The 72,089-nt window shown below is 43.5% G+C and overlaps 2 protein-coding genes across 11 annotated transcripts; both read right to left on the bottom strand.

Annotated features, from left to right (window-relative positions):
• Positions 1-22,580: 22,580 nt before the first annotated feature.
• Positions 22,581-58,555, bottom strand: tnk2b (tyrosine kinase, non-receptor, 2b). 8 transcript variants are annotated; one of them, XM_053883195.1, is made up of 19 exons: positions 58,362-58,555; positions 52,856-53,045; positions 37,727-37,904; positions 36,965-37,035; positions 34,447-34,710; positions 34,168-34,320; positions 33,558-33,721; positions 32,666-32,785; positions 32,351-32,477; positions 32,141-32,287; positions 31,893-31,987; positions 31,629-31,823; positions 31,470-31,561; positions 31,172-31,216; positions 30,567-30,967; positions 29,179-30,309; positions 27,661-27,756; positions 24,823-24,947; positions 22,581-23,710 (listed from the first exon to the last, which is right to left on the bottom strand). In XM_053883195.1, exons 3-19 carry the CDS (start codon positions 37,887-37,889, stop codon positions 23,704-23,706), a joined length of 3,396 nt encoding a protein of 1,131 aa, XP_053739170.1. In that variant the 5' UTR covers positions 37,890-37,904; positions 52,856-53,045; positions 58,362-58,555; the 3' UTR covers positions 22,581-23,703. The 8 variants fall into 8 exon arrangements, with proteins under 8 accessions (XP_053739170.1, XP_053739171.1, XP_053739172.1 ...); XM_053883196.1 differs by having other exon boundaries at positions 58,373-58,555; XM_053883197.1 differs by lacking the exon at positions 58,362-58,555 and adding an exon at positions 54,050-54,099.
• A 725-nt stretch (positions 58,556-59,280) lies between these two features.
• tfr1a (transferrin receptor 1a) lies at positions 59,281-71,594 on the bottom strand. Of its 3 annotated transcripts, none has more exons than XM_053883986.1 (18): positions 71,446-71,594; positions 66,477-66,527; positions 65,882-66,119; positions 65,398-65,575; positions 63,619-63,841; positions 63,419-63,541; positions 63,254-63,346; positions 63,053-63,192; positions 62,827-62,978; positions 62,640-62,759; positions 62,402-62,484; positions 62,194-62,257; positions 62,040-62,107; positions 61,902-61,969; positions 61,720-61,813; positions 61,418-61,639; positions 61,185-61,343; positions 59,281-61,060 (listed from the first exon to the last, which is right to left on the bottom strand). In XM_053883986.1, the coding sequence occupies exons 2-18, from the start codon at positions 66,507-66,509 to the stop codon at positions 60,821-60,823; spliced, it is 2,298 nt and encodes a 765-aa protein (XP_053739961.1). In that variant the 5' UTR covers positions 66,510-66,527; positions 71,446-71,594; the 3' UTR covers positions 59,281-60,820. The 3 variants fall into 3 exon arrangements, with proteins under 3 accessions (XP_053739961.1, XP_053739963.1, XP_053739962.1); XM_053883988.1 differs by lacking the exon at positions 71,446-71,594 and adding an exon at positions 71,182-71,202; XM_053883987.1 differs by lacking the exon at positions 71,446-71,594 and adding an exon at positions 69,553-69,686.
• Positions 71,595-72,089: the final 495 nt, after the last annotated feature.

The raw sequence follows: 72,089 nt of genomic DNA, 5'->3' as shown, positions 1-72,089 counted from the left end.
TGTCACTGCAACACTTTTGCACACATTTTCATGGAAATTAGTCTCTGCCTCTTCCAGAACTTATGAAAAATAAATTGTGTGTGTGTGCGGTGTAGACATCCTGAGATGTGCATTCATTCTCAAGAGTGGTGTATTGGAAGCCAGCTGAGGACAAACTGGAATACAGCCAATTAAATACTAGTGGAGTGGAGGCCCCGGGACAGACCTGGTGGTTAGAGCTGGCCGTCCAGCTGTTAGAACCAGAGCCACGGCCTTCTGTCTTTGCTAAGTCAATAGCATGTTTTCACAACGCCGCTTTGCCTTCGTGGTGAACCAATGTGTTGCAGCGTTCCTGACAGTGTTCCGCTCTGTTGAACTCCCACTGCACTATATGCCCTTGTAGTCACTAAAAAAGTCAGCCAAAACTGGGTCCACGGTGCGATGCATTTAGCTGCCACACAGCCAAAACAGTCGCCACATGGGTTTGCAAAGTGGTCAGAATCAACAGCTAATCCTGAAGTCGCAGTCACAATGTGCAAGTCCAGCAGTTCCTCACATGCTCTCGAGTACAGATGGGTAGATGAGGTATCATGAAACAGTATTGCAGGGTTGATGAAACAGTGACCTAGTTTTCAGGGGGCAATAGATGGTGTCCTTGGTTTAGAAATGCTGTGAGGCTCCATTGAATTGAAACCTTTTCAGCCGACAGCACCATCTGGTGGCCTCTGCAAAGCAGGACACGGTTTCATGAAACCTCATCTACCCACCACTACTGCCTACCCTCAAAAACCTGACAGGAGAAGGTATAACTCAGGGCTCAGAACCCTAAAGTCCTGAGCGGGAGAGCAGCCTGTCTCTTTGCTCTGACTGCAACCCTGAATCCCAACCACAAATGAAGTGGAAAATGGAGGAGTGGGATGGATGGATGTGGGCAAACAGACGTATCCACCTCTTGTGACTCAGTAGCTTAGTCATCTCCTGGGTGTATGATAATTATTTACGTGTAAATACGCCAGCAAATAAGCTAATGTGGAAAACGAATGAGTGAAAGGCTAATGGTGAGCTGAAACAATGCGGTCGCAATGATTCCTCCTGAAGAATACTATACTATTGACCACAGCTCCGCTGTTCAAACGCAGAATAAATTGTTTTCCACGCAATTGGTTTGTTCAGTGGAGTCGATAAAACTGCTCTATAAAAGTTTTTCCATAAAGCGCAGTGACATTTAAGGCATCTGAAACAGAACCGATCAATTGGACCGTCACAGACTCTGTCGGAGATTTCTATGAAACAAGGGGAACTTATGTAACCACAGCGAGTGCCTGCGTGTGTGTGGCGCATTTCTTGCTGACCATCCATCTGCACTTATTGATATCCATTTATATCTATCACCTCCCAGCAGTTGACCAATCACAGCCAGCTGGGTGTGAAAAGGATTCAAAAGCCGCCGTTAAATCAGCAGATGACGACAGCCATGAGGGGAATTGATACACGAGAGTTAGCGGGAGCAGTTAGTCAAATAACGCGCTGAAGATAAATGCCGGAGCTGAACGCTGCCTTCAGGGGTGGCCACACGGTCCAGTGCTCCCCCTGGAATCGGCTTGTTATCACAATGACTATTTTTATTTGGATTACTGAGCATTTAATGATGAACAAACAAGAGTTTTTCAAGCCACTACATTGTTGTTTATGCCTCTCACCCAGGCAGGGAGGGAGAACACGCTCTTGTCCCATAGACTTTTGCATGCCATGGTGTCACAGAAGTCAATCTCCCATGTTGCATGTTGATGCATGAGGCTTTCAACTGAATCAAACGTTGCCCCTCCCACGGCATTTATTGATGTTCAAAACAAATGAGTGGGGCTAGCATGCTGTAAGCTCCCCTCACGCATGACGTTACTTGGTTTATATGGCTCCTTATAAAGCACTCTGGTGCCGAGGGGAATCTCATCGCATTGAGTGCGGAACCTGAAGGAGCACAAACCTATTGGGGTGACTAGTTGGACGTTCCAGTGGAGCAAGTCTTGAATCGGTAGAAAAGCGGAGGCAAGGTGCAGTGTAGGAGACTTTCAATGGCGTTTCAATGGATTGGATTGTGTGGGGGGCATAGCATGAGTGGCGGAGGGCGAGGGGTGTGGCGGGTGTCAATGCGCGTGGCGGGGATATCCTCCTCTGTGATGATACCGGTACATAGAAGGAATCGTGCGCCTCTCCAAGGCTTACCTAACCCCAACCTCCCTAACTAAACGCAGAAGGAATGGGGCGCCATCCCATGGTTTACCTCCCTCAGTAAACGCAGAAGGAATATTGCGCCATCCCATGGCTTACCGAAGTCCAACCTCCCCCCTTAACTGTAGAAGGAATGAGGCGCCATCCCATGGCTTACCTAACCCCAACCTCCCTCACTAAACGCAGAAGGAATGGGGCGCCTTTCCAAGGGTTACCTAACCTAAACCTCCCTCGCTAAACATAGAATAATGCCAGCGCCATTCCATGCTTTACCTAACTCCAAAACCTCCGTCGTTTTTTACGTTCCACTCTACCGCAGAAGGCAGGACATGTGCTTCAAATGAAAACCTAATGTCAACATACAACGCTGAAGGCTGCCTTTGTCGTCATAGGACATGAAAGTCAGCTTTTCCAATGCCAAAATATTGAGAGAGTGAGGATAGGTTGACTGCAGGGGCTTGAAGAACCTGGACCAGAGCTTGTGCCTCTGACAGACCAGGAGGTATCCTGCTAATGTTGCGCGTTATAAACTGGCATGATTGTGTTGTTGCAGCGGGAATCAAACCAAGGTTCTTCGCTGTGTGGTCACGGGGCTACTGAGAAGATATTCTGCTGACACCTTCAGTCTGGAGGAAAAGAAGATGAGTTCCCTTGGTAGAGTTGTGAAAGGAGAACAATGAGTCGGTGTGAGAAGAAAAGCACCCAAACATTGTAAAGGCGACAGAGAGTTTGGAGGCAGAATGTAGAGGGGTTCAGTGTCTGGAGGCTCACTGTGTTGAACACTCCTAAGAGCTATAAAAAAGATAACCAGAGAGGTGAAGAGCGGATCTGCAAGAAGCTTTGTTGCCAAGTTCGGGACTAGATGGAGGGAAGATGATCTTAATCTCTCGTTGTCAGCGAGGATATAATGATAGTTGTCCAGACAGGAGAAGATGAATACATGAACATGAGACTAGCATACAGTGAGAGTTGGGTTTTGACTGGTGGGGGAGTCATATTGAGTGTTTTCTTGTTCTCCTGTTTTCGACTGGTTCAGCTGAAGGAGACTTTTTTGCTCACGAAAGCAAGACTTGCTCAACAGCACAGGACTATAAAAGTGATACAAACCAAATCGGACTCGCGTCATAACAAATTGACCTTTAAAAATGAGGGAAAATTCTAGCAGAACCAGGTGAGAAATTGAGTTGAACACCTGACTATTGGCGTCTGAGAGTACACGCTTATTATTACAAAGTGACTAAATTGTGGGCCGACGTCAGAGCTGCGAGGGAGCCTGTGTCCAGCCAATGGAAAGCAGAGGTGAGCGGAGCTCATTACTCACTGTCAGCACGCGAGTGACAGCTACATCATCCCTGGAACACACTCACCAAGCTATTTATAAAGAACAGTGGCGAGAGATGGAGGTTGATGTCCCATTTCATGTTCCCCCCTCCCCTGTTTCGGATTGTGCTCCTGCGGCACACATGGAGCACATCAGCCGCAGTAACCTTTCTGGGTTTCCTTTCCTCACAGCGGCGATACGCGGGCGCGCGCGCACCGAGGCTGACATCGCCGCTGCCTGTCACAGACCGCCCTCCTTCCCGAGAGCAGCAGCGGGCTGCCTTTAATTGGTCTCACCTCTCCCAGGAGCAGCAGCTGTGTCCAACAGAAGTAATGGTTTGCAGTGGGAGCATTAAACATACACGTCACATTCTGCACACACCGAGCTACAAATCCAAAGTGACCAATCGCCAAGAGAGCGCCACATTTTAACCTGTGAAGAACTGGGCTTCCTATATTACTCCTGATCTCCGGGTGAAAGGTTGACGCGACCTCACAGTAGCCTCAGGGATCGGCTTGTTTTTGATCATATTTTTTTTCCCTGCCTGAGTTACAGCTTTGACACAGGGAGTTGCTTTTTCTCATTACGGATGTGTCCACTCAGTGACGTCAATAAAAAGGACTGAACGCTGCGCCTTCTGTGAGGATCAGACAGTGTCGTGTTCATCCACGGTGACAAAAATGTTTCAGTTACAACCCTTTCATCTGTGAGTTTGAAGGATGAGATGAGACGAATATATATGTAGATGGCCAGTAAGACATTCAAAATATGTGACATTCTTGTCCGTGGAATCCGCAGTATCTGTTTGTACCATCACTCTGAAGCAAAAGCTGAATGCACAGTGAAGGAACAGGCGACAAATGTGGCTAAATAATATCAAAGCTCAAGCAGGCTGACCGTGGTGAGAGTTGTTCGTAGGTAAGTCACAACAAGAGCATATGTTGATAGTATTAGTGGAGCATTAGTTGTGATACAGATACATTTCCCACTTACCTCTAGGTGCAAATGAGCTACTGATGGGCTTGAATGAGTTTGGTTCGCGCTGCTGATCTCCAACTTAAGTTATGGGATGTGCTGACATCACTTCAGTGGCTTATGTGTTACTGTATTTGGAAAAATGATGTGTTGCCATATAGTTTGGCGTTTTTCAACCGGGTTGTGTCGCAGGAAAATGATCCATTGTCACCTCATTTGTCCGGAGATAGAGGTGGGCGATGATGACATTAAATCATGACAATGAAGGTGTTGACATCGCTGACATTCTTTCTATACACTCTACTGTAGAGCTACAGTGTGTTGATGCGCTGATCTGTCCGTCAGTCAAAGCAGCGCTGCTGTGGTGCGCGGCGCTCCTCTTCCCACACACACACAGTGACAAAGCCGGTCACATGTGTAACTTTCTGCTGTTTTTAAACCTGATGCGCCTCTAACTTGACCACACACTTTCACCACAGAACCATGGAGGGAGGGAGGGATCCTTGTCGGACCCACAACACCAAAGACTGTCTGCACCGCAGAGCTAACAGAGCTAACAGAGCTAACAGAGCTAACGCGACGTCTCACTTCATAACTTTATTGTTACTTATGGACTGCCAAAGTTTGCTTTGTGCTTTAAAAGTTGGCGAAAAAATAAATGCACAACAAAAAAAAACTCCAAAATGTACAGAGAGAAAGAATATTTTTTAATGATGCAAGTTCAGGCAAAGAATGCTAAGGATTTGTCTGGCAGCTCAAAACTACAATAAAATCATGCAAAAGAGAAGAGATAAAATCCAAACAGTTATTTAAAGCAAGTAAATACATAAATAAATCATGAGATATTTTACCATATTGCCCACCTCTTTCTGGACACATTTGAAACAAATACATTTTCTGCAATTTGTTTCTGCAAACATCACGCCGAAATAACAACCAAGTGTCAGTAGCAGCAGTTTTTCACAAATGAATAGGGATTTTCTCCCGGACTTTAAGCACAAGTGCTCTTTGGCTGAGGTTCCTTCGGTGGTGAGCCCTGGGTTTTTTCAATGAACCAAGGCTGCCATGGCTAGAAAAAGGTTGAAAAGCACTATATAGTTGATGTACCGACATTAATTTGTACACATTGGTAAATACAGTAATTGTATCCCCTCTTTCATTTCTTCTTATTATTATGACCATTTCTCCCTGACCAAAATCGACTAAAATGGTTTTGAGGTTTCGTTGACTAAAACTAGACAAAAACAATTATAGGTAGACATGAGTAAAATGTGACTGAAATGAAGTATTTGCATCCAAAATACTAGAACTAAAACAAAAATAGCTCCCAAAACAACACTGGGATTGGACCAAACAAAGCATGTCTTAGCAGCAAATAAACATCCAGATATTTCCCTTTACTTTGTGAGGCGGTTACACAACAACCACGGCGCTACGATGGTTCCACTTCTTCACCAGCAACATGTGATGGGAACATGGAGTCAAAGGTCTGTCATGTTTGCCGTGGGAAATGTCTTTTCAGAAGATCATACAACGTCATAAATGTATAATGCGGTCAGATAGTGGCTTCAATAATTTATCAGGCGAATGAAAGATGACCAATCATATTTTTTACACTCATTTTCGGCATATACGGAGTAAAAATGGAAATTAAAGGTTAGGGTTCTGATGGTCTCACACTGCAGGTCAGCAAGTCATTCCATTGGGGCGAGGCGCCAAACAAGTCAGAGTCAAATCGAGCTTCTGTTTATTGATGAGTTGGAAGTGGCACCTTCAAGGAAATGAGAGCTTCTGAGGCGTAACACACCAGCGATCGTCCAGTGCCTCAGGTATATTACTACAGTCCTCAGTCTTCTGGGCCGCATGTTGACGCAGTAGGCTTTCAATCGGATCAATCCCAAATGCCACAGGAAGGGAAACAATTCATCCTTCACTGGAATGTAAGGGATAGCGAAAGGGTAGCACTCCTCATGGTTCCGTGTTGGAAAACATGTCGATGCCAAGTTGGCACTGTGAGTCGTTGCTCACGGTCGCAGAAGATATATGTATCTGTGTCTGACAAAATAACTTTATATATTAGAGATGAGTTGATGAGGTTTCATGACACACTACTGAAGGGTTGGTGGGGTTTCATGAAACAGTGTCCTGATTTTCAGAGGCCACCAGATGGCGCTGTCTGCTGTAAAATGTTGGGACTAGAACAACGAATTCAATGAAACCTCAGAGCATTTTGATCATGTGCACAAACTCAGCTTTCTCAAAAAAACAACCTATGCACCAATGTCCTTGAGAGCCATGCACTGATGTTGGACTGTAATTGAGGTCAACAATACGCATGTAAAGACCTTGCGAGTCACGTGAAATTCCACGAGCAGCGCAGTACTCCTCAGTACTGACATGGTCCTGAAGTCTTGAACACACATACAAAGCTTCGCACCAGAGTACAGTCTCACTTAAAAGTATTTTTATCAACTACATTTGGAGATTGTCCAAATCTGTTTTTTGAGAGGTAACTTCAGTCTGGCAAAGGAACTTGCTGGGATTCAAAACATGCGAAAATAACAGGTGGTACGCACAACCAAACACAATAAGGACATCTCTCATTTCTAATTTGGCACCTAAAAAAAAATAGTACCGATAAATCGCACGGCTGTTTTGAAGCTCTGAAGCTGAGGTCATCACAATTGCTTAGCTGCTAAACAGAGTCAAGTGGAGATACCAAAGGAATTAATCACTGTCCATGGACAACACATTTGGGGCGGAGGAGGGAGGGGTGTCACACACGAACCTGAATCATGGATTTAGATTATTTAATGTACAGGTCCTGAAAAATGTGCTATTTTATCATACATCCTCGGAGACATACAGGGAAATATATAAAAAAAGGCCTGTGCTTCAAAGTCGGTTTAAATATGCACAGTCGGCTTAATGGCTGGGGGACGAGGGGGGGGGGGGGGGGGGCATGCTTTATTCCGCAGGGTGACACCCTCAGTGTCTTGAACCCCAGAGCAAACACACGCTCACGCAGAGGTACACGCAGTCATTCATCATGGTGTCAGTGGTATGTCGTGCCGAGGAGGTGAATATCTCTGGAATTAGAATTCTGTTTCCACATGTTTACTCTGGTCGGGGGGGGAGTCGCACGCGCGGGGTTAAGTGACCAAGATTCATCTACTCTGCAGCAGCGGGACTGATTACAATACAGTCTTCATGTGTTCCGACAACTTCACTTCCACGCCAAATAATGTATTATTTCATTTTCAATACCTCAAAAAAAAAGACTTATTGGGGCAGCGACCATCATCCAGGTCTCCCGGCTGAGTTCTTCCATGGAGTTCCCGTTTACTCTCTCGGAAACCAAAAGCCGCTTTCAATGGTTGTGGGCAGAAAAATAATCGGAATGAGAAGTCAAACAAAATTAAACGGAAAGACGCGGTCATAAAGCTCCGCGCTCCATTGAGATGCAGGTAGAAGCGCAGCTGTTTATCCACCCGTTGGCCGAATCTAGAATAAGCAAGGTGGACGCCGACATTTCAAAGTGTTGAGTTCAGGGTGCACTTGCCTGCAAACTCATTTCCGTCAAAGGTGGCCATGTGTTTAGATCCGTCCTCCTCCCCTTTGGTGGCAAAGGTAAGCTGTCTCCTCTGAATGCTAAACTGAGTCACAGAAAATGTGTCAGCTATCTCCTTCAAAGACTAGATCTTTCATGGGTGAAATGAAAGTCTTTCATGTCGGGAGGACGCGAAAGGCCAAACAAGGAAATGAAACCTGTCAGAGAGAAAAATTCAACCCTGACTTGTTTAATTATTTTTTCCCCTTTCTTTCTGCTCCTCACTTAGAAGTCAGCAGACGGTCCAAATGACATTTGCATCTGAGCTTTCTGTATCTGTGCGGCTGCCTCAGCATTCAAAGCCGGAATGTGATCAAATATGCTCAGCGGTATATTACGCTGTACCTTTGCCGTTAATATGACAGGAAAGTCGGATTAGACACGACAGGTCAGGTGGGATGAAATGAAGAGTTTGAAAGATTGGACTCTAACTGGAATTGTTGAATCTAACGTCCGCGTGTATTTTCTGTTATACATCATTTCGTACTTGGCCCCTGGAATTTTTACCGACCCGGTGGCCGGAAAAAAACTTAACGCGTGGGACGACCCAAAGTGCGATCGAAAGTTCCTCGGAGGAGGACGAGGGATTGAAGCCGGGATTCAGGCTGTTGCCGTGAACTCACCAGATATCGAGAGAAAAATTCTGGCTTTGTTTTTCAGTTTGATATTTCGTACTGGGTCACGGTAAAACGCATTCATGCAAAAGAGACCGACGCGAACCAGCAACCCTGCGAACCACACTAACCCCTACGCTAATGTGATGTCACATGACCTCCGGGCAGCCCTGCTTGTCATACATTAGCTTCTGATGCTTCTAGGACGCAACATAGATGCTAGTGATGAGGTTTCATGAAACAGTGTCCTGATTCCCAGAGGCCACCAGATGGCACTGTCTGCTGAATAATGTTTGGATTTTTACAACGAATTCCGTGACACCTGCCATCACTTCTAAACCGAGAGCGCCCTCTAGTGGACACTGTTTGACCCAGCCTGCAATACTGTTTCATGACACCTCATTGACCCATCACTAGCCGCCATGGTAAGCTAGCTGCAAACCTCGAGTATCCTGGGATTTTACTGCACTCTCAGCAGCGGTACAAAGCAAGTACTATACAGTTGTTGGGGAACGCTGAGTAAGAATTTGTCACCCACGAACTTCATGATGAAAAACCAAAGTATTCAAAGACAAAAATCAACAAACACAGCAATGCCGCGTGCCACGTGCGATTCACACCCGCGCTGCTGACCAAGTGTGAATCTTATCATGAATAATTTACGAAAACACCACAAGCCTTCGCCCTCCCTCAGTCAGCAGCCACTCGTTCTTCCCAGGACATCTTCGTGGAGGCCCCCACGAGTCTGCAGGTTGTCTAATCTCTTTTTAATGACACCAGTCAAGATGGCCGTACGCTCGCTCGCCGTCGGCCATGACAAGGAACGATCTCTGTCTGGGATGAGCAAGTGTCTGTTGTGTACCGATGCCAGATTAGGGACGAGAGACTCTTCATTGAGACACCTGGAGTTTGTGAAGCTTTCATCCTCTCACCATCAGGAGAAGAGCAGAGTGGTTCGACTTCTCAACAGGAACCAGGGAACAATCCAAGGACAGAATTCTTGGCTCAAACGCAGATTTTCCAGTTCCCTGTTGTGGATGTGAGTGATGGGATAAGCTGAGGGAAAACAGCAGACTCCTGTTGGGGGAGGGAGAGCATGTTTGTGATGGGCGACTTGAAGCGTCTGGAGTTCACTCGCGCCGTGGTAAAGCTTGCCCAAAATCTTCCACTCCATTATTCTGTTCGGTCAGCGTCAGCATTTGTTAAGATGAGTTCTTCTTGTCAATGCACTTTTTTCCTTTGGTGTTTTTGTCAAAATTCTTTGGCTTCGCTGGAAAGTCAGTGCTGTACAGAAATGAATTATGTCTATTTGACCGTTGGGTCAAAACACGAGGCTTTATTGAAGGTAATTTACAGCTCTAAAGTCAAGAGAATAAATACGCTTTCAAAAGCATTTTTAATTATGTCTTTGGAGTAATAGCCTTTTGATCCATTACACAGCTTTTCTACAAAAACATTGTAATTATGAAAGATGCGATTGGTCCAGAGAGAAGAAATATCGCAGGAGAGAGCAAGGGTTCACGGTCGTCTCCATTAATCTCTCCGCTGCAGCTGCCGATGTGTTTGTGACAGGGCGCACATGCAGCTGCCTTCAGGTTTAAAATGTCACATTGGTTGTGTTGCGTAAGGTCGTACCTCCGTAGCATGTTCGCCGAAACGCCCGCGATAAGCGACGGAAGTCATTTGTATTCAGCAAGCACAGCGGTTTTTGAAATTGGCTGTATGGTTTTTGAGGCACAGGCTTGTGATCCTCTTAACCATAAATGCTCTGTTGGCCTCAGCATCTTCAGACCTTCAACTCTGAGGATCAGCAGCGATTCCTCCTCAGTTACAGGGATGGTATGCTGGGGAGTGAGTCGCGATCTGGAGCAGAAGAGGTCACTTTGCTTTTCCAAAAGCTGAGCCAAAAAACGGCTCAAGATTTTACAGTCTTGTAGTATTTTTACCAGCACCTGTGGTCACGTAAGAAACTCTAGAGCAGACTCAGGGATCATTTACTTCGTCTTGAAGGAGAGTTCTTCCAATGTTTCCGGAACAACGACGGCACCAGCATCCACGCATATGGCAACCCAGCTAGCACAGAGTTAGCCGCAGTTCTTCTCCTACAACGTACAGCTTAACTGTACCTTACCTTGTCCTTAATAACTCTTCTTTCCAAAGGGACATCTAGTGATGGGTAGATGCGGTTTTGTGACACAGTGTCCTGATTTCCAGAGGCCACCAGATGGCGCTGTCTGCTGCAAAATGTTTGCACATCAAAAACAAATCCAATGAAATGAAAATTACAACACTGTTTCATCAACCCTGCAACACTGTTTCGTGATACCTCATCTACCCATCACTACTGACAACCGACCGACTCCACCATTGCTGCAACAACAGCGCAAGTCAGTCACCACTAGTTGACTTCTGTGACTTGCCTGCAGCTCATGAAGAATCTACGAGCCAGTCTGGTATTCAACTAAAATTCCTGTTGAAAAAACCCTGAATACTTGATGAGAATTATCTTTATCATACTCCATAACCTTCGCTACACATTCCTCAGAGTCGGGAGTGTGTTGCTGCATCATGCTTCACAATTGAGAAGGACTTATGAAGACATAAGTGTCACGCCTCATAAATCCCTTCTTCACCACCGGGTGAGGTAAGATATGCCTCCTATAAAAAAAAAAAAAAAAGTTCAGGTTGCGAGGTGAAAAACTTTCTCAGAAAGTAGAACCCCCTTAAATTTCCCAGAAACTCTGTGAGCACCTATAGATATAGAGTTCACGCCGTACCGCCTGCTTATGCTTCACCATTTCTATCTTCCTCACTGAGGAGAGGCTTCCAGCCCGTTCTCCTGACTCCTCTCTCATCACTTTGGAAATGAAAAAAAAAAATGCAGTTGGGTCCTCACCTCCCAGCCTGTCAGCTGCGCTCACTATTTTACCCAGCAGCCCCAGGCGGCCCTGTCGGCTCCTCACACCACTAATGGGGAATTGAGAGAAGGAGCGAGGGAACGAGGGAAGGGACAGTTGCACGGGGATAAGACACATGATCGAGCTTTAACAGAGGAGGAGGATCAATATTTGGGCAGCATATCCGGGCGGTGGACGTTTCTTTAGGGGTATTGTTTTACCGATTTTGATGATGATGCTGCTTAGCATCGTAACTTCAGCCTCCAGATCAAAGTTTATTTCGTGGTCGTGCGGGAAGCAGGAGACATGAAGGAGACATTGGACACAACAGCTGGGTGACCGCGTCTTTCCCGCCCTTCCTTCATTCACTCCTTCCGTTTCCACATTTTTACTTTGCCCTCTCTTCAACCTCCTTTCCATCCTCTGCTCATTCTTCTTTAACTGTTCACGCCAACCTGCTGTCCTCCCTTTTTATTGCTCATTTCTTTTATCTTGTCACAAACTTTTCATATCTTGTTGCCCATTGAAATAATGCTATCATGTCTTTTTTGCTCTCAGTTCTAAACTCCCATTTATTTTTGTATCAGCTTGAATGATATGTTGTCACTCAATATTTTTGTTCCAGTTTTCTATTTTCAGAACTCTTTACTTCCATCCATCCGTTTAGGTTGGGTTATAGAGGTGGATGTTCCTCTTAATAGAGCTTTTCCTCTCCACTTGTTCTACCGGGGCAGAACCTCCTCCAGCCTCCTAACCGTCCTGGAGGGATACAGAGGTGGTGCCAGGTCCACTGAGGCCTCCCTCCCAGTGGGTCATGCCCGTGGATACTTACCAGGGAGGCGCAGCGGTTCTACTCTGAGTCCCTCCCAGATCATTCAGTCTCAAACAGACCAGCCACCACATTGAGAAAGTAGCTTTGACCACTCGCATCGTGTTTTGGTTTCCTTTACTCGCATTTTTTGACCAAAACCCTTCCATGTGCACTGAATTAATTCCTTCCCTTTCCCTCCTTTTTTTAACCTTTCTATTCTACAATTTCTATTTCTCAATTCCTAGTTTTATGTTTGTATTGTTTCTTTTGTCTCACATTGTTTTTCATCTGCAGGTCAGTCGTATTCTGATTCCTATTTTTCCTTGACTAGGAGGTTCGGCTTTCCCCTGTCCTTCTTGGCATCTACTGTGTCAGTCTGCTAGTGCTAGCTAGCTAACGCTAGTGCCACCTGTCCCAGTCAGCTCATTGACTGTATAATTGAGATTTTGAATGTCACAAAAATTACTTCTTTATACATAGAATAAATACATGTAGGATAATAATCTTCAATGAACGTCATGTGGGGGGAAGTGAGCTGCTTGGCAGAGCTCTGCGCTCTCATTGATAGCTTCTTACTTTCAGCATCCTTTTGTTCTTTTCCCTTTTTTTGCCCTCATATTTTGCTGCTTCCTGCCTTCTTCTCATTCTTGCCTTTCCATCATTCATTTTTGTCTTTCACCATTTTACTTTTTTCCCCATTTATTTCCATCTATTTGTCCCTTCTGACCATCTTTAAACTGCTCAACTCACAGTAAAGCTAGTGATGGGTAGATGAGGTATCATGAAACAGTACTGCAGGGTTGATGAAACAGTGTCCTGATTTTCACTGGCCACTCGATGGCGCTCTTGGTTTAGAATTGCTGTGAGGTTTCATTGAATTAGTCCAAACATTTTACAACAGACAGCGCCATCTGGTGGCCTGTGAAAATCAGGACACTGTTTCATGAAGCCTCATCTACCCATCACTAAGTAAGGCTGAATCTTCTCCTGCATACCATCCGCTACATTGTTAACAGTAAATATCAGTAATAACTTAGATAATACTGAACATATTAACCTTCTTATTTCACACCTCTCAGTAAACTGCATCCAAGCTGGCTAATACTTTATTCATAAATGCTTTCAATCGCACCTTTTGAAAGGACGGTTTGAAGTTGAAGGTGCTGAAATGGCTGGAGCATGAAACACAATCTTGACTTATCGGTCAACATATCCGTGCGCAGCTGCAGGCAAACAAACTGCAACACCACTGAAAGAGCCTGACGTAAACGCAGGACACAGAAGCTGCTGCATCACCCCGAGCTGCCTCTCGTGGCTGCACAAGAAGTTTGGCAGAATTTGGAGAAAACTTAAATTGTTTCCATCCTCTTGATATTGCGTGAGACGATTGATACAATTTTGGGTTTTGATTCGCTCCGGCGTGCGCTGCCTCCTGCTTGATCGGTCCATGGGATTTCATTCATTCATTGTTACAGAAACTTACTACAGCTTTCTTGGTCCGACGAGGCGGTTTGCTGAAACACCATCTGCTGCTGTTGGAGCTTCAGCCCATATTCAGCAGAAAATATGTTTGATGCAACAAAATAAACAGATTGGAATCTTGAAATGTTGTGGTGCTTACAAGGATGTTAACAGAGACTATTTAGGGCTTCATAAAGTTCACGCATCATTTAGATTCTTAATAAAACGTGTTGAGAAATATGAACCAAGCATGCTGTCCTGGTTAGATAGATGAACAGATAGATGGATGGATGCATAGATAGATCGACGGACAGACAGACAGACAGATAGACAGACAGCTAGATAGATGAACAGATAGACAGATAGATAGATGGATGGATAGACAGACAGACAGACAGACAGACAGACAGACAGACAGACAGATAGACAGATAGACAGATAGATAGATAGATAGACAGACAGACAGATAGACAGATAGACAGACAGATAGATAGACAGACAGACAGACAGACAGAATAGATAGACAGACAGACAGACAGACAGAATAGATAGACAGACAGACAGACAGACAGACAGACAGACAGACAGACAGATAGATAGATAGATAGATAGATAGATAGATAGATAGATAGATAGATAGATAGATAGACAGACAGACAGACAGACAGACAGACAGACAGACAGACAGACAGACAGACAGACAGACAGACAGACAGATAGATAGATAGATAGATAGATAGATAGATAGATAGACAGATAGATAGACAGATAGATACAGAGTCACCAGTCTCCTACAGGGTTTTAGAACCGCACCAGGCCAATCACCCAGGGTGAAGCCATGATTCGCAGCAATCCGTTTCCGAGACTGGAGCGTCGTCATTTATTTACAACAAGATAGAATAATCGTGTCTTGAAAACTGATCCCCCTCTCAGACAATTGTGTTTCCTGCTTGCAGCTGCCATCAGCACTCTACCTCGGGCGAAGAATGATGAAATGTGATGCGTATCACAGACACAGACAGCGAATATCCAAACCCAACCGTCTTCCATCCGAGCAGGAGCCGCTCGCCTTCCCACCTTGAAGCAATCGTGGGCAGCTTCTTCTATGAGTTGACACAACGCCTGGCCCTCGGTATTCAAATGGAGTCGACGAATTTGGGATGTGCACGAGGCACTGCTGCTCTATGACAGTGTGCATTCTTCATTTAGTCTCTTGTTCTTCAATATCCTTCTTTTTTTCTGGACGAAAATATGGATTTCAAATACACGCGGTGCCCCATGTTTCCTTCTCCAACTGTAGCGGTGATAGCCATGAGCAGCAGCAAGCGCAGTTTGCTCTATTATGTCCCTTACAGGCTGCCGTATTTCAAGATGGAGCGTCATGGATGGAGCATTTCAAGCCAACTGGAAAACTAGGAATTAATGCTGGTGGTAAATATTCATAAAAAAGGATATGTTTGTTAATGGGAAAAAGATTTTGAGCTACTGAGCTGAGTCACGCACTGCACCTTTAAGGCTAAGCAAAGTCCTCAGCGAGAGCATATAAACTGTTGTGAATGTTGCTGTAAAAGCTCCTAAACTGTTTGCATTGATGTTGCATCTTCAGTGTCATCTTCCAGTGAAACATTGGAGGTTTAAGTTTAAGTTGCACCCATCAATGCCAAAGTCCATCCTGATCACGTTTCCTCTGCTGGATTTGGCGACACACACCGAGGTCAAACAGACTCAAGGAAGCAGCTGTGGTCCACAATCTCACAAATACGGTCCCCTTTAATGCTCAACCATCTACAAGACGGTCAGGCCGAACCGCAACAGCCTCATTTGTTTCTGTTATCTGCTCATTTGTTTTGCCCGTGATGAGGAGGAATGGAAGGGCCGGCAGACTCCTGCTGACCTGAGCGGACGTTGGGCTGCTCCAGCACTAACATCAAGCCTGTCTGTTCCAGGCACAGTCTACGTTTCCAGTTCAAGGACGGCAGCGAGGCAGCCACTGGTGTCCAGTGAAGCAAACAATGCAAGTCCTACAGAAGAGGTCGACTTAAAATAACTTGTTTTCGCTCTGGCTGGTCAGGAAAATGCCAGTCATTACGGATTAATGGCGACCTCGGACCTGGCACCTTCACCCCCGACACCTCTGCTGACATGATGGCACCCTCTCCCAAGAGAGAGGGTCACCAATCTGCACAAAGCAACCGTTCAACGTTCAAACAACTCTCTACATTTTAGATAAATCCATTTAATTTTTGTGTAAAGCTGTAGAAAAAACTAGTAGAAAAACCCTTATTGAGCATAGCGTGTGGGTCAGTCAAAGCAAAACCGACCCTTATGACGCGTGTCTGTGCATGTGTGTCAGCGACGGTGTCGAAACATCAAGAGGGGTGTGACAGGAGGTGTGAGACGCTTGAAGTCCGCCAAAAGTTTGAAGTAAAAACACACAAGAGGGAACAAAGGGAGAAGAGTTTTCACACAGCAATAAAGAAAGTGCCCGTGTGAGAGTTTGTGATTCAACTACGCACTTTATATCAAAGATCGAGAATCTTTAAATGGATAAATCAAAATTGAACACGTGCATTTTAATATGTAGTTTCCAAAATTAGCAGTATGTGGTTTTGAACTGCATGATTTTTTTTCAAATTGTATTTGAATTCCCCTTAGCTCTTATGTCAGGACCGATAAACAACAACAGGCAACACATTTTAATATGTCAGTAAATATTTTTATAATAAGCAGCATCATTGCAAAAAAAAAAAAAAAAAAAGTTAGCTGACTTATGACTAGCATTAAAGTGAACCTCTCCTTTTGGACATTCAGCTCACAACCCTCCTCCACCCCAGCTCCTCCCAGGCAACCTGAAATCCATCAGGCACGTTTAATGTCTGACACAAGGTTCAAGTTCCCTTCATCATATTTCATGTTCCCAGCAACGGCACTGGAAAATACGCATTCCGAAAGCTGCAACTTAAAAAGACGCGCACATTTATGCTATTTAACTTGACTTCACTATGCAAAGCTGCTAACACTAAACCTTTTATCCTTCTGTCTCGTGAAGAGTTTTGTGTGAGTCCATTATAATATTCATGACTTTTGGACGTTATAGAGTAGCTGCATTAATTTATCGTAATTTCTGACAATAAGCTGCTACTGCAGTCACACATTCTGAACCTTGAGGCTAATATATGGATTGTTATGACACAGCCATAGCACAGAGCTGCAGGAACAATGGAGCAGTGGCAGAAAGTGCCGGGACTATGCACAGTATAGTCATGAAATAAATCTCCTGTGATCTAATTCGTCAAATTATATGAAGAACATTGCAAGTTTGTTTTCAATAATTTTAAGCCTCAATGCTTCACTCCATTTTCAAAGCTTGTTCGGAAGTGATGTTGAGTATTTTTAAGTCAGTACACGGAAATTACAGACTGTTCTACGGTGTAGACTGCAGCGCTGCACCTGCGGCTCATGTGTGTACAAAATCTATTTTCCTCTTAAATTTGGTGGGAGTGGCTCATATTCCGGACATATGGCTGAAACATCAGGCCTTGTCAGTCTGACTTGCTGAAACGTGACTGGTCACCTTTGTCAAGAAAATGTAAGCAAGAAGTAGGCGCTAAAGAAACTACTTTAAAGTGGTCATGTACATCAGCGTAGGGGTCGACTCTCTAAGGAGCCACACAAAGTTTAGTTCTGTGTTCTTGTCGACACCAGCAGACTTTGGGGTCATCACGGAGTAGGAAAGCTGACACACTCCCAGGCAGCAGAAGCTTTCAGGCTCCAGCGTTCCACACTTTGGAATCACGAGCGATGTGTTTGCTGAATGCAGCGGATGTTTCCCTCACGGAGCGATGGTGGACAGCATCCAGCACCGCCATTAACACCTGAAAGGACGTGCAATCTCACAGAACGTGTCTTTAGAGAAGCGGCTCAGCCGAAGAGTGGCGACAGCCGTAATAAGACGTTGGACTTGATTATAGACAAACACCTCTCCGCACCTTGGAACACTCAGGGAAGCTGTTTCTGTCCATGTCCTTCCTTCTTTACTGATGAAGACGGCGCCGCAGCTCCTCAGAAACCCAAACACCTCGGCGACAGGCCAAACAAACCTGAGCCGTGTGAAGCTTTGAAGCCCTCAGAATAAGAGCTGACTGGGATTATTCTGAGTTTAAGATAATTGAACAGGTGAAAGGAATCGGTCCGGAGCGAAACAACAAAACAGATGGATTATTTTGGCACTAAAAGGTTAGAAAATACTATAGTGAGCGCACAGCTTCCAGCAGCACAATGATTAATTGATGTTTTTCCTCTGCGGAGGTTCATTATTGTGTCTGAACTCGCCGTGATGAAACGCACTCCTCCGTCCTGGTCATCACTCTGATGGTCAAGCACTGTTATGTAAGAAATTGTGTGTGTTCTTTTGGTACTTGCCATTGATCCAAGTCCTTCGGGACGAGGAAATTGGAGAAAAGGGGCCTGCGAGGGAAGTTTCAAGAGCTGGTGAAGGAAGGAGGTGGATAGGAAATGCTCCAGTCTCATTAGAAGGCTGTGTTTGTGCTTGAATAAAACTGCAATAAAACTTACTGCCCAATATCTAACTACAGGAAGGAACATGGCAATGACCCACTGTTCAGACGCCTCTTTTGTTAGGGTTCAAGATGAAGGGGTTTAGGATGAAGTGCAAACAATGCTGAAAAAGGCTGAGAGGAAAAGAATAAAGAGGTACCGGTAACCATGAGGTCTAAGAGCCAAAAAGCTTTTGGTCCAGTGCAGGGAGGAGACCTAGAACTAGTGATGGGTAGATGAGGTTTCATGAAACAGCCTCCGTGCTTTCAGAGGTCACCAGATGGCACTCTTGGTTTAGAAATGATGTGTGAGTTCATTGAATTAGTTGTTCAAATCCAACATTTTACGGCAGACAGCGCCATCTGGTGCCCTCTGAGAATCAGGACACTGTTTCATGAAACCTCATCTACCCATCAGTATGTAGAACTTTTACCAGTGGTTTGAATTACATGACACGTAGTTGCGAACTGAACAATCAGCACCTAGGAAACTGCACAGCGCTGTCATCCTTCAGCCAATTGTGTGTCATGTACGAAATAATCTGATCAAGCAGGACCATAATGTTTAGTAACTACAGTAGTTGCCTTTTAATTTTTCTCTGTCCTAGTCGACACCAAGCCAACTGCCCGAGGTTTCCATCCAAGTTTCAACGAGTTTTCTACCGAGGCACACAAGGTCCTATCAGGTGCTACATATACCAAGTGACACCCAGAGTGAAAGGAGCACCACCCTGTGGCGCAACCTCTGCCCTAACTGTGTCTTTATTTAACATGACGTGCTGCTTACAGTGTCAGGTGAAACACACAACACAAGCGGCTGACTTCCACTGGGACTCCTTCTGGGACGCAATAGTCCACTTCAATATGTCAATACAGGCTTTAGAAGTGAAAGTATATTGGACCTGGGGATGGCACTCTCTCCTTAGATACAAAGGCGATAGTCATATGCTGTTTTATGGCAGAGGTGGGAAACTGGACTGGAAGATGCTATGTTACCGCTACTTTCACAGCAAGTACTCAACTGATACAGTAAAAAGTAGTTTTTCTCTCCTCAATTTTTGTCGTTTTCATAACTAAGAACATCTTTCACATTTTCTGTTTCTGTTTTTCAAATGTGGAAATAAAAACAGCCACATACAGAGAGAGATAAAAACTAAATGTTGAGAGCAAGGGCTAGTTGTGGTGGGTGTTCAAAGTTGCGATTACATCATACAAAAAGTGATGTACTCTTAAATATATTAGCAAGTCAAATCAGCGCTATGCTGAGGCAAAGAAATGTGAACCACGATTTAATGTGGGGAAAAACTAGGTTAGCCACAACACGTCTGACCATGTTGTGATAGCCTCCCACCAAGAGGAGGCAGTGCTTCCTCTTTGGCTTCCAACTGGTGGAGAGTCTAAGCAGTGTTCCCACAATACCGAAGAGAAACCTTACGTTCTAAACATTTAAATGGTGACCAGGGGAAACCATAAAACCAGGAGAAGGCAAGTGCCCAAAAAGCAAGAAAAAACAATCGGGGAAAACCCTTCCATGGAGTTTAAAAAGATGGATGAAGGTCGGAGGAACCAGCCAACTTGGCCGAGGACGATAGGAATTGAGTTGCTAAAATACAATCAGGAGGGAGAAACAAAACCTGATGGAAATAAAGCAGCACAGGAAGTAAACAATACGTAACATAAGTAACATTCGACTTACGACCAGGATCGGTTCTGACCAACGTAAGTCAGATTGCGAATGCCATCGCGAGGGTTATAGGTTCTAATGTAGTGGTAGATCTCTGTGTGAGAGTGAGATGCTGGGATACTGTGCTGCCGTAACTGTGGTACGTGATGCCGTGCTGCCAGACATTGAATAAAAAAACAAGCATCTGCTGGCTGTGGTCGTAAGCACAGGTGGATGTAAGTCGAGCAGGTTGTAAGTCGGATGTTACTTGTATACTAGCCATAGCTGGGTATGGAATTCATTTGAACCTCTGAGTGGGGTTGTTGAGCGTGCCGACCAGGCAGTGTGACCACGTGACCCGGAGTGCGAGAGGAGAGAAGAGACGTCCAGTCCTCCAAAGCCCAGGTGGCGTGGTCACAAGGGGAGCGAGGAAAGTGTTGGCAACCTGAGGAGATGGACCATCACATACATAGAGCGAAACTCCTCCTGAGTACAAACATTGGTTGAGCTAGTGAACCGCCTTCACACACAATAAATCGGACTTGGTAGACCTCACCTTCAAATGTAACATCACCCTTCTCCTATCATCCATCACCCGTCCGTCCTAACAAAAAGGATGTCGGCACTGTGAAAAACAGCCTAAGCAAAAGAGAGAGCGGGCCAGTCACAGGGTCAAAACAAGAAAGATACAGGCAGCACTGAGTGAAGAATCTAGAAGTTTTCTCAGCCGCACCTCCTCGCTGGCTCTGTCTTTTATTTACCTTATTCTGTTTGGCTGTAATTTCTCTGGAGATTCCTGCACGTCCACTGCTTTAAACAACTGGAACAACATTAATAATTTGCTCAGGGACTGAGTCATGAAACTGTACACGCACGTCTCAGGGAGGAAGCCAGGGCTTATGGGGTCTCATTAGTAAAAAGAAGTTCCATGGCTTCACCGAACGGACGTGTCGGACGGAGGATGCTGCTGTTTAGTCTTCGTATCGAACCGAGCTAGTTTTTGGCCAGATTATAATATCACTATCAATAAACAAATATTCATGATAAGCTTATTTAGGACAAACAAATTATGAAGTATGAAGCGTCGGCGCAGTTATTGAATGCGCGGAACCGTCGGCGCGCGATCAATGCTGATGTATGCAAAGATGGATGGGGTTATTTTGTGGCTGGCCCAAGGTCAAACATTGTTAGAATGTCAATGATCATACACACTCAGGTTAACTGACAGGCATCGATCGCACACATCAAACACACATTAATGCCAGGAGGGAGGTTTTGGTTTGTTAAAGCCATCCTCACATCGGATCTTTGACCGTTCAGTTCCCGGTTTGATGAGTGAGTTTATGTACTCTATCTTCAATAAAAACTGGGGGGCTTCACATTACACAGGCAGGAATGACTAGCTTGGGATGGTGAGGCGCTGTTCGCGCTTGTAACACAGTGTTTAAGCGTGGAAATAACAGGAGTGCAGTCGGGTTAAGCACAAGCTTTAAAACAAGAGGAGGCTAAACTTCAACTCCAGTCAGTATGGAGGGGAAAATAACTCATGGAGTCGTCTGTGGAGAAAAGAGATAACGTGACCATTGTGTCAAAAATGAAAACTAAATAACAAAAAGCTAAATAACTAATGAAAATAAAAAAAAGAAATCAAATAAAAATAAAGTACACCCCAAAAAAATAATGAAAACTAAAACTATTCAGCTATATATCCGACTCAACCGTCAGAAAGAAAATAATAAAATAGTGTTGAAAATAACTAAATAAAACACGCTGGGGCAGTGCTCTAGCAAAACAACCCCTAGGCCTCAGTGGTATTTATGCCATTTTTAAGTACTCAAAAATGGGATTGTTGTTTAAAAAGTTGAATTTTTTTTTTTTTCGTTCAGTACTTCAAATGCATTTCATTGACACGGCTGAAGATCGGTCAGGTGGAAGCCTTGGTTCCCCTCATTGACGTTGGCCCTCAGAAAAAGGTTGGGACCCCACTGCAGGAAACCATCAACAATGAGAGCCAACTGTCAGTTATTAGATGAGCAGAACCATAAAAATTAGATGGAGAGAAATTCAAGTATCTTCCACAGAAGCAAAGGAAGTGCTGAGTCATGTACTTTCCCCCTTGGTTCTACTTGAGTTAGGAAGGTTGCTACTTCACTCTGACTGGCCTCCATCACATGAGTTATATGGATAGCACCAGCATCCCAGAATGGACGGCAACAATTCACCATGTTGAAGCAGAAATCTTAAGACACGCCACAGGTCGCCGTTTTAGGACTGAACAGTTACAGAGAGAGGAAGAAAAGACACTCCAAAAGATGGAGCATGAGCTGAAGCGGACACCTAAATGGGCGGAGCCTAAGTCATCACAAGGTACGGTAGCAGAGTCTCAGACATCAGCCTTATTTTGGACGCAGGACGATGACCACACCGAGGCAATAATAAGAGTCAGAAACTCAGAGGAGTAAAAAATAATGAAATCTTTAATAAAAAATACATTTATAAACCGGGCAGCATGAACTCTTCACCCAGGCCAGGAGGAGGGGAAAAAGCTTGGCAAGCATTTCCAGATAAACACACAACTCGTGGAGGCGAACACGTACGGACAGGACAGGCGAGAAAGACAATTGAAAAAGAGTTCAGAAGGGAGGCTGGAGCTCAGTCCTTCACACAAACAGCAGCTTGGTACAAAGAAACAAACGGTGGATCAGAGTCACTGGAGCACAAAGAACACTCTTGGATGGAAGTTACTTTCACCTCGAGATGATGCTGATGGATGGACGCAGTCGGAGGTCAGAGGTTCTACAGCAGACGTATTGCACACACGCGGAGGTAGGAAGGGGGGGGTGGGGTGGAGTGTTTGTCATCCAGGATCAGTCCGCCCTTCACTAAAACGTTGCAAACAAAGTCCAGATGGATCTTCTTCAGAGGAGCGCTAACAGCTTGAGCTGAGGCCGCGGGGCACGACGGGCATATGGAGGCGTTTGGTTTGTTTTCAAGCAAAGTCAGGGTCTACATGTGCGCGCTACTTCAAGGAGGATGAAGGAAATTTTATTGGTTTTCAGAGCCTAACTTGATATTACCAGGTTACTTGTAACCCGCTTTAGCAAGGAGACGGAAGTGAGCTGCAGATCATTGGCTAATAATGGATGTTTATAATCTACAGATAACACGCAAAAACACCTTCCTTATTGCCACTTAACATGATATGAATTCTATATTTGTAACTGAATGGAAGTGAGTCGACTGTAATAGTACCAGCATGAGTCAAATCTAAATCAGATCGATGTCAAAGTGAGACTCATTTGAACTGAGAGACAAAGTGCTGTGCTTTCATGACCAGAGAGACTTTCATTGGTCAGCGCTTCTTCTGTACAACAAAAGGTGTTTGACATTAAAGTGTCAACAATCTGGTGTGCTTCAGGGAGTGTTGCATCAAACAGAGGTCTTGGTTTGTTGCCATTCGATGTAAATACGCTGTGCGTCACTTCAGCGGCCACCAAAGTGCCCGATTACACTCTGACGGTCCGATGGAGGAGCCCCAAGGGAGGAGCAAGTGTGGAGGGAGATCAGCCGGAGCTCAGCGGCTTCGGTCACCGCCTGCAAATATGAAGAGAATTACAAGATTGCAATGTTTTCCACAATAAACAAAGCCTTACCATGGCGCTAATGTCAAGGTCAAGGTCAAGAAGCGGGAAAGTTTGGGCTTCTGTTTCACGTAAAACTTATTTTAATGAAGCTCCTCTATATCTTTCACGTGTCTCTTTGAAATGAACGCTGTTTCCTAGTGATGGGTGGATGAAGCATCATGAAACAGTATTGCATGACTGCAAGAGGGCGCTCTTGGTTTAGAAATGCTGTGAGGTTTCATTGAATTGCTGGTTGAAGTCCAAACATTTTACAGCAGACAGCGCCATCTGGTGGCCTCTGAAAATCAGGACGCTGTTTCATGAAACTTCATCTACTTCACTACTGCTTTCCTTTCAGTCTTCAACCAACAATAGTATCATGCATTTCAGTACAACTTCAATTTTGACACAAAGTCCTCTTCAGGTACTCAGCTGGGCACCACTGTCTCAGAGCAAGGGTTTTATATCGAAACTAAACATTATGGGCCCGTGAAGTATGAACTCCACCTGTAAAAAGCCAGAGATATCGGTGAGCCAAGATGGAGAATCTCACATCTAAAATCCTAGCAAAACAGTTCATTCTCCTTCAATTTAAGCAGTTCAAACAGTGACAATGTGCTAGTGCTATTCATGCTAGCACAAACACACCCTCCCAACCTAGTCTCCAGCTGGTCTACCCCCACTTTCCTAGCTCATTCATCTGTCCTGGAGGACGCCACTGCTCCAGGGCAGTGCACCCTGTCTGTTGGCAGAACAACTATAGCCAGAAGCCCATGTGTTCTGCATGCACTGCAGGTAACGTTAGTGCTTTCGATTATGCTTACCTCCCTATGGGGACAATCTACAGTTATTATTATTATTATTAATGGTTTAATAAGTTGGCGGGTGCGTCTGCAACAGGTCTAGTTTTTATTTGACTCAACGTTGACTGATTTTATTTCAGTATTTTGGCAACTCATAACGTTCATTTCAGTGCTACTGAGCTCTGGTCTACAGAGTGAAAACATACATTTGGCTTCAGATGAAGCACGTGAAGACAGACCTCACCACAGCCAGGTCAACTGAGATTCTGTCCCGCTGTACCTCTGTCTGGCGCCGTAGCCGTCCAACATCTGCGTGCCGGCCACCTCCAAGTTCCAGTCGCACATCTCCAGCAGCTTCTGACACTCGGAGCGGCTCCTCAGACCCAAACAGAACAGCTGCTCCACCTGCGGGAAGAAAGACAAAAGTAAAGCCGTGGAGACGAAATATTGGAGGACTGTCAGATAAACAACAGAGAGATGGCTGCGTGTTACAACACAGCACAGAGTGATAAATAGAGCTGTCTAACGCCCGGCTGTTCTTCAGCAAAGTCAGGTGAAGACACGCTCAACACCTGCTCATAGTTATGCTGTAGATGGAGCTGGAGTCAGTCTGTTGACTCCTATCACATTGAAGCGTGAGTTACCTCACAGCGGTGTCCGACTCCAACTTTAAATAATCGACACCAGTTGGCTGAAAGATCTTGGTTTGAAAAAGCAGTGAGAGGAGTTCTGAGCTGGAGCTTGGATAGAGGTTAAGTTCACGAGTGAGGGACGGACACTACATGCGGTACCTTCACTAATAAGGACACCGTGTCGGGCTGGTTGTGTGAGCCACAAAGTACTACAGTAGATGAGGAAGAGTAGGAGGAGATAAGCAAGACCATGAGGAAGAGCAAGAAGAGGAGAGCACGTTTCTGAACAAGACAGGAAGAAGAACCAAAACATCAAGAACCAGTTCAAAAAGAAGAAGAACGCAAACAAGAAGACTATATTAAAGGGGCTGTTGCGAGGGGCCATCATGCCAAAAGAAAGGCGGTGATGACGACAAAACGTGACGGAAAAAAATCTGAAGTAAAAAGGACGAAATGCACCATTAAATATTCAATGAGACAAGGACATTAAGAGGGAGAAATATGGCATAAAACTGATAAAACATTACTTTACTTGCATTTTATTTGAATATAAATTATAGTAAAACTATGGACCAAACACCTAAGATAAAAAGGAAATTTATTTCAAAATACATTTTGAATTTTCTTTCAACAAATTTTGCGGAAAATACTAAAATGATAAATGAAAAGAAGAAACTAAATTTTTGTCATGAATATGTAGTATTTGCTGTTGAACCACTACTGGCTAAAACGGAAACAGGATTAAAAAAATAACAGAAAAATGACAACTTATCAGTTATATAGTTTTAGTCTGACCTTATGAGGGCCGCTGGCAAAGGGCCGCATATGGCCCCCGGGCCGCACTTTGCCCAGATCTGGTCTGTACGGTTTGAAGTCCTGAAGTGTGGATTATGATGCAAGCTCCGAGGGACCAGCAACATTTAGACTTTATTAATACAGAACAGCAAATTAAAGAAAAGAAGGCGTCATCACAAAAGTTCAGCCGATGGTATTTTATTCTTCAGTAACCTTTTGCCAACATCACTCCTCCCAAGTTCCTTTGATTGTCCGGCACTACACTTCAGCTGAGGTTTTCCTTGCACACACAGCAGTGTCCTGTTATTGTCTGTACGTAGTTTTGTGTTTACAATAAAAATCCTGGGGCACCTATTTTAAACCACCCCAGAGCCCCGTTGTCTCCCGCACACATCACGCAGCAGACGCTCCGAGGAGGCTGAAGACAACATCCCACTGACTTCACGATTGTGTATTTATAGGCGGAACATCGCCATAGCAATAACCCAATTTCCCCTCAAAGGATTCGGCGCCGCTTTTATCCCCCTGTGAAATGATTCTTTTAAGTCAAAATTACAGTTGTAATCTTTCGGAGGCCGCTTAATGTGCACGCGGTACATAAAAAGCATAACGTCTGGAAGTGTGACCCGGAACGAACTGGATCTCAGAGGAGCAGGAAACCGGATTCTCTGGCTGTAAAACAGCACTTTAATAGGGGAGCGTGTGATGTACCGGCACCGTTATGCCAGTGTGTTTCAGAAGCAGGGTGAGAGTCGGAAGATCATTTAACATGAGTCAAGTTTCAACAAACTAGAGGGCGGTAATGGAACCTTATGTGTGCTCGATGAAATTCAGAGTAAAGAGCGGACACAATATTTCCATTCCTAAACTGAGGGTTAAAGTAGTGTCAGTGTTGTTGTCTTCCCCTTCAGATAGACTCATTATCTTCAGGTTACAGCAGCATAATTCACACACTCTTCTCCTTTGACTTACTGTCTCAGCAGCCTTCTTCATCCAACACTGACTCCCCTCTCGACATGTCACAAACTCTGATACACTCTCTTCTCATCCAGTCCTTTATAATCCCAGTAAGAACCTGAGCACATTCAACTCCACCACTACAACTCTAAATCCCGTCTTTGCATCTCTAAACCACACATCATTCCAGCTCTCGCTAACGTAAGGCATCCCTTTCCCTCTCCTCAAAATGACTTCAACTCTTCCAACCCGCCTGCACTCTCTTCTTCACCTCCCGACCAAATAAAAGGCAAGTATTTGAGGAGGTCACATTACGCCAATCCCAGTGTGTTGTCAACGCCAGATATTGAACCAGTACTGGCTAAAAAGGAAACAGGATAAAAAAATAACAGAGAAATGATGACTTCTCTGTTGTATAGTCAGACCTCATGAGGGCCACAAAAACACCGGCAAAGGGCCGCACTTTGCCCAGATCTGGTATATACAGTTTGAAGTCCTGAAGCGTGAAGGCAGGAAAGTCAGGGAAAGTTCAAACAATGGCTAGTTTTACTCTCCCATCCCACCACCACAATCGCAATCCAAGCGTAGCTCAGCTCCACTTTACCTTTCACCAGAAACCATGTTTAAATGCAACATCAAGCGATCGGCTGTCGGACCATTTTACTGAAGCCAAATGTTCATCATGACAGTGGGAATCTATCCATCTCTATCTCAGCAGAGCGGCAGCCTCTCACCTTCAGGTAATGAACAGCTTTTTCTGTATTCCAGTTGTGGTTGTGGAGGGCAGTTTGGCATTCCTCTATCGTCACCCCATGAACGGCCTCTTGCACCTGAATCACATGACAAGTTTATCGCACTCAATAACATCGTGCCAAGAACTTGTTTTAGCGGTAATATGTGTTTAAAGTCCAATTCAATTAGGTTAAAAATGCTGGACTTTGGTCGGATAAGACGCCACAGGAATTGATAACACTGGGTGAGCACTTCATCTACTCTTGCCAAAAGTAGAATTGTATTTTCAAAAAAAAAAAAAACACATTTCAAGTCCAGTCACACTGATGGAGCATGACATTTTCTATCAAAAGCCTCTACATATAAACGCTGTCACCTCCACAAGGCCAACAAGCGCCTTGCAAATGCAATCCGTAGTTTCACCAACGCCCCTAACCGTTTCTCTCGCCGGCTAAATCAAACCCCTCGTGACTTCTCCTCGTCTCCGAGAAAGCTGAGGATCGACTGCGGGAAGGTGGCAGATCAATGCGGAGCCTTCGGTTAGTCAAAGTCCTGCTCAATCAGCTTTAGTTACAGAGAAGAAACCAATCACACTTCTCTTCTGTGAAGCTCGATTCCCAGTAAAATAGATCTGGCTCAAACGCCAACAAGCACTGGGTTGCCTCCATTCGGCACTTACACGTGCAGAAATAATGATTTAGAGTTGGGAATTAACAATTACCGCACCATGGAATCGACTAAAGAATCAATTGTTCTTAATGTTTCCAGTCTGCCAATGAAACGCCAGGCAGGGCATGTGAACCGCTGCATTGCCTTCTGCTGCACCCTTGTGGTCAGTGTCTCACATTTAAATGCAGTTCGGATCCTTTTTACAGCCATTTTATATCATGTAAAAAAAATAAAAATAAAAATAAACTCCCGTTACAAGAACAGCTTTTTCCCCTTCGGCCGTCGGACTGATGAATTTGTGAACAGCCTTTGTTTGTGGGTTATTTAATAGTTACTTCCATTATTGTTGTTTGTTTGTATTCATTTTTATGTTTCTATTTTATTATTTTTATTCATTTTTGTTCTGTTCATTGTTGTTCCGAGGCACTTTCCTAGTTGGTAGGATACTCACTGACCTCGGCAGTAGAGCTGATTCTTTGTTACTGTACTTATTAAAAAAATAAAAGTTGAATTTCAATTTCGATTCTTGCCCGTGCCACGGTTGTGCATACCACCCTGTAACACGTATTATTTATATAAATGACATGACTCCATGCAGGAGTTTTTCCAGACTGCGCCAAACTAGTGAACTCACCGACTTGAAACACTGATATGCAATTAAATAAACTATACTAACTTCTAACTACTATCATATTAAGGATACCTTATGACAAGAAAATGTCTCGGAACAGTGTGCGTCTTATATGGGATAACAATAAAGAGGGTGATATTAAATATTATGCCTGTGGTGAGAATTTTTTTATGAGAAAAAGCCCCACTTTCACATTCTCGACCTGCTATATTCCTCTTACCATTCTGACCCGGTCCACAAGGTTTCCTCCCTCTGTCCTAGTACAAGCAGCAGTGCCCACTGGCGGCATCAGTCCGTCAGAACACACGCGCTGTTGCCCAATCTTCATCCCTGACTGTGTCCCGCCCAGACTGCTGTTATTATTGCAGGAGAAATTAGCCTTGAGTTCGCTGCGTTGCACATGTCCCTGGTGGCTGCTCACCACCATGGGTCTGACTGTGGCAGTGTTAGCCTGCCGCGCCAGTCTGTCCTCCGCACCCAGGTTTTCTGCTTCCCTGAAGAAGCGGTCGTAGCGGTCGAGGTACGACGGGCGTTCTGGCAGGAGGTAATAGTGAGTGTTACTGACTTTACGTCCGTCGCGCACAATGGGGAGAATACAGGGGCCCTTGCTGTTGAAGTCTTTCCCTGTCACCTGTGCTAGTTTGGGAGCAGCATATTTTGGGTCAGCACAAAAACTATGAGTGGTAGGCATCTGTTTGCCCGGAGAGGTGGAGAGGTAGGAGTGTGTTGGGAGGCAAGAGGTTAGAGGAACCTGCGTGCTGGTGGGACTAACAGAGTACAGTTTTGGTTGGCCAGCGACTAGACCCATGGGGCTAGGAGTTCTGGAGTTCGGTTGGGACAAAGGGTCTCTGGGAGGTATCTGCGGTGGCCGGTCCTGATCTGCCCCTGAAGTGTCCTCCGTGCCGTCGGCTGGTGTTGGAGACAGAGAGAGGTCCCGTGACCAACGGGCAGAGGAATAATCCCCCTTTTTCACAGGGCGAGGAGGAATCGGCACGCGAGGAGGAATCTGAGGTTTATCCTCAGTGCAGAAGGGTTGTCCGTCTGGTGTTTCAGGACACGAGGTGGAGCTTTGGTGCGGAGACCCTGAGCGGCTGAGGCCTGCTGGAGGCACGTTGAGCCGCCTCATGCACTCTTGCTGGAGCTCCTGGAAGATCTCAGCGGATTGGGAAAAAGAGGTAGATGGGCCATGACTCTGCTTGCTGGGGAGGAACAGGTTGTCCTCCAAAGCTGGAACTCTGGAGACATGAGTCTCAACCTCCAGGCAGGGACCAGAGGAGAGCTGATCTTCGGAGTTGGAGGCATCTCTCGGGTCTTCCTCCGGTGGTTGGTCCAAGCTGTTGATGGACGTCACCTTTGGGGGAGGACAGAGTTTAAAATCCTTGTACCACTAAGCCACTTAGGCCTAAAGAGAAACGCTTTTCCAGGTGCCTTTTTAAGGTGTTCTGGACAAAGCTTGATCCTTGAGTGCCACCTACTGGCCTATAAGTAAGCACTGCCAATATATATAAGTTGCCTTCTAGATAAGACACCAAATGGAAATAATCAATTATTAATAAATTAAAAATAAATTATGATTCCTCTCATGACTGAAGTTGCCCCCAAACCTACCTCTAAATCATCTTCATCCTGGGCGACATCATCATAGGCTGGAGGTGGAGGCAGAGGCCTGGCATCCCAGTCCACGACCGGTGTGGGATGCAGAGGTCGAGGCAGAGACCTCGATGGACTCTGAGGTGGGGTCCGGTCCAGAATATTCTCAGCTTCCAAAGCCAGCTTTGCCAATAAAGGAAGGGGAACCTCAGCCACTGGTGAGGGGGAAGGAGTGGGAGGGGGGAACTCTTCCCCAAAGTCAATGAGGGACACTTCAGTCCTGCCATTTCCCTGTTTGGATGCTCGGGAAGCCGGTTTAAGCTTCAGACCTTTGACGGAACCAGTTTTCCGAAGCGCTAATCTTTTCGGTCCCACCGTGGTCAGATCCTCATCCTCATTTACCGGGTCATAACAAGGCTCTGGAAGAAAACACAAAACTCAGTCAGGCACGCACAGAGCACGTAAACATGTTTGGCAAAAATGGAGTGAAATGGCAAAAAGAACAGACACGAGCAAACAAAGAGAGAAGGTGTGAGATGATGTACCTTTGAGGAGTGGAGCTAGGAGGGAACAGAGGGGACAGGAGCAAAGTGTGAGGAGCTGCTGAGAGAAACCAGACTTACTCTTGAACAAGACCGCTGGCTGAGGAGGTCGGGGAGGAGGCTCCTCTGGAAATTACAATTCAAATATAGCCAACGACAGCACAGAAGAAAAGGAAACATGATCGAAAGAAATGTTAGAAAAAGCGAGAAGTTAATGTGGGATTTAACTTGGAAGGCAGAACTTGGGAATCAGACGAAAGAGAAAGAATTACTCGAGTATAACTGAACAGTTGGAACTAAAAAGAACTTAAGCGTTTTTAATATTTAGACTTTGATGTTATAAATGCAGGTACTTGAAAATAATGCAGACAAAACTCACTTTTGGCTCGTCCAGGCAGCTGTGTGGGCCGTGCAGTGCTTTTGTCTGCGGTGAGTACATCAGGTGGATCCATGGGATTCCCGAGGTACAAACTGAAAAAGGGAATACATGAGTGAGAATGAATGTTTAAGGCTGATAAGCTAATAAAGTAGCTCTTACTCATCGATCCTGTCGGGGAAGCCCCAGCAGCGGTGAGGGTTACTGTCTCCATGGCCAGTGTGGATGAAGCTGTTCTTCAGCGGGCGGCTGATGTCGTGAGCCGACAAGCCCGCGACTGATGTGACCACGTTCCTGGGGAACTGTCCGACCTTGAGAGTGCGTTTGTTTTGGCCACGCCACCAGTAATTCTCCGCCCTGAGACGAACAGCCATGGAAGCAACCATTAAAAAAGTCCCCAATTCGAGTATCATTCGTGGGACCCACCTGCCCTCGATAATGGTGATGACATCATTGATCTGGATCAGGAGTTTGTCTGGTTCACTGAAGTCTTGCAGAGCACACATGTCTGTTGGCATGGTCTGAGAAAGAGTGGGAATACTGTCTATTAAAAGTGCTATGATCAGGGATGAAGAAGGAACTTACTTAGACGGAAAACTTCAATGTCTCACTTCAGTATCACACTAATACTATCAAGCTGAAGGGTGACACATGTAGGAAGCATGTAAACATACCTCCAGCAGGAACTCCCTCAAGGCAACAAACGTAGGCCTGTCATCTGGCTTCTGAGCCCAACACTGCAGCATGACATTGTAGATGTCCTGTGGACAGTCCTCGGGTTTAGGAAGACGTTCTCCCTCTTTATCGATCTTGTGCAGGATCTAGAACGCGACAGAAGGATTACCGACTCAGGATCGTTGGACAGACATGATGTTCATTTCTACCTGACTCCCATTCAGGCCCAACCAAGGCTCCTGGCCGTGCGTGAACATCTCCCACAGAGTGACTCCGAACATCCACGTGTCTGTGGCATGAGAGAATGTTCTGGTCTTCAAGCTCTCAGGGGCACACCTGCACAGGCAAGAGGTCGATCACTTGAAACTGGCATGATTAAAAACACAACAGATTTTTGAGTATAATGTCTGAGTTTGACATAAGAAATACAAAGCAAGATGTTATGAAAGTGTATCACTTTCTTATGAGTATGGTTGCATACAAAAAATGAGCGCTAAAGGCATGATAACACAATTACCACTCACCATGCAAAGGGAACCTTGCGGTGCTCCTGCATTACATAGTGCTCGTGGTTGTTCGGCAGCGCCCTCATGAGGCCGAAGTCGCCAATTTTCACTCGGTGCGCTGACGCAAGCAGTATGTTCCTGCAGGGACACAAACCATCGTGGAATTTACCTCGCGAATATAAATGCATACGAGAAAGTCAGGAGCTGATATTTAAAACTGAACCAAAGCATTTGCTTAAAAGTAAAATTATTCAGATGATGTTACTACAATTATTATTATCATTTAATTACTCATTTATTCAGTAATTCATATTGCTTCATGTTTTATCCAATTCATACCAATTGTTTATTTATATGTATTTGTAAAATGTCTGAGGTGAAGTTAAAGAGGTCATAATATCCAAAGGCAGAAGCTATATGACTTATGACTATCCTCTGTAGCTCCCTAGCTTCGATATGTGCGTATTTAAAGCGTAATAAGCGGCTATAAAAGATGCTTGAGGTTCCTCTGTAGAACCCACACAACCAATAGTTAAGTTAAAGTGACACTTAAAATCACTTAAGAGTGGCCAAATAGTGAGTCACGAGGCCTATAAATGTAAAGGGTGGAGGATAAATGATGGGGGGAAAGTGATCTAAATAATTCAGGCGGCTGGAAAATGAAGTGAAAAAACATAACCCTTTGGGCGGCAGTTGTTTTTTTTTTTTTTAATGAACTATTCCACTTTGATTTGACTATTTCAAACAGCTGTTGCGTGAACTTTGCTAGAAACACGCCCACAAATGTTGCTCATATAAAAGGCCATCTGCTTGTGTAAAGTAGCAACTACATCAGGGTTTTGCAGCTGGGCTTGTTTAAAGGGGTCAACGCATCGGAACCAGTGACAAAGAACTGGAGTACAGAAGTTACCGAGCTGCCAGGTCTCTGTGGATGAACCTCCTCTGCTCCAGATAGGCCATGCCACAGGCCACCTGCACTGCATACTGACACAGGGTGTGAATGAGAACTGGTCCCTGTGGCCGAACACAGCGCAGTCGCTCCAGCAGGGAACCCAGGGGAGCCAGCTCGGTCACCTGCGTTTAGAGGCAATTGAGGGTTACCAGGAGGAAAATAGGTACAATAGCCGCCTCTGTGTAAATAAAGTACAAGCAATAGGGCAGCCTAATAAAAGACACACAGTTAAGCCACAATCCCTCAGCACTTATTTAGGCTCTGCGTTGCCCTTTCCTGCCTTGCATTCACCACAGTTTCCTGTCGGCTCCATCAAACCTTCTGGTGTTATACAAAGGCCTATTGAGCATGTGCTTGTTTTAGGGGTGTAACTTTATTTGTCCCACAGGTCTGACATCATCATGGTTCAGGAAGGCCATGAATGATCCAAACAGGAAGTAACAAGCCCCTCGAACATAGCAGCTTAGCTTCTTATCACTTGTCCAGGTGATATAACCTGACATCATCCACATGATTTCTACTGCTGAGTCACACAATGGTCATCACAGTCAAAGTGTGTGTCCACTACCATCTTCATTGGGTGTGTGAGCACCACACCGTAGAGGCGAATGAGGTTCTGATGGTCCAGGGAATGCATGGCGTTGACCTCACAAATGAAGTCCTCCAAAGCGTCCGGCTGGCTGAGCACATCTGTCTTCAGACACTTGACCGCCACATTGAGCTGGACAGCAGACACACACTGTTAAACCGCCAGCAACTATATCAAGTGAACACTGGTTAGAATATTGCGCAGTTCCGCTGGTAAAGACTGATATGAGCTATTGTGATTCTGATGGATGTTACACACCACTTTGCCAGCAGGCGTCAACCACTCTCCTCTCTTTACAACACCAAAGGAGCCGTCCCCGAGTTTCTCCAGCAGTGTCAGGTCCTTCTCCGGGATGAGGCAGGTCAGAGCTTGCTGCTGGACGTCTAGAGGCGAGCATCCATCACTCGGTGAGGTCACGGCCCCCTCTCCAAGGGGAGGAGTCGGGGACAGCTTCCGAAAGGTAGAAGCCGACTGACCCTGATGGGGGAAGTCGCTACCATCTGGACGCTTGCCACTGAACACCTGACAGGAAGTGGAGAGATAAAATCAGCACTTTTAAAGTCGAATGACATGCAAGTCTAAATCGGACAGAACACAGATGAATGGATTCGCTATGTATAAGAGCAAATGCAACGTTATTTTTCAGGGACAAAAAGTGAACAATTGGGTTCTTTAACTTTCTCATGAATGACAGTTGGACGCACATGCTCGTGTATTGCGAGGCGTAAAAGTCATGTCCCATTTAGCTACATGTAGCATCCAACTGAAGACTATCACATGTCATCGAACTCATACATACATTTTCCCAGAGCTTTAAGAAGAGAATCCCTCATTATGAGACCACCACTTCAATGGCAAAATATATATTAATACATAGAAACTCTAGAACAAGTAACCCTTGACCATGGTCACAACAATAAATGGAATGTTTCCAGGAGAAAACCAGGGAGTGCGAGTCAGCTGCTAAGTATATACACAAGCATGCACTCAGACTGAGACGCCTGACACATAGTTGTCAGTCACAGACAAAACCCGTCCTGATAAAACCGCCGGAATCAATCAGCAGATCGGAAGTCCTCATTTCGAGGGGTTATTAAATTAGCTGACCTAAATAGTTCTGCGCGAGCCTTGTCTGTTCCACTGTTCCGCTCAGTTTTAGACTCGTAACTTCAGGATTTCAAAGATTCATTTAAAGTAAATTGAATAACAAGAACAGACAAGGCCACAATAAATTAACCTCTTTGTTTTACGCTTCATCTTTTTGTCACTCGTAGCAAAAGCATTTTCTTTGTTGTACACTTTTATTTTTGGAATGAACTTAAAAAAAATAGACTATTTTTGTTAATAAAGTAAGATAGATTGCAAGATTTATAATAAAATTGATGCTAGATTCCATCCAAACACTGTCACCTGTATGAACACAACCTTTGTTGCCCAACTTGACAAATAAAATGTAACTTTTTAAGCAAGTTTTGGCGTCACTTTCAGCCATATCAGTGAGAAGTTGCATTACTGTAGTCCACGGTTTCATGAGGTTTCATGAAACAGTGTCCTGATTTTCAGAGGCCACCAGATGGCACTGTCTGCTGCGTTATGTTTGGACTTCAACAACTAATTCAATAAATCCTCACATCATATCTAAAACAAGAGCGCCATCTAGTGGCCTCTGAAAATTAAGACACTGTTTCATCAACCCTGTAATACTGTTTCATGATACCTCAACTACCTATCACTAGGTAACAGGGCCAGATTATACTGCTTTTGTCAAGTGTCCAGTGGCATCATCCATCTTGTAGGGGGCAGCAACCCACTGAGATGCTTTCAAAATGCTTAAAATATGACTGAATAATGTCATTTCCATTCTCTAAGATGGACACAGATAAAAATAAAAATAAATAGTTTATTGGGGAAAGAAATTAACTATTAATAAACAAATAACTTGCCTATTTATGGTTGACAATCTGATGTTGTTGCTGTCTCAACTATGAATTAAAGTCTCCGGAATCCAGTGTTTTTAGTGGCAAGTTTTCATATACTGGCAACCACATTCATCAAGAAACTATATAGAAACTTCAGGATGCTTGGACAAGCATCTGGGTTAATGTCGTCCCAAAATTCCAACGTGAAGTAATTATTGGGTGACAAACAAAGCTCAGTAGCCAGTAATGGTGTCGTGGGTCCAAAACGGAGCGTCAATAAATCCCTGGTGTCGAACATATTTAACACTCCAGATATAAACGGTAGCAGCCAGTGTGTGGTTTCGCATTCACAGCAGAGCAGACATGACATAATGCAGCAGACCTTTATAAAAACACATCTCCCTGACTGCCCTGTGTACTAATGTGTGTTCTTGGACCAGAGGTGAGTAGATTTCAAATAGAGGGCTCGACATTCTAAATATCCCGGCACTGGCAGAGGGGCACACATTCTCACACACACACACACACCGAAGACAGCACACACAAACCGACACACTCAGAAGGAGGGAAACTGATTCTACTGGCTGTAAATGGAGCTGGAGGTAGACGCAGACAGCAGGTAATTATAGACAGCATTTTGGCTAAACACACATTTTATACTTCCGATGGGTGAGTTTCCAAGTAATGTGACCGGGCAATCTCTAGTCAAGCTGTTAATAAAAATATTTTTATAAATACATTCTTCGAAGAAAAACAGATATTCCCAACATAAAGCAGGAAATGAAAAGAACGGGAAAAAAAGTAAAAAGTAATTCTCTAATTCTACTCATTTAGCTTGCATGTTTTCCGCACGCTACCTTGCTCATCCAGGACTTGCGCTTGCACATGGCTTTCCTCCTCTTTACAGCCTCCCACAGTCGCCGCTGTCCTAAACACAACAAAACATTTGAGGCAGTCAGATTCAAGCTGAAATAGTTCGGTCAAAGATGGAAACAAATGAACAATATGAAAAGAACAGGGAGAGCATGTCTAAACCAAGAGTGCCATCTAGTGGCCTCTGAAAATTAGGACACTGTTTCATCAATCCTGGAATACTGTTTCATGATACCTCATCCACCCATCACTAGTGAACCGTATGTGAGGTGTATGGTATTAAGGGTATAACTGTGGCCTTATTGCGACCAAGAAATATCAAACATTTTGCCAGCTTCAGTCTCCTGTCGCCCAACATCTCTCCCGCATCGCAGACATACTGCCAGTCAGCTTTGTAGATCTTCTTTTAGGCGGGCGGTGGTGACTTGTGCATATGCATTTCACAAATATTGGAGACTCACATGTTCATTTCCGACAAAAAAACACAATCCATTATGTCATTGACAGGTCAACAAGTCAAATCGCGGCACCCTTTACAGCCACAACACAAAAATTCCACTAACTGTATATTATGATTGACACCCAATACAATAACATAACCAGATGACTTGAGCACACATAGTAAATGAAGAAGAAGAAAAGAAGCATGTGATGCAAAAAGTGATCGTCATCACAACAGTGGTATCGTCTCTCAAATTATACATGTCTTCTTTTCCGGTGATGGAAGAAGACCAGCAGTGACTCACCAGGTCGCCCCATGCCGATCTTCTCCAAATCTTCGTTCTTGACATAGTCGAAGTGAGACAGTCGCGTGACATTGAGGTCGTCTCTGATCCGCAGGAAGTACTGCTGCAGCTGCACCTCCATCAAGAGCTCCAGCAGCCATTCTGTGCCCTCCTCACACTGCATGCTACTGCCCAGCTTCTGCAACAGTCACAACAAAGAAGAAACAACACAGGTAAAGCAACATCTGGTGAATGGATTGCTCATTTTAGTGGAGGCCACCGGCAACAGGGTCATGAGTGGCCAAGGCTCCATGACACCGTTGGATGCAGACGGCCCGACAAGCAAGCGCAGCTCAGATTGCTAAGAAATGTTGAACATGTGTGGATTCGCAATATGAGCTTATCAGTTGGACTGGACTTCATTAATGTGGCCTCCCATGACCCTGATCACTGCCTTTCCTTCCTTGGTCCACTTCGGATCCGCAACACACGAAGAGGTTTGATGCTACGATATCAAATTCATCATTAGCGCCTGCTCAAGTGCTTCCTTGTAGCTAAAACAAAAAGAACTGGGGGAAAAAACATGCATTAAAAGTGCCCAGACTGACAGGACGACCTACAGGGTTACAGCTGAGGTCACAGGGGTCTTTGTGCTGCATCGTAATTGAGCTATGAATGAGGAACTTCCTGTGCCATTGTAGAGGAGGTTCTGTAGAGAGGGTCACGGGGTCACAGCCTGCTCTCTCCTTAACAGGCAGGATGTTCACTTCCTGCAGATTAATAGCTTTGACACTGAAGAAAGGTGCACAGTTTTTATCACTTCCTGTCGGAAATTTTAAACTTCCAGTCGATCTTAACATGTGGATGACCCCAGGCTTCATTTTTTTTTCTTCTCAAGTTAAGACCGGGGATTGTTTAGGACGTTTTGAATTGTGCGGTTCCGTTGACCCTTGCTAATATTAAATAGACTGAAGAAGCATGTGAGTATTTTTCCTCAGAAACCTAAACCTTAGGGCTCTTCAGACATCTTGGCAGGAGGTTTGCGAAATGCACTTCAACCTCTGTCTTTGAAGCAAAAGCAGAATTTTAAATCCAAAATGCTGCAATTCTTTTAAAATTTTTAAAGTTTTAAACTTCAGTTGTGTCATTGATTAATGGATGTCAAAAGTCCAGTTCTACAGGCTTCTTTAAGATCCACTGACATGGGCATCAGGATGAACATTATTACTAGAGGTGAACCAATTGATATGCAGCTTGATGATAATAACTTCAGGCGCTCCATTTGTGTTGTGCTGTTAGTTTGTTCCGCCATTTTTTTAATTACTTTCTGCCTCACTTGCTTTATTTTTAAAAACAGAATACTACTGGTTTCACAGATATAGTTTCTCAACAAAACAACTTTCAAATATCAAAGGTTTACGCAGGCAGTTGTTTAATTTTCACTCCAGAGAAACAGCAAATGACAAAAGCTGAAAACTTAAACTGAACTATCTAAACTACAGATTTGATTCGTAAAAAAAAAGTTACTTTAGTGTGTGGTTTAGTTGTGACTGAAAGAAAATCGGCATAGGACAATAACATGTCAAACGCAATCCAACTTTTTTCATCATGGTTTTGCACCTCGATCCACCCCTCAACACAACTTCACTGTGAAAAGAAGTGATAGATACTGAAATAATAATCTTTATCTTTCACCTTTCATTCATCTCAGTGACATACTTTTTTTCCCGCACAATAATGACGATAAATTATTGAATTCATAGCGGAACAACAGTACTGTAGATGACGGATTGTTCCAAAATCAGTCTGGTATTTTGGTCAGGAGGAAGGGTGTTCTGACCAGGCTCTGGATTAACACAAAAGGATGCAAAGTCACATGGCAATAATCCATGGAAATGTTTATATGAATAAAGCACAACTACTGGTCCGGAGTTTGATTTAACCTCCCAAAAACAATCCCATTTTCTATTGACACTAAACAGTTCTTCAAGACTCGAGAGCCAAGCATGACTTTCCTCAGGAGGTAACAAGTGAGTGTCACTTCACTGGGCAGTGCCAAAGACGCACGCAGCTTCCTCATCGGCCTCTTCCCAGGACTGTATGATATTTGAAGCATCCGTCATCATAAGGTGACAAGGTTACTGATGGAATCCCTCACTGACTGCAAACAAACTTTTTTAACTATCAAGAGACCTAAATTCAAAACATATTATTACCCCTTATACAGTTTAGTTTTCCACTGTAAGTGCATTTTTGGGGTTAAAGTAAATACTTTTCACTTACTTTCCTTTGACCGACATGTTGGGGAAGACTTTAGCAGGTCCTCGTGTGACCCTTTCACTTCAGTTTCTGGCCTTTATATTGTTTTGTTTTTTTAGAACGAAGCCTGAATACTTTCAGAAGAGTCAAAGTAAATGCGACAGCAGGACAATCGCCAGATGCAGAAAAGCATTTAGTCACCAGTCAGACAAGCCTCGCATCTCAGCCAAAGACATGTCTTGCATTAAGACGCGGTTTAAGCAAACATCCTGTTTTTAATGACAACCAAGCTCCCAGAGGAGAACCAGTGCAGCTGCAGAAACAAACAGCCACGTTCCTCACGCGACAAGCGCACAACAAATCCACAGAAAATCCCCTGAAACTCACTCGATACACGTGAAAGTGTGCCAGGAAGGAAAAGGACTTTTTCAGCCTGTCAAAGCGTCTCATCCTTAAGTCCTTGGGCTGGTTGAGTGGAGGCATGAAAATCGACAGTCACTTTTCAATCATTAAAACATCTGTTCGCCCGACTTGACAACTCCTGGGTCGCCAGCTCTGTGCCCAAAAAGGGGAAAACTTCCAGCATTCCTTTGAACAAATCTACAGCATTCCATGACGGGGCAATCCTCTTGTAAGCTCCTTCTTCAGCTTCAGCTGCCTCCAATAGAAAAAGAGGTTTTCATGTGGCACTTTACCGCATGCAAAAGAGCTTTCCGAGAGTCTTGTGAGAGAGAAAGTGCCGCAGGGCGAGTAAGAGATGCTGTTTGTCACAGAAAAGGATTCCCAGCTCTGCTTCATGTTAAGCCTAGCCATGTGTTCCACACAGACAGCAGTGAGACACTGATCCAAAGTTGCAGAGCCTGACTGATAAATCCCTCCTTCGCTCCTCGCCCAGACTCCCTCTCCCTCTCTCTGTCTCCCCTGCACACATTTGCATTCGTAGCTTCTGTCTGTTTGACTTTCGATCCTTTCATCAAGCATGGGGCTAAAAATAGACCAGTCTTTCCCCCAATTAAATTACTCAAATAGAGCAGCAGTGGATTCCAGGGTCCAAATTAAAATGAATCTGAAGAGCAGAACATGACCGAACCGTCACAGCACAGTGATGCTGGTCAGTCTAACTTAGATCCAAACTGGTCGAACGTCATAAGAAAATGACAAAATTGGACACATTTTCGGGTCAGAAATTGCGCCCTCAATGAAGTGGTGTCAACATAAACCAAAAGAAGCGTGTCAGCAGCGACGGAAGAATCATATTTAGTAGCTCAGTTACAACTGATAATCTGTAATCTACAGGTGTTTCTGAGCAAATAAAACCTGCATTTCTTTCCTCCCACATACAGCGGCTCCTCCCTCTCTCCATATTCTTCACCCTCTTCCACCCGACTGGCAGTCCGTGCAGTGCAGGGGCTTGCTGCAGAGGACAGAGGCTTCATGGTATTCAGCCCAGAGGAACATTTGATCCAGGGCCAAAGGGTCAAATTCAGCTACAGGATGGAGAGCTGGTTTCCTGTGATGCATCCCTCCGCCTCCTCCTTCAACACGCACATACATTTCATCCTCTACACCACAACTCCGACGCCATTCCCCCAATGCCATTCTCTGCGCTAGACTATCAACAGCAAACCATTTTTTGAGGAAGAGAAATAAATACTAACAAATGTTTACTGAAGAGTACATTTGACGGGAAGAGGGCGCCTGAACAGAATAGTAATAACTGTAGCAGAAAACATTTGGTCTACACGACAGAGTAACTACACTTTCACATGTGTATTAGTAGCATAACACCAAGTCATTACAGCTGCAGCAAGCAACAGGACGTCAACATCAAAAACACCTCCCTAAAAAGTAATAGCCAGTGAGTCATCACTGAGCAACAACCGACCAAAGATGTGAAACAATTTGGCTTAACATCCACCTCTGTCCACTTCTTGCCTCCCTGCCTGGTCCTCACCCCTTCATCCTTCACCCACAAGTCTGGACCATTTTCTTCTTTATTTGGTGCTGCCTTTTATTTCCTCTCCAGAATGTAATCGTTCAAAAATGTTATCTCCCTGCCACCGAAAACCAAGCTGCTTTTGAGACTGAAGGAGACGGAAAAAAAGTGTTTAAAGAGGACTGAAGCCTGTTGTTTTGGCAGAACACTCCCCTGCTTCTCTCTCCACTCCTGATCTTCATTATGCTGCTTCCTGTTTACATGGCAATGATGAGCCAAGTCACTGAGGTCAGTGAGAAAATAGGTGTTTTAACAAACAGCCTGAATTGAATTTTAAACATTTAGAGCTGCATGCCACGCACCGCAGTCATGTGCTGGTTTATGGGTTTGCGCTCTGTCTCTGGCAGCAGCGGTGGCTTCACACACCGTTTAGTCAAACATCAAGTTTAACATTTCCTCACAAACACACAACGGAAGTTGAAAGAAGACATATCCATTATTTCAGATCCATCTTAGTAAGAAGAAGTACTTAAATTAAATAATGGTTTAATATGAATGACCAAAAACAATGCAAGAGAAATTATGAAATCGGGATTGGGAATGGCTTTACGGTCATTTCTGACACAGGTTTACAATTTCTGAAGAAATACACCAATGATATTGAATTGGAGTCAGACAAAACCTTTTTAAAACTAATATACCCTTCAGATGAGACTAAGTCTGTGTGATTTTAGTTACTATTATTTTTATTTATTTATTACTTATTTTACTTTGTTTATAATTTTCAGCGTGTAATATGCAAGAAGTCAACAATTTGTGACAATAAACTTTGACTTCAAGGAACATTACATCACCATTCATCACTAGGTGGCAGCAAATCCCCCAAAACGATTTACAACAAAATTTAAAAATATTTTTATTATTAATCACATTAAAAATTAAATATGAAAAATGCTCATTTAATTAATTTAAAACTAATGAAATGAACTAGAATACATTCATTAATTCATTCAATCATTATTATAATCAAGATCATGCCCACTAACAACTTATATCTTAACTGCTTTGTTAAATTACACTCACATTAGAGTTGTTTTTCTCAACTTTTCATTCCCCCCAATTTTCTAAACAGATACTGTGTAGGGCAGAAGTGGGCAATTCAATTTCCTGAAGGGCCACATTAGAAACAGTAACTGTTGTGAGGGGCCATTATCAAAAGGAAGACAGCGATGACCACAAAACATGACGGAAAAATATCCAAAATATATACATAAGTAACAAGGACAAGTTGTAAAAATATTAAATGTAAGTAGGGATAGTAAGAAGTGTAAATATGGGATGAAAAACTATTGAAATATTTAATTTCATATGCACTTAATTTGAATAAAATAAATCAACATAACAATGAACCAGGTGTTCAAGATAAAAAGGCGATTTATTTCAAAATATATTTTCAGTGTTCCTTCAATGTATACTGAAGAACAAGAAAAACACACAAAAATGGCCAATGAAAAGAAGAAAGTTTTAGTTTTGAAACAAGAACATGTTATATTTAAAGCTGAAGTGGTGGCGACTAAAAGAGAACAAAAAAGCAGAAAAATAACAACGTCTCAGTTACAGTTTTAGTCTGACGTTAAATGGGCCAAATATATTTATCATTGAAATTATTTACTATAGTGAGGCTGGAAAGCAAAACATCAAGTTTAAGTATGACATAAACTATGCTCCTTTCTTGTACAAAACACCTCATGACAACTCCAGACGTGGAGAGAAAAATCAGAACAGTTCAACATCCATTTGAAGAAACTGCATTATCATGAATTGTTATCTAATTCGATGGCTTGTTGGTTAATCAGATTGTAGGGGATGAGACGCTCTGTGTGGTCTGGGCCACGTCTGGGAAAATCTGTACACGCACCCGCGCACACACACACACAAGTTCAAACCAGGCTTAGAAATTCATCATTATTCCTGGTTTGAAATGGACTGAAAGAAAAATAATTTATTAAATTGAATGTAACATAACAACCAAGGCATTTCCTCATTGTTATTATTTTATTTGCACATATTAAGTATTTCAATTCCCCTTGGTGAGATAGATGTTATACATGTATGGGATTTTCAACCCTTTCTTCTCCAGTGCCTCATCAATCAGAGAGAAAAGTGCAGGTGGGAGTGCACGTGAAAGGGGCCGACTGTGGGAATGAGACGAAAACAATCGGACGTGATCCAGGCTAGCAGGGAGCATATGGCCACTCTATTGTTTCTGGCTGTTGTTTTGGTGGTTTGACCTAATATGCATATTGACAGGCAACCAAAACAACCCCCACATGCACATGCCGGCACCTTCTCCACCCTGAAAACACTCCAATCCCAGGTCAACCCTTCAGTGATCCCCTAAAGCCGTTTAAGAGGGGGGAAATGAGGGCGTTGGAGAGGAAAAAGTCGGTCAAATGTCATGATTGACTTACGCACAGGAAACGCGTTCGAAAGTAAACGCCTGATCACAATATGACCCGTGTTCTTTTCCTCAAATGAAAATTAAATGAAGTACCTCAGAGGTTTTGCAGCACTGCAACACAACAGATCAACTTGAACCGCAGTTATAGTGTGCATCTTATTCTGCATCGATAAGTTCAATCTGATTCAGACAGATGTGGTGGCCACCGGCTTAAACTCCCACAGCTCACAATCACTGCTATTAAAGCGCTTTTACAGACCTGTATTCATTGCTGTCAAACGTCTCAGAGACAGAAGGAGAGTTCTTCACAACTGCATTGCAAACTTGACTCACAGTTAATTAAAAAAAAACGCATATAAAAGTGGCATCAAGCGGGTCAAACAAACTGGACTGGACACTTAAAACCCAACAAACTTTACTTGCCCGCCATTCATCTCCTGATCCATCTTGTAATGTACAATGATGTGAGATTAAATACAAAATAATTTCAAGTGAAAGCATACATTTCTAACTCAAGAACCACGCACATAAAGGCGAGAATTCAACACACTGGTAACACAAGTGAGCAGAAGGAGCAGCACTGTGGTCTCTCCCTAAGTTAAGATCAAAATATGTAAAAGAAGCAACAAGATAGGCTGAAAAACTCCAGCTTCAATGAAGACAACAGTATCAGAAGTGCTACTATTTTCCAGTGAAACATACAACACGTGAAACAGGTGATGAAATAAAGAGAGTTCTACCTCTTCACTGTCAGAGGGCAGGCGTTGATAGTCCGGCTCTGCTGTCTCCTGCAGCCTCTGATATTCCGCTGTCTCACCCATGGTGTCAGCGGCCGTACCTGTCCTGGGAGATGAGTCTTCTCGATCCTTAAATAGCCGGCGTAAGAGTCAGCGGGCCAGCCAGACGGCAGTGAACTAGAGCACTCGGTCAGTGAGCCTTCTTCAGGACAACCATTCCCCCAGTCAGTCGGCTGTGTGCTGCAGTGCTGCGCCTTTTCAGGTGCTCACACACAAAAAGAAAGACTTTCTTCGGCACCCCTCACTGTTCCACTCGCTGGTGCAGGTGAGGGTCCAGAGAACAAAAGCAGCGTCCTGGCTACCTGACACGACCTGCCGAGGCTCATTCTGAAAACATCACTGCAGATCCATTGTCATTCACCGAGCCTCAGTGCGGCACTCAGGGTGACAAGTCCGACAGGATCCATTCTCACGGCACCGCATATCATCTTGGCTGCTGATAGCGCTGTGACTCCTCTTCATAGCTCTGCCTCAGTGCTGACGCATGCTCCTCACATCCAGCGATGCCCAATTCTATTCTTGTCCTCACGCTCCTGTCTCTCATCCGGAGCGGAACGCTCAACAATTCCGCTCGCCCGGAGAGGCGTTTTAATCAACAGTTGATTCCATCCTCGATTTGAGCAGCTGTTCAATGCCACAGCTTTGAGCGCAGACCCAGGATCGCCACGGTCGTAAACGCACTTCCTGATGCTATATCTGCCGCCGCTATTGTTTTGCTTCTCTTTTCAATCCTCAGCTTTTCCACACCCTTTAATTTCAGCTTGATTATTTGGTAAGAGGTGGTCGCCTCCATTGTTGCCATGGCAACATCAGCCCTCCCAGCCTCCTCCTCTTCACACTCATGTGTCCTGCAGTCAGCGGTGGTCCTCGGCCAATGACAGCAAGGCAGGTCGACGAGGGAGGTGGGGAGGGGGAGGCCTAATGAGTGGAGTTAATCTTTCCTCTGAGAGGGATAAAACACAGACATGCAGCACAGTGTGTGTTTGTGTGCGCATCTCCTCCACGGGGAGGGTATTCAGGCCATCTGGATCCACGCTGACTGGACATCTGGGTGGATGGGAAAATAGAATAAAAGAACAGTGCGTGCGGATGACAGGCCCTCCTGGTCATTCCAGAGTGTGACTAACAGTGTAGTTCACTGATGTCACTGTCTCAGGTTCAACACATTTAAAGAGCATCACACATTGCTCAGTGATTCATGATCCTCCTCTTCCAGTCCAGTCGCTCGTCATTCTTGTCTTTCACAACTAAACACTTGTCTCCACACTTTTATCTCCCCCTCCATCTCGGCCTCGCGCTCTTCAGCCGGCCTTTCTTCTCCATCTCTTTGGCAGCCAAATCCATTTCGTTCCCGCCAGTGGCCTCGGGCCGCGCGTTCGCAGTCGGCTGAGCAAAACTCGGTTTCTGCTTTAGCTCCTCTCACACACATGAGAGCGAGTCACATGACACACAGAGTACATGAGCTGAATTTCTTTCAGAACCATAACAACCAGGAAGTAGGCATCAAACATCCTGAACGCTCCACAGGCCACTTTTCATCTAGTTCAGGATTTATTTTTTACGATTCATCTGTGTTGTATAATATCATGTACATATGGGGCGGCATCGGTTTGCCAGAAACAGGCAGCCAAAAGGAGAAGCATGTCGGCCAACTGAGGCCGTGATAAATGGAGCATAGTTTATGTGTCAAGTCATGTGGGGTCACAAGCAATTTGACAATTACTGAAGGCAACATCCCAGCTTGCTTTCTATTTCATTGCAAGGTATTTGATTCACTGTATATTTCCACATAAATATCAACAAGTAATTTATACTGCAATTACTTTGTAATTACATTGGCTGGGAAGTGTGGGTTCCCGACCGATATGCTGAGTGTTAGCCAGCATAGTGTGTCTTTTCTACTGTTCTTATCATTTGTAGACATATTACTTCAGCAACTTGTAGTAACTGCTCAACCCTGTTACTTCTCGGTTTCCACATTTTGTTTGTCATGCTTTAGTAGTACGACGCCAAGTTCCCTGCTTGAGCGTACACTGTGTCATCTTCTTTGTTTGTTCCAGGGACATTACAGTGCCACCCACAGGCCTGGCATGTGTACTACATCAAACTATTATTGAAACAAATGAACAAATAACACAAAACGATTTACATATTTAAAAAAAGTCCAAATTACTAAAAATAGTAGCACAAAAATCACATAAATTTAAAAGCTCATAAAACAATTTAGCAAACCACGCGGCGCAATTTATGAACTCGCGAGACAAATTGATAATATATATATATATATATATATATATATATATGTATACATAACAACTAATACACTAATACATAACAACAACATACTCATAAAAGGCACAATCAGAGCCTGCAATACATTTAGTAGGTCAAAACTGTGACCCAGAAGCAAATGCATGGGCAAAATGACCATGTGACTTCAGCATGTTCATCTGTTTAGTTAACATGGCCAATGGATTTGTAGATTGAATGCCAAGATACAGTTTTGTTCCACGCTCTATTTGCGCATTTCTCGCGTACCTAACTTGGTTTTCCACAGCCGGTTTCAAAATACGTTTTGTATAGCCCAGCTACCATGGGCGAAGAAAAATCGTACTCAAATGACTGCACCACACCAATGCAACCATTAAGTCAGTGTTTTGTCACATGCACAGGTTTGGGAGGACAAGCCACAGCTGTCAAGAAACAGTAAAAAGGGTTAAAAATGAGGTCACACTTAAAGCTATAAGAGTCCTTTTGTCAGACAAGTTGAGTGCTAAAACATAAATCCGCCTTCTTTTTCCCACGATGGAGAACATGGAGAGAAAAGAATGACATACGGTGGGAGGAACGGTCCACTTTTCCCTGCACAACTATAGCAGGTATTTATTCCTCCAGTTAGGAGACCATTTACTGTCTTTCAAGACTTCAAGGATTAGACTCTGCAGTCCCTCTTGTCTCTTATAACGACCGCTTGTGGGAAGACCAAAGTCCTTTGGGGGCAGCTATAATGTTTTCAACAGAAGTGGGATGAAATCACTGATGTCTGCTTCTGGAGAGGAGCTTATAGAGTGGAAATACAATCAGGGTAGTAACTGGACAGCGTGACAGACGTTGATATAGTGAAGTTATCCATCTATGTGTGGGTAAGTTTGTGGTCCCACATGGGTTTACTATCTCCGAACACAATGTATTTTCATAACCGGGCTCAGTATCAAGTGTCAGAAAGAGCACACACTGACTTCCAAGTGGCTTTCGTCAATCCAAATAAGTATTATTTTCTTCATCAAGGATGAGAATGTAAAATATTGGACAAATCAAATGTGGTTTGGAGTGAAGAACCGATCAAGTGGCAGGGGTGAGGACCAGCTCCTCCGAGTCCGAGACGGGGTGAAATGCCTGGGCGAGGTGGGAGACAAGCTGGATATGTGAAAGCATCCGGGGAGTGTGGCTCAGTGCAGCGACTTCAGTCATGGTAACAGTGAAGAAAGAGCAAATTAAAAAGACAGCGGCCGGCTGAGGTGGGTGTCTTGTCAAGACACCTCCCGGACACTTCCCTAGTGAGGCCATGTCAACCTAGGCCTGGGAAAATACAGGTTTTCCACCACAAGACTTGGAGAAGGTGAAAGGCGTCTCTGTCCCCCACATCCTTGGATTGCTCAGGACACAACTGATTTCTAATTTCTAACCACAAACAGTTGGCAAAAATTGCAAAACAATGGCACTAAGATTAAATATACCACTGAAGAAATATGAAAAAATATGTGCTTATGGAGCCAGGATCAAGTCATCCTTCTTTTCTTCTTGAGAAACAATGGAAATATTTGATAAAAGCCAAAAATATTAATATGTTTGATGAAATTATGGGGTTCAATGAAAAGAAAATGTGCATATATTAAGAAAAAAAAATCCTAAAATATTACTCAAGCCATCTTGAGATAATAGATCATACTTCTTCATGACTAACTGGCAGGAGAATAACTCGACTTCAGTGTTCGTATGCATGGCGCGACACCGATTTCTATATTGAGTTGAAAATGATTCACTATTAAGGCTCTGTCACGATTAATCAATCTGGGTTTGGCGGAGTTAAAGATTAATTCAATGAAGCGTCTTATCCGCAACAAATCTTTTCACCACCGCTTTCCAGAAAGATTCCCGTTGCACTTGAATCCAGGGCACAGTGGTGACCTGTCCAAGCCCACAGTGTGACCAAACACATGTGATCGAGCGTGCGTGTGTGTGTGTGTACTCTGCTGTGCGGTGCTTTCTTTCTAGGAACTGCGGAGGGGGCACGTGCGTGTGCGAGGCGTCGGCTTTCCCACTGTCCCTTAAGGCTAAACAGGTGGGATTTAAGAGGTAATCTAAAGCCTGTGGGGCAACACCGGGCAACGGAGGGCAGGATTACGGGGAACAGGAGAAAGGGATGAAGTGCATGCGCATTCATAAATCTATCTGTGCCTTTGTGCCAAGGTCACAAGCGATGAGATTTGCAAGTCATCAGCAGCTAAAGCTTTCCATGTTTTACTGCCATCTGGATGCCCCAGTGACACGCCATATCTGGTATATGGATGTGTGCAAGTGATGATTTGTGTATGCATGTTGTCCAGCATATCAGGCAGCACATTTCTTGAATGAACTAATATTATATTACGCATATGAAATGTCACTGAGGTATACGTTTGTCAATCATAACGGCAAATTCCAAATTATGATTTAATATCTTAGTTATACATACACACAGGATAAATAAAATATATCACAGGGTATAATGATCTGTTGAAAAAAGGTCGGAAAAATAAGGAATCGTCTTCAAATGATCTAAAAGCGACCATTCAAAACTTAATATAAACTTTTATATCATTCTAGTGGCAATACAGTCGGACATTTGACAAAAGTATTAGTAGGTTTCATTAAGAAATTGAAACTACCATATCTGACCGCACGGGGGCGGTAATATCCACTGGACACCCGGGATATCAAACCAGCTTCATGATGTGAATTCTCTGGAGCTGTACAGCAACAACATTGTGGAAAAAATAACTTAAAGATTGGGTTTGGCCTAGACAATTATTTTAATATTTTTGTTTAGCTTTGGGTGTATCGATTCTTGTGAGGACCAATTATTAGAGAAAGACCTGCTTCAGAGGACATTTGGCTGAGTTAGAATGAACAAGGTTAAGCTTGAATTTGAGGGTTAAACCTTCAAAATAACCGGGTCATTATGACTGGGTTAAAGTTTCGCTAAGAATCCTGGTTAAGTTCAGCCATTTGGATGGTTAGTTTTGGGTGATAGGTCGGAGAAAGGGTTCTGGCAATGAGTGGTCCTCACTACCAACAAGCAGGTGTGCGTGCGTGCGTGCGTGCGTGCCAGAATAGATTGTGTGTGGTTGGATATCCACAAGCGGCACAGTCCATTGCATCACCCTACACGCATGTGTCGGTCTACCTAGTCAATGTGTAAGCAGCTCTTCCGGGCGCGGAGCAGGAATAGATAAGATAGCACACTGGGCTGCGGACACGTTGTTTGTGTTGTGCACCACAGGAGTGAAACTGAGACCATTGGTTTGAACAAAGGCCTAAAAAACAGGGCAAACATCGAGGGCAGAAAGTGATATGACGAGGTAAAGGTGCTGCACGGCGGGGGCGGGGAGTGTGATGTGATCGCCGGATGCAAGTTCAGGGTTAAAATAACACTGTGCTGCCTCTCACACCCACACACACGTACACACTTACACTCCTGGAGGCTCACTTTCCTCCTCCGTCTCCTCTGTCAGTCTGAGCCCCTCAGGCCCCCCAAGCATTCAGAGACACTCTCCACAAAAAGCTCGCTCAGTGGTCCCTGCTGCTATTCTCGGCGGGTCCTGTCCGCCCAAACCCAAACCCATCCTCTCACTTTCTCTGTCTCCCTCTCCCGAAATATCACCGTAAATCAGACCACCTACCATTTCTGGCGTCATTTTTTAAAGCTAAATACAAAGAGTTTTTTATGCTTACTGCCTTATGAGGGGCCTTTTTTTTAACTAATGACAGAGAACGTACAGTAGTTCCGGAGATAGCATCTCGACAAAAGCCGTCGCGACTGCTGCCCCCCCCAACCCACCCCAACACGACTCTATAATCTAGCCAAATTACAGGCCCAAATGCTGATGGTCTCCTCTGATAAGTCACACTGGCCTGGCAGCAGTTTGAAGAGTAGATAAGAAAGAATGATTCATGTCAGCGTAATCTCCTCTCACGATCGCACCATTCTGTTCTGCATTCATTTCCACTCATAAACTCGCAAGTGCTAATTATTCGTCTCAGTAGCCTGCTGACACCTGCAGCGCACCAGCTTCCCGTGCAGGGTTCTATTCAGGGTGCCAGCATGACTTTCACTTCCTCCCACTCGATCGCACTGGTTGAGAAATAACCCACAGGTTTGTTTCTTTTTTTGTTTGGCTAACCACAGACTGCAATTATATACAGGTCACCTGACTTTAGGTTTTGATAATAAGGCTGCGCAATTGTAAAAACAAAAGGTACAAGTCCATGTTGGGTCCAAAACAAAAATGAAAAAAAAGGGGATTTTCCACTCGTCTGACAGGTGAAAAACTTAAAACTTAAACTGAAACTTACCTATTTCAGATTAAGGCTATTCTAAATCCTCAAAAGTAAATAATATAGATATATTCCACACATTTAAATTAGGGCTCTCACTAGATTAAAAATTTAATCTCAATTTATATTGAGGCATGCTTCAAACATTGTATGCATTATTACCCACTCTTGTTATGATTAAATTTTCCTATAAGTTACATTTACAACAGATACAAAATGTGTGATTTCATTTGCATTCATTGTGAGTTAACCCACTTCTAGTGTGATTGAGATTAAAAATGTATCCCAGCGACATCTTGAATTTAAATTAAAATAAAAAAATCCCAAGATTGAAATAAATCCTAACAATTTGATACAAAAAGAACTTGTCCACTTGATATTTCCTTCAAATGCAATGTTTTATGCATACTCACATTAAACAAGTTATTATATTAGTTTTTCCTTCAACCATGCACCGAAAGCATCCTAAAATACGCTTTTAGTAACAGACAGCACAAAGAGAAAGTCATTTTGTGTTTCCAACTCAGCAACAATATGAATTCTTATGATTATTATTATTGTTAATATTATTTTATACAAAAATACATATCTAAAATCCTCTGACTAAACACAGTCTGTGACGCAGCCAACATGAGGTTTCGTACACCACAATGGATTGCATTATGTATTAAGTTCCATAGAAAACAAAAGGTATAAAACAAATATTGATCAATGTGATATTGCAAGCTCTCAGGGCATATTCTATACAATCTGTTTCCAGTTTCCTCGAAGATAACCTCTTCAACTTTGCTCTCTCAACCACTGATTTTCGGCTTACGCATGTGAAAATCCAACAGACCCTGAGGTGACATCATTTCCCAAGTTCACACCTCTGCATTTCAAATGCTCCTCATTCAGACACACAATGAGCTGGTCTGTGGACTCTCAGGAAAGCACAGTCACTGTTTGGCATGATCTCATGTCTGCTGAGCTCACACACAGACGCACACACCCCTGAATAACAAACAAATATGTAGCCGCTATTGTGAGTGAGAACACGTCCCTTTGCTTCCTTTTAGGAGATGCTGCAGACCAATAGAGATGCGGATTCAGCCTCTTACCTGTTGTGCCGTACAGAAAAATGCGAGTCCACGACGGCAGCGCCTCTCAGGTTGACGACAGGTCAGCCACCGGCAGGCAAGGTCCCCAGTCCATTTTCCCAGCTAGGAGTCCATGAGACCTTGAGGCTAGCACATGCTCACATGATTTCATCTCCGCCCATTGGTCAATACAAACCCAGGAGCGCTTGGCCTAGAACGGAAAAAATGCTCATATATAACAGCTTTTATGAGCCATAAACAATACTACATGTATTATGTGACAGTGTAAAACGTATTTTTGGACGTTCAATCAATGAATGGCGTCTGCTCGTGAAACCTGTGTTCAGGAAGGCAGATCAAACCATAACTTGCTGTGAAGCCATTGCACAGGAGACAAATTGGACAAAGAATCTTTGAGAGGAAATAAATGTACCACAGACGAAACCAATCCATGATGGAACTGACTGTAAAATGAGATGCCTTTCATCTGGTACTTCCATCCCCAACACCCTTCATCCAACATGTTCAATGCATGTCTTCCAATCTCTTCATCGTCCTACAAAGCGTGCTGCTACTCTACTGCAACAGTTTCCACCCTGTCTGCACTCCCTTCTTCGCCTCACTTGGTACTAAGGATATAAGAAAACATTGATACGCTCAAACGTCAGAATACTTGATATTTTATAAATAGATATTTTTGCTGAAATATCGCTGCTGGATTTGAGACGTGTTTATGACTAATATTTTCCTTTTGTACATCAGAGCTATTTTGTCGATTAAGGGAGCGATGCATTCTGCTGACTGGACCGATAGAACAATAAACTTGTTGTCATGCACATAATATTGTACAGCTTTATCCAATTGTCCCACTTTAGATGATGGTTCTCATTACAATATATTGCTGTATTAGTATCGCAATATATCACAATCCTATCACCACTGCCGTATCGTGATACAATTTGTAATGCAAGATATATGCCAATACATATCCCTACCTCGTATGTCGCTACTTTTAAGCTGCAGTACTGATATTTTCCCACATATATGTGAGCTAGTGAATGGGTTTTGCTTCAAGCAGAAATACACACTGTTCAATAAAAGACTATCCTGCTCAACTGTGGTTGGGATTTTGTCTGCGTTTGCGATTGAGTTTAACACATAACTATGCTACAGTAAACGTACATCACATCAGAAAAACATTTAAACCCTGCTTACATTTCAGTCTATTCCAGTCAGAGAAACCAAACTTTCCGTGCGGTGACTTTAAACGGAAGCCAAGCTGTCTCTGCATCCACCCACTCCAGACACATGACCAAACAGTATTTTGGCCAGAACTGAAAGCATTACAAAGTGAGAGCACTGTTCTCTCCTTCGGGCGTGCTGATATGAAAAGCGGAATCAGAAACCCACTGTGGGGAGCGGAATCAATATCACATAGCCGGCTGCTTCCGGAAGCTGATGCTGGGTATTAATTGACTTGACATCATTTCAAGTCCGGACCGTGGGCTGGGACAGAAATGCCTGGGCGCGCAGGAATACAGCATGAATGAATAAATCAATGCAACTGACACAGAAGGACACAGTCCACCCACCGCCTCGTGAAAACGCTGACTGGAGGAGACACTCACGAGGAGAAACACCAAGCTATTCTTCCTCCCTGCAGTCGCTTCACAAGCCACTTCTTTGTGTACGTGGACAGCAGCATTGACCAACCACAAACCGTCCTGAAGGCGTGAAGTGCAAACAAAAACACCGGAATTTTAAAGCGTGAGGTGTCAGTTATCAGCACGCCCACTGCGTTCCATCCTTCCTCTACCGAATCTGCAGCACACAAAGATGTCGCATGCATTTGACTTTCGTGTTACGCAACTTTGTCACTCAGCAGGACAGGACGCAATTTATGGCAGCGGCCCCCCATCCTGGCATACGGACAAACACCACACGGTCACTTGAGAGTGTATGCAAGGCCAAAAATAGACTTGACTCACACACATAGTATAAATATAAAGGGCCTACCTGAGGTCAGAAAAACTACTCTGAAGATACGACTAGCAACGTGTTCACACTGGACGGTCAAATCAGCAACACAAAAGGTTCAAAATAATATAATAATTATCTAATAATTATTATGATAACCATGTTGGTTAGTGCTGCAGCCTCACAGCAAGAAGGTCCAAGGTTTGAATCCTGTGTATGATAACTCCGGGTTTGGAGTGAACCTCTATCTTTTTGTACGTAAATCTCATTGAAAATGGAGATATTTGTGCAACACAAATACAAATATTTGAGCCTCACTTGTGCAACAAAGTGATCAATATTCATTTGAAATCTTGATGGTTGCTGCTAAAGAAGCTATTACAAGGAACTGGTTGAAGGCTGAATGGACCTGATGTACGAGGTTGGACTGACGTTATTGAAGAAATATGCCAGACGGAGCAATTGACCTCTCCATTAAGACTGAAAACTGGGTTGTACACAAAATGATGCTCCAAATGGAACATTTTTCAGCAAATTAATCCGCATCACAATTGTAAGTTATTGTAATATCCCCATTGTTATCAGTGTATGTATTTTTATTTTGTTTAATTTCATTTTATTGTTATCAATTTATTTTTCTACACAAGTTATAAACCATTGTACGTATCATTTTCAAAATATAATACCCGTACATTGTAAAATTTCATAAATAAAATTCAAAAGTAACACATGAGGGATTGTAAACATTTCTGACAGGTGACAACCCCAGTATCGATGACAGGAAGAAAGAGAGGGGAAATGAAGTTTGTTTCCTGTAAATCAAACCGTTGATAACTTAGAACAGAGTCATCGACAGTCTCAGACTTGGTTCTGGTGACGTCCCTGCGGGCACCGGGAGATAGTCTGGCTAATCTGGTAATATGAGAGGCCAGCTATGATGCGAAGAGACGACAAAGCCTCGGGTCACTTGATACAGAGCAGAACAACACTTTCCCTGGCAGACACTGACAACACAGAAGAATGAGCTGAGCAGGCGAAGTGAGCAATCTCTGAGAGGTTTCGCCATAAAAGAAAAACTTGTCCCCGACAATAACTCAACATCTTAGGCCGGAAAAAGAGGGAAAAATGGATTAGACAGATATTAGCAACAAAGACTCCAAGAACAGGATCAGGTCCGGTCACATTAAAAAACAATATTGAACCCATTACATGGTGAGAGAAGATGGTTCATCTTATCGAAAGTGTTTTTAATATTACAGCTATTTGCGCCTCGAGTAGTCTGTCCAAAATGATTCTGCAAAGAGCAGTTGGTGACAGCCAACTCAGCATCTCGAAACACTTCTTTGCAGCCAGTTATCATCTACACAAGAGCCTGTGAGAAGAGTGGTGGCAGAAGAGTGGATGAGAGCAAACAAAACACACTAATCTTGTCAAATAACTGACACATGTGCAGGATTAATCCACCATAAGAGCGAGACAAATTTTGTCAAGCAGTATCTATGAAAATCAGTGTCACATTTGGGAAGCTGAGACCTCAAGCTGTTTGTTTAGCAAAATGAATTCTTTTCAAACTGTTTTGCTGACAAGATTGTTGGGTTGAATACAATACACATCACGATACTTAGGTCAACATACGATATTATCGTGATTTATATAGAGTATCAATTCTATTCTACGCAGTAACTTTAAAAAGAAATCACAAATTTAATATGAAATATAGAAAATGTTTAAAATAAAATATATAATTTTAAATTATTATTCTTTTTAAACGCATATAGTGCTGCAAATTTGTCAATCCACCTACAGTGAGATTTAAGTAATGTCACAATTTTTTTTTTTTTTTAAATGTAGTTTTTCCTTGCACAACAGACTGCAAGTTAGCTTTTAGCACAGCTCACACTGTCACTGAAAACATGAGGAACAAAGCGATTTAAATGATTGGCAACACAAAACATGGCTAAATGAATTATTTTCACAAAAAAATGAAAAAATCAATCACAATTCTGTAATGACAAATATGTGGCAAAATATCGTGATGTCTTTACAAGTAAGGTATATTTCAAGTTTTAAAAAAAAATCATCTAATTTTGTTCAACACTTGGAAGTTAGGAAAATGCTTAATAGATATTATTAACGTTAGAGTCTCTGCAAAATACTCAAGTATTCTCCCATCAACAAGCTTTTGGTCAGATGACAATGCTTTTAACTAGAGCCTCACTCAGCTACAATATCTCCAACATAGTTATAGCAAAGTCTATGGCATAAACGAAATTCAACTGTGAAACATGTATCCATTTGAGTAATGTGAACTGTTAAAAATAAGGGCACTCGATGAGTGGGAGAGGAGAGAAATTAGTTCAGGTTCAGATATAGAGCTGTATTGTTTGGTGGAGATGGAAGGAGGTGCAGAAGAGAGTGCAGGCAGGGTGATCTGCAAGGAAAGAGCATGAGCTCAGGAGAAAGAGAAGACACATATGACAGTTGTCTGAGCTCTCTGACGTATGGTTCAGAGACTCACAGGAACTGGAGATGAAGATGCTGAAGTTTTCATTGACATTGACTAGAAAGTACAAGATCACAAAATGGTATATGAGAGAGACCAACTGAAAAAAAATGAAGAAAAAAAACTCAGAAGCAGAGAAAAGTCCAAGGTGATGCCTCTCTGATGGAACCCTAACAAAAACCGTCACGATCAGTTTCGCTCTAATAAGCACGACAAATACAAGGCACTCATCTTCAACAAACAAATCCAGCCAGGTAACGTGGCTCTCAGCAATAACAACTGGAGGATCCATAAACAAACTGTCCTCCACTCGGACTTTGACCAATGGAAAGACAGTGGGTCAGTCAGCGTTTATAGTTAAACACCGGTAATCTAACGGGTTTACTGCGACCGTAAAACTGAGGCGCACTTTGTTTACAAACCAGCAAATGATGCAGATAAAATCATGATCCTTCATTTTATAAATTGTTGCAGATATTTGGGCGGTTCACATTCACAGCTCATTATATTATATAGTGACATTATTGTTCCTGGTTCACTTCTTCAAACGTGTAAGATGTTTGTCATGTCTTTTATTATAGCTCAGACCTACATGAATGTAAACATTTCACCGAATAATAATAATATTCTGACAACAACAGGCTTTGGTTTGAACCCACTTTCCAAAAATAAACAGCGTTTAATTGATGAGTCCAAACTGTTCTAAAGAGCTCAAGTCCATCACCCATTAACTTTGAAGCATATTTTGGGAGGAAATTGCGTCCTTTATTTTGGTCATTTATTCATCCATGATGGTATCAAACAAAAAGTTTTCGTGAAATATATATTTTATAAATCGAATTTAAAAGTTACATAGGAACTTGAACGCACCTTCTCGCCAACAGGTTCACGAACGTCATGAAGAGCTTTGACAGCTTGCTCAGTCACACAAAAAAGAAAATTCACTTACAAAAAAACTCAATTGAAACGCTTAATTTAATAAGCTCAAATAATAACAATAACAAACGGCTGCTTTCAATAGTCCTGGTATGTTCGGTGTCAGCCTACCTGTCACTCACAGCGTCAGTCAACTCTTGTTCCGGTGCGTTAGCTTCCACTGCTAACTTGCTAGCACAAGTTCACCCGCGTAGACATGAACAAGTCCTCCGAAGTTGTCATGCCGTGGAAGGTGAAAGACTCCCCACCTGCTGTGGGCTTGACTCGTCCTGAAACCCACTCGGAGGTTCAACGTTTGAGGGAGTCAGCTCTGTTGCTGCCTTTGTACGCCGCAAAGATCGTCTCGACAAAGTCAGGATGCTTACAAATCCATGGATCAACACTAGTCTTTTACACAGCGTGGAATTGCAGCAGAGTAAGCCGTCGTATTATTTGGTGCATCTTTGCCGAACAATCCGCCTGTCAACCCACTCTTAAAGAAGTAGATCGCAACTTTTGTTATAACACTAACTCTAAAATCTTTTTTTCAACGGTTGTCGAGGACTGTATTAAGATAGTTAACATTCGCATAATCCGAGTCTTGAGTAATTCACTCAGTGATATTTAACTTAAACCCCTGCGATCGAAGCATTTTCTGTTTTCTTATTCCTCAAATTCTACTTGGAAAATACTAACTTGACAATAGTTGCTATACATAACATGGAACGATATTTGAGCAAGCCACAGACGCTAATAAAAAATTAATATACTGTGTCGCCATCTATTGGGCGAACAATGTAAGTGCTGGATAACTTCTGTTCTGGCTTTATGGTGACAAGAATAACCTTTGGAGCCTGGGCTCAACCAGAAAACTCTGCTCTTCTCTGGCCTACCTGACCTTCAAACATGAGCGGTCTCTCCAATATACTACCTGGTCTCATCCTTACCCCTTCTCCAAGTACATCTCCACCACTTCCACCCTGCCTGCACTCTCTTCCTCTCTACATGATCAGCATCTTTCTTATCCCCCCCACCCATTACATACAAGCATCAGTCAAACAAATGTGAGGCGATTGTTTATTGCAGTAACAAAAAGCGCAGAGGAAAGTGTGTACAGTCTGAGTGAGCATGTTAGTTCCATCCATTTTCAACAACACATCTGTAACTTTTAAACACCAATCCGATTTATCACATCATACTCTGTTGCACACCAAATTGAGTCGGGTTGCAAGCACATGACCCACTACTTGTTTAACGCTGAGACTCAATAAATGCTGTGTAGATAAACCCAAACTTTTGCCATCGAAATTGAAGATTTAAATGAAACAGAATCATCCACATCCCGGATTTAATCATGAAGTGTCTGAACTTTGCACCATGTTTGATTCGAACCAAAAAAAAAAAAAAAGAAAAAAAAAAAAAGCTCCCACACAAAAACATTAGAACCACAGGCAAATATACAGCCATACTCGGCTTTAGAAGGGAAACCAAAGGCACATGAAATTCTCAGAAAGTACCCATTAAAAATCGTAGGAAAACAGTACATTCACACCAAGAAACCAAAACATAAGAGGCAATCATGACCACACCGTTGTAGCACGGTGGTCCTCCCCGATTAGCCCATAAAAATTCAGTCGACGAAAGCAGCGTCACAACTGATTTTTTGTTTTCTATTTAATTCAGAGTCAAAGAGAACACTTAAGTAGCAGGATGTAGCAGAAAGCGGCGTTTCTATGTACAGACATTATGGGAAACACTGTTCCCGATAATTAAAAAAAAAACATCCACCCCTACAGTGAAATATGGAGGGCACTGCCTCCGATACGAACATACACTGGTAGGCAAAAACTACCTTCTTCTGTTTCACATTATGGCAGACTCTGCTGCCGATAATGTTGTCAGGGCGAGAGGTGAACATGCGAAGCCCACCAAATCACTCCAGTGTTAGCTTGAATCCTCCCTGCGGCGCCGCCGTCGGCGTGCATGTCCACCTCTCTTAGCAGATGCTGCTTTTGTCATTTCGACAGTATAACTGTCATAATTATGGAAGGCACTGCTTCCGATAATTATACTTATAAAAGGCGATAAAAAAAACATATTTATAGTGAACCCTGCCACTGATAAATAAATAACAATAAATAAACGTAAGGGCTTTGTGTCAGTGCGAGTGTCTTACCCTCCCTCTTGGACGGTTTAGCTCGTGAGCCAATTCGGAATCGAGACAGTGGGAGAAATGTAACGGTGCTTTGTAACAGCTGATTGTCTGTTATCCAGTCACGGCTGCTTTGTAGTTGAATCTCGAGTTAAAACAAATCTGGATCTGAACCCATTAGTTAAGATAAATAATCTTGCGGGTCGATAAATGCCAAACATATATCCTGGATATAAGTTAGTGACAGCATATTGTCAACACATATTTCACATATTTCGACTGTTGTGATTCATTTATAATGAAATTATTATAATCATAATAGCTCCACGCTTATAATTATCCGATTCATTGTAAGAAGTAGGTTGCCAATTTGCTGATGTCATCTGAGAAGGGGAGGGACTTGATGGATCTTTTTTTTTTTTTTTTTTTTTTTTTTTTTTTAAACTTCATTCAGAGACCAGATGCTCCCAGCTAGAGCGTTGGCGCAGCCCTGGATGGTCCAGGTCGCCAGAGCAAACTGAGTTTGGAAAAGGTCGGCGTCAGCTTCAGGGTTGTCCAGGCTGAGAGCGTCCAGGTGGTTGCTCAACCCTTTGAGAGTGTGCGGACCTGAGCCGAGCAGGATGTGGCGGAACGGAGTGTCTCTGGCGGAAACGAACGACGACAGGAAGTTCCTCTCCACCTGGAGGAAGGAAAAAAAAAACATTCAAATGAATGTGAACGGGACCAAGGGGAAAACAATGCTTTCATAACAACAGTTACAAAGGTTATCTCTGCAGTGTTGGTAGAAAACTGAGCGCTCCTACCATCATGACTTGATCATTGATATTGCGGCACATCTCAATGTCCTCCAGGTTGCTGTTCTCAACATAATTTTCCAATTTGCGAGCCGCTTGATTGTAAGCACTTGATGCCGTGCTCAACCACTGCACCGTCAGAGCCTTGGGGAGAATCTTCCGGGGCAGCTGGAGGGAAGGAAAGAAGGTCCATGAACTGGGCGACGTCTCTGCGATTGTTCTTTTCAGACGTGAAAGCTCACCCTCTGAATTGCCTTGACTTTTTTGTAGATCTCCGACACTTGACTGCGGATGACCACGTCATACTTCTGGAGGTCCAGTGGCAACAGATGGTCGTGGACCATCCTCAGAGCGATGTGACCAGCAAAGCGGGCGGCTCTTTGAGCCAGCAGTGGCGTCTGATTAGACAGCTCCATGTTGAGTCTCTCCTGGGTGTCCAGCCGGGTACCAAAGAACGGGTAATCCTGAAAATACAGGCCAGGTTTTAGAGCGCTAAAAAAAGAAAAACACCCAAATCAATTCACCTGTTTTGTTTTCTACTTACAATGTCGTTTTTTGTAAACCGGAAAGACAAGGAGGGGATGCCTGAGAATGCGATGAAAGGATAGGAAGCATCGTCCATTGTAAGAGGCTCCAATCTGTCAAACAGAAGGTAAAAATACATCACTACATGTCACTTATAGATTTGACAGTTTAAGCATGTGATTGGTACATTAAATAACATACACATTTGCTGCCCAGTTGCCTTTTCCATACGCAGAGAGCATGGACGAATCTACCCCTTCAACTTTAACCTGAAAAATATTGCAAATTAAAGCACTTAAACTAAAGATGGAAATATTCAGCATTTTATGAGAAGGTCACCTCTTTGAGAGTCTTTTCAATCAGGCTATACATGAGAGGACTGGCTGAGACTTTGAACATTGCATTACCTGGGAAAGCAAGACATTAACAGTCTGTGATAGAAATCCAAATATTATTAGTGAATATGATAAATTGTTACAACACCACAACACACCAGTCACAATCCCATCCAGGTTGATGTAGGAGAAGGCTTTCATGCTAAGAGAGGTCAGATATCCCTGGAGAAAAAAAAACAAATGCAATTAATGATATTATTAATAAAATGGCACATCACTGTTTGAAAGACTGTAGTCACCAAACGTGAAACTGATTAAAAATGACCTATCAATGAGTATTGGTAGAAAAAAAAAAATGTATCTCACCTCCAACCACTCGGTGGCGCCAACGCTGCCGTATTCTCCTGCACTCCAACTTGCGAAGACTATGCTCCTCCTTGGTTTAAACCCTTTGGAAACACAGGAAAATGTGGAGAACTTTGTGAGTAAGTGAGTGCTACTGCAGTCAACAGTTGATAATCACCACTACAGTCATTGGTCAGGGATCAATTCTGCCACCTGCGGCCATCAGATTGAAGTAACCAAAGACAAAAAGGTGACCTACCGTTCTTCACCGTTTCAGTGATGCAGCGGGCCAGCTCAACTAGGACGCTGGTTCCGACTGTGGACGCAGCAAACCCTGCCTCCCATGCATCCCTCCGAGCGCCAATGATCACGTATCGATCTGAACACATTATCATCTCAGCACCTCATGACAAGAAAACCAGGGACATGTAGCATATAAACGGTACCTGGGTCGACATAGCCCTTGATGACGCCAAAAACATTATGGATCTTTTTCTCTGTCAGAACATTGTTGACCTGCACCGTGATGGCGTCGTCCTGCAGTCCCAGCCGGTTGTAGCTGCCCCAGTCGCGTGGCCAATTCTCACCTCCCATCTGGCTGTTGAGCAGTTGCGAGTACCGTTACGGAGCAGTCAGATGTTGCTCATGCACAATGTTGAATGCTTTACATACTTGAGGATGTTCATTGCTGTTTTTTGAGTGATGGTCTGGGCCAAGATTTTGGGCAGGCCTGACGACTGGATGGGAGGAAACTGGGTGTGGTTGAATGACGGGAAGCCGGGGGTGTAGGGATCTCCAGAGCCCAGGTGGACCTGAGAGAGGCGTGAGATGAGATAAAACGGACAACAGAAATGAAAAGATCTCACGACTCACATGTCCATAGACTTCAGCGTCACCAATGGAGTATTCACTCTGGTCCTTGTAGATCAACACCGCAACGGCATTCACTTTCGCAGCGTTCGCTACCTGCATTGAGCAGCGAGAGGTGATGAGCAATTCGTGTTTCACTCAACTGGATCTCTATCTTCTCTGGGGGACCTTTTCAGCAAAGCTGATCTTCCCAGCTCGGACCAGCACCACCCTTCCAGTCATGTTGATGTTTTTGTCTCGCAGCAGGCCGAAGTCATCATCTCGTCCGTAGTGCGCATACAAAGCACCTCCCTGGTTACAGAAAAAGGAGTACAGGTCAGACATTTTGGCTGTTTCTGTGGTGTAGATGGGAACCATCTGAGGGTTACCGTGACAGATCCAGTGGCGCTGTAGGACAGAAACCCAGTGAGCGGTTGCTCACTCCCCTTGAAAATGATTTTGTTGGAGCCAGATATCGGCGGGTCCTGGACCTTGATGAAATGCTCGTCGGTCCAGGGTGCCATGCCGTACGCTTGGAACCTCTCCATGACCTTGTTGCCCAGAGTGTAGTCCCCCTCTGAACCAGCTCTGTGGTCCGAGCTCAGATACTCACTGAGAAGAGGAGGAGAGGTCATGCTGTGAGCACGGCTCAAAGTACACTCTCAAACAGTGTGACGCGTTTGACATGAACACAAGGGCTGCAGAAGCTTCTCATCTTTACTTCAGCAGAGGACGTGGTCCTGTCAAAAGTGAGAAATCAGGCCCTTTTCTCAATGAAACACGGACACTAGCTATTCTCTCGCTGACCACCAGAGGTCGCAGTATTCAGATTCTGACCAATAACAGCGGCGCCTAAAAAAGTGCCTGTTCAAATGTAATTACCTTCTCTGTTGGAGCGTAGGGTTGTATTGTTTAATTTGATTTTTTAAAATTAATTTCCTTCTTTAACATTAGTTTAAGAATGATGCATCCTTTATTCCATTGAATATTTTACTTTTTTATTAGTAATACATTTTGCACACAGTACAATACAATACTCACAGTATTTTTATTCAGTGTTACCTGATAAATGGCTTTTGCAACAGACTATTGTATTTTACATCATTGGAAACACTATTCTTTTTGACACTCTAAACCCATGTTTTGTTATATATGCAAGTTACTACCACAGCATATACATATTTAATTATTTACACTGTTTAATGTGAATAAAATGTTCTAACATTTTTCATTACAGATCCTTCCAAAACTGGCATTTTTAAAACAATCTCTGGGTCTTATTCAAATGGGATAAAAAGAAGAAACATGAAATTGATAAATTGACATAAGGCCAGAGAATTGTCCTCGTCAATAAGGAGCTGGGCGGAATATGAGTTCAGCAGTTATCAATATGTGCACAGGCAATATAGATCATTTTTGCTGCCACATCCACACGGAGGAAAACAGGAGTGACTATTAGATGAAAAAGGTTGAGCAGCTCGCAGCAGTAAAAAAAGATGCTCTGTCATTGTCACTTTTTAACACTGAAGGCATCAGTGGCACCAACACACAAAAAAACAGAACAGAACATATGTACTCCCTTTTTGTTTTCCTAATAGTTATACATAAATTTATACACACGTCTGGTATTTGTCATGTAATGTATATTGATAAATGCTGTCTCCTGAGGTATCAAAGGGTGACCCATACAATCCTACCAGTATATTCCTACTCCATGGTCAGAAGTGCTTGGAAGTGACTGAAAAAAAACAAGTTTGTTTCCTCCACACTAAAGTTACGGTTTCTAGAAAAGGAGAGGACCTTTGAGACGGCTCAGATGAGCACTGCTGCGGTTCTAAATAGAGAGATTCCAAACAGGATTTCTTGAGAAGAGTTGCAAGAGAGGGAAGTCCTGGGGCAGACACAGGACATGATGCCTTTCAGTTCAGACTTATTCAGCTTTCTATGGAGAGGGAAGTCTGGGGCTCTTCACCAACGAAGGTCGGTTTAGTCACTTGCACATAGAAAGTCTGACAGTCTTGAAAAACCCTTGAACCTCATCAGATCATTTCTTCAGAGTAGGAACACGAGCCAAGCGATATTAAAAACGAACATAGCGAATACCTAAGAGCAAATTACAAAACCGGCTGTGATAATAAGTGACTATTAAAACCAGTTCTGAAAATTACCTGAAGGTCCTTTCAAGGTCTGCGGTGCGGAGGCTTTGGGATAACAGGGCTTTGACATTGTTCCAATTCATGAAGGGTGCGACGGCGCGCGGTACATCGGGCCCTTCAATATACACGGGTGGAGGAAAGCTGGGCGCTGGCTTCTTTTTCCCATGAATCCCATATGAGATCAAATAACCTATAGGATACAGCGGTTTATATCACAAGAACAAGTGTTTGGAACGGTACATTTGTGAACAGAAGTGATGGGTAGATGAAGTCAGATTAAAACGTGTGCAAATTCTCAGAGGCCACCAGATGGCACTCTCTGCTGTAAAATGTTTAGACTTGAACAAGTACTTCAGTGAAACCTCTCAGCATTTCAAAACAAAGAGCGCCATCTAGTGGCCTCTGTTTCATCAACCCGACGACATTGTTTCATGATACCTCATCTACCCATCGCGAGAGAACAGGAGGAATTTATTTCTAGTAATGACTCTGTTACCTATCAAAAAGATGAGCACAGCGATGGCTGCGAAGAAGATGATGTTCTTTGGTGTGCGTCCATTCTTGTAAACCACGTAGGATTTGCGGTTTGAGTTGTGGTTCAGGTTCTCCATGGCGCTGTTCGCCCCGGCTTCCTCGTCCATGTCGGTGGGCAGCTTCATCTCCACATGGCTGTTGTCACCCTCCATGTTCTGGGTCAGATTGAATCGTGTGTAGGAGTGCGGCTCCCCATTGAACTAGTGATGGAAAAGAGAGTCGTGGAGAAAATGGATGTCAAGTTCACGTCAGCAGGAATGACCCTACAACAGGGATGGGCAACACAGTCCTCAAGAGGGCCAAGGTTTAACCAATGGGTGTCAGCGAGCCAGATCACAACCACCTCATTACGGTGTCCAGTGACCACATTGGTGAAGCTGCGTGTGCTACTTGGACTGGAACAAAAACATGCACCTGTTTGCCTAGACCTGAGCTACAAACCTGAACTTAAAAATTGAAGTTCAAGTTCATCATTTTAAAGCATACGATAGCAATCCATTCCGTTTTCTACTGAGTCACACAGAGAACTTCCTGGAAAATAGCATCATAGTACTCACAATTTTAGATATGGTAGACCTTGCTTGGTCCATCGTTGCTTAAAAGGTGACCTGGGAAAAGAGAGGCAAACCATGAATGTATAGATTAATTTCTTGGATAACATACATCTTCTCAGCTTGACTATTTTTGTAGGCATATCTGTTGACTCCTGCCTGGTGTTGTCAGCAGTTTCAGGATACAATAGAAGCATCATGGCAGGGTGCAGAAGAACACCGCTGAGGCAGCTCCAGCACAGAATTGAAAGCGTGGTTCAGACGAAATAAGAGCTGAAATGTTAGTAGTTTGTGTGCGTTCTTTAAATATTGTTGAAGAGAGTTGCACAGTCGGTGGTTGAAAGTGCATCCCATTAGCACTGATCAGACTAGTCTTTAGAACCATTGTCTTCAAGTAACAGTGGTAATAACTCAGGATCAAAAACTGGGGCCCAACGTGACAAAGAGAACACCTGAATCGGCAGAGCAGCTGCTTCTCAACAGAAATCGACATGAGCACACTGGGTATTTTGCCAGAAATGAAGGGACCTGCAAACTTAAAGACAGTGTGATTGGTGAATAAAAAAAGGGAAATATTTCCTGTCACACAACAAATCACAATGGGAGCGCAGGGGTTTATTTGGACTGTGAAGTAGAGGATGAGGGGGAACAAAGCTGCTAACAGTTAGATCAAAGGCAGCTCATTTAAAAGGTAAGGCAAATTTAAAAATATAAAATTCAAAGGTCTGTAAGTGATGAGTGGACACCCTTCTTCAGCCACAAACACAATGGCGACAGACAGCGCGACATCCTGTCTGGATACAGACTTTGTGCTTGCTCTTCATCCATTTTTTTGGAACCACACCTTAGAAAAGGAAAGTCGTAAAGTTGCGTTATCTCTGCTGCTTCTCACCACCAAACCAACTGGTTCAGTTTGGTTGGATAACCGTCGTGTTTCTGCTCGTTGATTTTCGACTGAACTTCCCCGTTTTGGCAGTAACTCCAAAACAAAGCTGGCACGATCTCCTCTCATTTTGTTTTCAAACTGCCACATTAAAACGATCATTTAGTAAACACCTCAGAATGCCTTTAATTTCATAACACATAAATCTCTAGACTCTGGGGCCAAAAGGAGCCAGCCAGTTTCTGCTAGGTGGCCAATGAGAAACTGGGGTGTGCGAGGTTGGCTTGAAGCAAAAGTCTAATTTGAATCACATAACTTTATTTCACAACTTGTGAAGTATGTCACCAATAACAGTTGTGCTTCAGGGAGATAAACAAGTGTCTTTTTGGGTTACAGTAAGTGGCAGTGTCATTGGTATTTTGAGACCAAACATGGAGTGACTTTCAAGAACACCACATTGGCCGGTGGGGCTGTATATTTGCAGGTATATTCACAATATACCTGCAAAAAAAAAAAAAAAAATTATATATATATACGTATATATGTGTGTGTGTGTGTGTGTAAAAAGATAATGTTAGTATTAAATACATCACAAACGCAGCAGCATATCCAAATATCTATGTATTAAATATCAATACAGACAACATAAAATATCAAGACAATATTACACAATCAAGTATAGCAATAAGTCAGCAAAAATATCACAATAGCAATATAAGTATTGCAATATTTGAGTGAGTTGAGATTTCCTTAGTTACACTCCTACCGTGAGGTTTATAAGGAAGATCAAATGTCAGTGTTAAGCGCCTAGATATCAGGCAGGTCTGTGACCCGGTATGACACCACAAAATTAGGTCGGTCAATGAATAAACCTCACTATCTGCAACTCTTCTGTGAACAAAAACAGTGGTAGTGATCCAACACCTTTATAACCCAAACCCTGATGAACTTCAGGAGCTTATATACCCCAAGGTCACCCTGCCGCACAAGACATTGAACTTCGCACAAAAATAGACATTTTATTAAGCGAACCACACCACTCACGCCTTAAACTTGTCGACCTTCAGCACAGAAAACTAGCAGAGGAGCACAAACAATTCTGGGCGAGTGGGTCGATCTTAAAGCTCCACTGGACAGAGATGCCCAACTGGACATTGCGTGACAAGAGATTGTGTGGGTCGCTGCCAAGGAGACAGAGGTGAGCCCCCCCACCCTCAAAAAAAAAAAAAAAAAAAAAAAAAAAAACAGCACTACAGTTGACCTTTCAACAGGGCAAGACAGAAAATGAGAATCTTGGACTAAAACTCCAAGAGTGCAGACAAGGTTACAAACTTTCTGGCCAGTCCAGATCTAATGTCTAACTTCAGCTGGCCTAGTTGGCCTCCAGCACCTACTGTAGGTTTGACTGCAAGTGAGCCCGGAACACTAAAGGTGAGCCACAAAAAGCAATTCAGGAATTTGTGACTAATATTTTTTTTTAATTGCTGAATAAATTTTAGTCAAACCGACGAGTTTCGTCCAGTCATAGTAAAGTGCCCTAAAGTGACAGGAGTTAAATACTGAAACCACTGTTTTGTGTCAAAAGGGTGGGAGGACGTCGTGTGTTCACAAGGAAGTTTCCATTGAAAATATATATTTTTAAAACACTGGCAAGATATGAGGACAAAACATAGCTTGCAGTGACCAAGCAGATATGTAATCTTTCATACCAAACATACCACGCCTGGACAAGACTAATACTTTAATCAGATTAGTGGGACTTTCACTCCACATGAGTAATGAAGCAAGACAATCAAGGCTGCAACGCTTTGACCTGAAAAGGACTTTCAATTATTAAATAGAATTCCAGCCATTTTCAACACGATTGACAGCTACTTACAGTTTCTTCCTGATACAAAGATTTCATTTCTTTGTTACCCGCAACAAGGAGCATAATGAAACTCAGTCAAAGAAACAAGATAATAGGACGGATAAATTTAAAAAGTATTTTTTCTATAGTGCTTTTCAAAGGAAAATGAACGACCTTGCTTTTAATAGAAATATCATAACATATTATATTCTTATTTATTTATGATACTTGCCTCTTTTTTTCTCTGAATTGATTAAGATAATCTTGTTTGATAAAAACATGAATGATTTAACAAAGTGCATAACCTTTTAAAATTCAAATATAAACTAGGAACAGCAGGAGGTCCTTACACGACAATCTAGAAGCAGCACAGGCAGGAAAAGAAGTTTCTGTTGCACTGAAATGTTGTCAGCTGCCGATCAAACTCGGGCAAGTGAAGACAAGTGTGTCGCAAAATCCTTGTCATGCAGCAACTCAAGCACGACTAAACCAAGCGCACAATTCCAGGAAAATCACAAATTAATGAGGAGTTGCACGTTGGCACATTTTAAAGACAGTTTGGAGTAGGAGTGTGTAGAAGGGGAGGAGGGATCGAGTACGTGTGTGTAGAAAAGATAGCGCCACTTTGAGTCACACCCACAGCGAGCGTTAGAGGCCATGCTTGAGCAAGTCAGGCGCACATGTGCGCACAGAGAGCGGAACCTGGAGCAGGAACTGACACATTTACGTGACCAGATTCGTAGCGCAGTGAAAAAAGAAAGACTTTTGAGATAAAAATGTGCTGTTTTATAGACAATCACGAGTGTATCATTACAGTGTTGCTCATCACAACTGTCATATACCTGATAATACCCATCATTACGGAGTTAGAATCCAGCTAAATAAGCAGACTAAGCAAGACATGAATTAGCTGTGTTGTGGTGTGCACTTAATGACACTGCAGAGGTCCAGGTTTTTTGTTTTTTTTTTAACCACACTTGTTTGTTACCTGATGCCACATAAGTAGACATTGACAGGTTTAGTTTCAAGATCTTCCAATGACAAGAAATGTGTACTGGCTACTGCAGCTGAACAGAAGATGAAACCTGATCCAGTGAGCTGCATTGCGCCGTTTTTAGTGCCGAGATTCGCTCAAAATACTTCTGATTGTACATCAACATGCACAATAGAAGTGGGGGCTTTTTAAAGAAAAGTGGTGGGAAACAGAGGAGATTTATAAATGTGTCGCCCGGTGAGGGAGAGGGGTCAGAGGTGCCGTGGGCACATCATGCGGCAGTCACGCTGGAGAAAAGTCGCCCCTGGGAAAATGAGGAAGACGCGTGATTCTAAGAAATTCCAGACTTAAAATGGAGGTCAAGAAAGCAGCCTGTTTTACAGCAGAATAAGTCTTGCACATGGACATGTGTTCATGCATGTTAACATGCAGAACAGGCTGCATTAACAGGCATATTTAAAACTATATAAATGAATAATCTAGCCACTAGGGGGCAGAAGTGGGGACACCAGGGAAGGAAAGGTCAATATTTGTTCAAATAAGTAAAACAAACAATATTAGTGTTGACTGTCAGGATTATTCCTATTTACACCCGGGAAGATAACTGTTAATATCAGCTATCTGCTAGCACTTAAAACGTGACCTGTCAACTCCACCTGCAGCTCCTTTAGGTGAAGCTGGAAGATAAGATGCTCACACTTGCTATGTGGCTTGAAAAGACTCATATTTAAACATTATCGCATCGTCATAAAAGAGCGAGAGAGAGAGAGAGGAGTGTGGCGGCCTTCTTCACTCAGTGGTCGTTTAGATATCTTATCAGTGTAGCAGAAAGATGGTGGGGGTCCATGTGACCATTGTTATGTCTTACCCACTGACACGGTTCTGACCCGGCCAGGTCACTGCTCTGACCCATTCAACCTTCATTCATTGTCAGCGTTTGCTGCCATTCGAGTGACACAATGTGAGCAAACCGGTTATAGCTTACCGGAACCACACTCTCCTTCCAGCAGAATGACAGCCACTGTGATAACACTCGATAAACATTCCACCACAGCACAAAAAAAAAAAAAAATCAGTGCAATGTTAAGAAAAGAGGATGAAATGCATTTAAACTAGTATTAAACAGACAATGATTTCGATGAATGAAGACACTCGGCTCGCACGTTTTGCGCCCATGTGCGGTTCGCGCTCTCGCGCCTCACATGGTTTTGAAGTCGGTGTGTAATAGTTAGACTTGGCTTTGACTCACCTTCAGTGCAACAGCTTTGACAATCTTCTTTAACACGCGGTTCCCTCCCCGGTGCAATGAGGTGCCCTTGACATGAGGGGGCTGCTATATCGCGCTGACATCACTCTGACGTGGGCCCATCCTTACGTCACGTCCTCCTCAATTATCGCGAGATGTGGTCCACTCGCGAGGTGTGGCGTTATCGTTGTGCTCTCCTTTTATTAAGCAAGCAACAGTGGCACTGAGGAGAAGACAGGAGGCAGAGCTGGAGGCAGCAGAGATGAAGATGCTGAGGTTCTCTCTGGGAGTGAGCAGGATGGGTCAGGAAGGTGTTTAGGGGACAAAGTCAGAGAGAGATGGTTTGGACATGTCAGAACCAGAATTCAATTTATTGCCATGGTCAGCAGGGAGCCCACCAACTAGGAAAGTGTTTTGGAATAAAATAAAATAAAATAAAATAAACAACAAAGGCTGTTCACGAATTCAACAGTCGGGATGGGAGGTTCTGGTCTGGATGGACCGTAGCCTCCTGCCAGAGGGAAGAGGGACAAACAGTCCATGTCCAGGATGAGAAGGGTCGGCTCTGATCCGACTTGCACGTCTCTGGGTCCAGGAGACATACAGGTCCTGAAGAGGTGGCAGGCTGCAACCGATCACCTTCTCAG

Source organism: Synchiropus splendidus, chromosome 13, assembly GCF_027744825.2.
Source record: "Synchiropus splendidus isolate RoL2022-P1 chromosome 13, RoL_Sspl_1.0, whole genome shotgun sequence".
Classification (NCBI taxonomy): domain Eukaryota; kingdom Metazoa; phylum Chordata; class Actinopteri; order Syngnathiformes; family Callionymidae; genus Synchiropus; species Synchiropus splendidus.
Note: the sequence above shows the minus strand (reverse complement) of the source record. Positions and strands in the feature narration are given on the sequence as shown.

Excerpts from the sequence above, each read along its gene's own strand:
- tnk2b (XM_053883191.1), bottom strand. The coding sequence starts at position 40,447 with ATGCCTCCACTCAACCAGCCCAAGGACTTAAGGATGAGACGCTTTGAC. Across the intron at positions 32,478-32,665 it reads CGCAAGGTTCCCTTTGCATG|GTGTGCCCCTGAGAGCTTGA; the intron begins GTGAGTGGTAAT and ends TTGCCTGTGCAG. Across the intron at positions 30,968-31,171 it reads GCCAGCGGTCTTGTTCAAGA|AGCCTTGTTATGACCCGGTA; the intron begins GTAAGTCTGGTT and ends GTTTTCTTCCAG.
- tfr1a (XM_053883986.1), bottom strand. The coding sequence starts at position 66,509 with ATGGACCAAGCAAGGTCTACCATATCTAAAATT. Across the intron at positions 62,258-62,401 it reads GCGCCACCGAGTGGTTGGAG|GGATATCTGACCTCTCTTAG; the intron begins GTGAGATACATT and ends TTTTTTCTCCAG. Across the intron at positions 61,814-61,901 it reads GGCAACTGGGCAGCAAATGT|ATTGGAGCCTCTTACAATGG; the intron begins GTATGTTATTTA and ends TCTGTTTGACAG.